The following is a 54,491-nucleotide window of genomic DNA, read 5'->3' as shown; positions in this document are numbered from 1 at the left end:
TTAACAACCAATCGATATCTCATGTCGGGGACATAGATCTTGCATCCAATATAATGTGAACATTACTATAAACTTGCGGGACTTCTTGTTTCTTTCATGACTAAATATCTTTCCAGCCGGTCGGTTAGAGTTGGATTGAATCGACTTTGTCTTTTTCCAAATAATGAATCTCGTTCAAGCTGTGAAAGTCAAAATTCGTTTAAAAATACTTCAACTATTATGCTTGTGCATTTTATTGATGTGGTCCCATTAAACTATATTATAACTATATTATAAATACAAAGATGTTATATATATATGTTAGAAGTTTGAAACACCGGACATAAAAAATTAACAAAAATAAAATGGGGTGCTAAAAATACGTTTATAAGTTTGCAATATAAGATAAAACAAAATTGAAGCCGCCAGGTTAAAAGTGTGTCATATAAAATGCATGTGTACCGGATGACAATGCTATATTAATGCTAAATTATATCCTTTATAATTACAATGACATCTGAATAGGAAAACACAAATATAAATGCATAATGTCTATTTAAAAAAATCAGAATAAGTTATATAGTTACTACTAGATTTTAGACCCGTGTCTAATACTAAACACGAGGCTTACGATAATAATAAATTAAATGATGACATAAGCGAAAATCAATTTGATGAAATTGATCAATTTGATTGGTCAATAAGTCATTAGTTCAACTAGATCAACTGTTTTATAATACATATTTAGATTAAGCTTAAGTTACCAAAGAAAAACATAAAAAAAAAAGAAATGATATTCGTAACATTAATTTTGATTAATGTACCACTATGTACAAATTATATAATTGACTGTACAAGCCGGCAATACACAGTTCTGGTATATCCATCAAAAGAAATGGTACGAACATCACTTTCCTAAAAAAATGTTTGACATGATGTCTCTTACTCAAAAAGTTAGGGGTTCTCTTTTATGTGTGTGAGAGAGTGTTTTTTTTTTATAAAAAGTTTCTAAGACTTATCTTTTATGTTAACTTTTTGTTTTTCTAACATTTTTTATCTGTTTATATAACAATTTTTTAAGCATCATTAGAGTATTGCCCTTATAATTTTTAAACTGAAACATTTTGTTTATTCTGATTTTTAATTTTTTCACAAAATTGAAAAAAATGTACAATATATTATATGAGGATTTTTATTCTAGAACTATGTATGTAACTTCAAACCCACGTAACACATTTATCTTTATTATAGAAACTGCCTTATGTATTCGTCCTTGGTTCGTCCAAGGACCCGTCCTCCTGTGTACACTGCGGGGTTGGACAAGTCTTTGGACTCGTCCCTCTCCATTCGTCCCTCAAGGATGAGTGATTTAACCTTTTATTATTATTTTTTTTTATTTTGTAAGTGTAAAATTAAATAAAATGTGGGTCCAAGACTAGTTATTGGTATAAGGTTGGATTTATGAGGATTAGTCTTTGGATGATTTTTTGCTGATGTGGCGTTGATTAAGACCAGTCCCCTTGGGAATGAGTCCTGGCGTAAGGCACATCCTTACATAGTTAGTTTTAGTTAGGTTGGTATTGGTGATGTTAATAATAAGTGACAATTTATACTAAAATTTTGTCATATACTAAAATTTATACTAATATTTTATATTTAATTTATAAAGCATTATATATAATTGATGTATTAAGGTTTATCATCCATTTTTTTTTTTATGAGAACCTTCCGTTGTCAAATTATTTAGATTTTATATATGTCAAATATTCATGATATTTTTATAACTTATATCTCAATTAATACATATCTTATTTAGTTAAAATTTTGATTATGAAATTAACCTTTTTTTTTTTTACTAATTATGAAAATCTCAAACATGCCCTACAAAAAAGAAAAATTTTTTATAATTAAAATGCATATAAAAAACTATTTAATATATTTTTATTTTGATTTTTTTTTTAAAAAAAAATGTACAATAACAAATTACATCATATGTAAAATAAAAAAATAAAAAAATTATATCAAATTAGTACGAGTAATTAGTTATTAAAAAAATGCATTTATTAATTAATTAACCATCAAACAAGGGGTGCCTTTTGTAAAACTTAAACCCTACCCCCTTTTCTTCCTCCTCCTTCCCTTTTTATTCACCACCATTCCACCGCCTCTTATCTAATTAGGTTTTCTGTCACTCCTTATTTCTTCATTCTCCAGGTAAACACTACTCTAATTATATATATACCTCTTAAATACTTTACATACTGTTACTTAATTATTCTTTAATTTCTGCTGCCAGTGATTTATCATATAATAATCCGTTTTGTTTAATTTTATTATCATCAGTGTAGAATTTGCGTATCTGTTCTTCAAAATTGTATGTATATACGCATGTGTGTGTTTTAACAGTCGTAACGCCTTTTCATTTACATTTAAAAGTTGCTACCTTTAAAAAAATATACAATTATTTCAGGTTATAGCCTTTAGCATTTGAATAATTTAGACGTCATAAATGAAGAAGAAGCATCAGAGGGCACATTCAGTCACTTCTGATGCTGTTGATACCCCAAATACTGACCTCAAAACTTTAATCCACGACAACGCCCAGTTTTTCGATAAGCTAATAGAGTTAATTCCTGCAAAGTTTTACCTTCCGGTTGACGAAGATTCAAAAACATGGGTTCAAGGACTTAGTAAAGTCAAAAGAGCTTCTATGAAGCAACAGACACGCCAAAACATTAAGCAATCTCGTCGTGATCGTCTTGACCCCGAGAAATCACAAACGACGACGCTTGATCTTCTTAAGAAAAATATTGGTAAGGCTGGGAAGGGTAGTGACGATGATGATGATGATGATGAAGAGGAGGAGATTGAGATTAAAGTGAAACCGATAACGGGTTTTGATGGTGAAAGTAGTAATAGTAAGTCTGTTACTTATGAGGAGTTGCAGCAGAGATTGCATCAAAAGCTTGAAATGCTTCGGTCTAATCGTGGTCAAGGGAAACGAACAATGAGGATGAATGAGATTAGGGAGAGTGGCGATTTTACTGATAAGAAGCGGAAAAGGGAGGATCGTGTTAGTGGTAATGACAGTAAGGGTGCTAGTGGTAGTGGTAAAGGTAAGGAGAAGATCGAGACTGATTTTGAGTTTGGGAAAGTGAAACTGGGAGACGAAGATGAGAGTAAGAATAAGAAAATGAAGAAGGGGTCAAAAGTAAAGGAATTGGAGAAAGCACAGAAGTTGAAGGAAGCTAGGAAAGAGAATCCGGTGGTAGCTACAAAGCATTCGTGGAAGGCTGCAACTGATAAGGCGATGGGTGTGAAGGTTCATGATGACCCGAGGCTTTTGAAGAGAAGTTTGCAGAAGGAAAAGAAGAGGCGTGAGAAGAGTGCAGGGAAATGGAAGGATAGAGTCGAGACTCAGGATAAGCTGAGGGAGGAGAAACAAGCGAAGAGAAGAGGGAATATAGAGGAGAGGGCTAACCAAAAGAAGGCGAGAAAAATTGCGAAGAGAGAGAAGAAGCTCATGAGGCCTGGATTTGAAGGGCGAAAAGAAGGTTATATTGGTGATAAAAAGGACTAAAAGCTGCGTGAAGGTTAATCCTTTCTTGGATTTTTTATGTTTCATTTTACTATGATGCACTGTTTTTTACTCGTATTTCTCAGTAGCTTTAGAATTTGGGCTGTATTTTGATAATTTTGGTTTCGTTTTATTATAATGCGACTTGAAGATTTTGCAATATGTTCTTGAAAATCTGTTGCAATCTTCATTGAAAAGAGGGACTAAATTGTGCCTAATTTACTCTTTTTGTTTTGTTGATATTTTTTGTTGTTTACTTGCTTATTGAAAGCAACTCACATTCTCTTTCTCTTTGTAGTTTGCACTAGCTTTAGTTTCATTTGAATGTCTAGATGTGATTTGAATAATTGGTAACATGTTGTCGAAATTGCTACGAATAAGGAATTATATAGTGACAAAAAGAGGAATAGAAAATTCTGAATTGTGATTTGCACTAGCTTTTGAATTTGGTATAGAATTCAAGTTATACAAGATTAATCTTTAGGTGCAGCATCAGATATCAACCTTGCTTTATGTGGGATTGACTTGTCACTTATTAGATAATGAACGCTTTTTTACAAGGTTTTTTGGAGAATCGGCACTGGGTGATAATAAGTTGTTCCAAGATCTTGTTGTTTCTTTTCATCTATTCAATTGAAAATACAAAAGAAACTAAGATCTTTGCTCTTCTGAAGCACAAATATAATCATTTAAATCTGAATTCGAGCAGTATTGCTTCCCTGCAAGCTTTGCTTTTCTTTTTTGAATCGATATATCATCTTTTATAATCTGCAAATGCCTTTGAATAGCCTATAAGCTTTATAATGCAACATTCTCAGCTTTTTCTGGAACCAAGAATGCACATATGTCATCCGCAACAAGTTGATAAGTTCAGGTACTTTGGATTTTACAAAACTTTTTGAATCGTTGTTATTCTTTAGATCATCAATTCTTATCAATAACTTTAGAACTTTATTACGCTTGGAGTGTTGTTTGCATATTCTGTATAGGAAGATTATACCTGGATAATTAGATTAGTTTTCTTAATCATGGACTCCTTAACTTGTTAAAGTTGGGACCTTTTGGTTATTTATGAGATAAGGATAACAGTTTGCTCAGTCTCCAGGATCACATTGAAACCTTGGTTTACGTTTATCATTCATAGATTCTATTTGATTTTGTTTGTCGTCTAAATACTATGATCTGCATGCTCATAAAGATGTCAACAAGCTTTCATCAGTAGCTAAATAGTGGTTGATATAAAATATCCAGTTTGCAGCGGGTATTGTTTGATTGGTTTGATCTCATTCTGGATATAGTGTCGCAAGAAGGCCAACTATATCAGCAATTTAATGTATGAAATTACATTTTTTCTGCTAATGTTGTGCATCTTATGTGCTTGCGGAGTCCGTTATCTTATCATTTACATATGCTCTTTCCATGGCCAAGTACTTTTAGCAGTTGCATGGTAATTGTTCATATCATATGTGAAAGATACACTCCTATTCAATGCTTTTAGTTTACATAGGCTGTTTAATATATCTGTTTCATGTTAGTACTTAGTAGCTTGGCATGGCCCGGAATTATTTCTGGATTGGCTGGTCTACCTAGGGCAAGGTGAACAAACCATCTATATTCCATTTATCCATGATTTTTCTGGTAGAATCTAGCATAATGAGAACCACCTGGCTTCGTTGACCAAAAATACCCTGATTGTATGGACTTAAACAAGCTCCGAGTATAGTTTAGTGCTAAATGTGTAAAGATTGAAACTTTTGTGGTGAAAATAAAAAGAATAAAAGTATACTATTACTAAAAAATATTATAGTTTAGTGCTAAAAGTGTAAAGATTGAAAGTTTTGTGGTTAAAATAAATGGAACAAAAAGTTTACTAAAAAGTATTATAGTTTAGTGCTAAAAAAGTAAAGATTGAAACTTATGTGGTGAAAATAAAAAAAAATAAAAATATACTATTCTTTACAAGTTAAAAAGTTTAATAAAAGTATTATAGTTTAGTGTTAAAAGTGTAAAGATTAAAACTTCTGTGGTGAAAGTAAAAAAAATAAAAAGTATACTATTATTAAAAAATATTATAGTTTAGTGCTAAAAGAGTAAAGATTGAAAGTTTTGTGGTTAAAATAAATACAACAAAAAGTTTACTAAAAAGTATTATAATTTAGTGCTAAAAATGTAAAGATTGAAACTTATGTGGTGAAAAAAAAAAATACTATTCTTTATAAGTTAAAAAGTTTAATAAAAGTATTATAGTTTAGTGCTAAAAGTGTAAAGATTGAAATTTCGGTAGTGAAAGTAAAAAAAATAAAAAATATCTATTATTAAAAAATATTATAGTTTAGTGCTAAAAGTATCTATTATTAAAAAGAACCCAATTTTATGTTCAAGCCGATTGACTTGGAAAAGTGGTCCATATAAGCCTAAACCAATTCTATCAAAAAATCGGATGCAAATATGCAATTGAACCGGTTAAAGAATAGAACATTGATTGAGCCAGTCAAACCCATTCTTTATAAAAAACATAGATTTTTTTTATTAATTAATATAACCATGAAAATTCCCCATTTGATTTCCAAAACATAGTTTGCGTTTAGTTATATAAAACAACTCTTGATTTTATAGTTTTTTTTTTCTTTCAAAAAACATGAAAACACAAATCTAGACCAGATAAGAATTTATAGACTAGTTTCTATGAAAATGAAAAACACAATTTTCGAACATGAATTTGGAAAACAACGTTGTGATGTTTTCCATTTTTCATGTACATTTTCCATTTCCCCCCCTACCTTCCTCATACAATTATTCTAATTTTCGATAATGAAAAATGAAAATAACATATTTAAAATTTGAATGCATTTTTAAAGATTTTATATATTTTGCAAGTCATGGATCCCATAGTTTACTACAAGTCTACAACCCAAAAGTAAAACGGGCCTGCAAAAGGCTTGATCCACATCTCACTTAAGTTCGGGCTTCAAGCCCTGTGACAATAAGCAATAGTAATATTAAAGCCCTAATAACTCATTATCCCCATCTTCCTTCTTTTCTATCCACCGCCGCAAATCTTCCTCTTCTTCAGTTTTCCAAGTTAACTTTCAGGTAAGCTTTTCACTGTCCTCTTCCTTTTTTTTAATCATTTTTTTTATTTATGTTCTGCTAAATTAGTTTTCATAGCGACAATCTTTCTTATATCAACATATATAGTTTCTGATAATTTAATATTTAATATTAGATGATAGTTGAGCCTTTTAAGCTATAGTTTCATTTTTCTGTATATAAAAAAACATGAAATCATTTATTATAATAATCTATATGAAGATTTTTCTTTTCCTCCTTTGTTTGGATATCAGTTATCAGAAATTTTAATGGACAGCTTGAATAGAGAATTATAAATATTTAGTTTTTATTTGTATAATGACATATTTTCATCTAATTTACATGTGCATACATATATATATGTATATATTGAATTTAATATTATGATGAAGTATTTTATAGCGAATTTCATTTGTATAAAGGTTTTTGAATAATGTCTCGATATCGGTTAATTGGATTTTATATTATTTTCTCAGGGTAACTTTTGTTTACCCACATTACACTACTGACAAACATGGCAACTCAATTGAGCAAGAAACGAAAGGTTAGTTTGTCGTTGATAATTACGATTCCGCCTTTTGTACATGCAGTATATCTTGGTCTAATTTGTAATTTTTTTTGGGTTGTTAGTTTGTAGCAGATGGCGTGTTCTTTGCTGAGCTGAACGAGGTTCTCACTCGGGAACTTGCAGAGGATGGTTACTCTGGTGTCGAAGTTAGGGTTACTCCTATGCGTACCGAGATCATCATCAGGGCCACCCGTACCCAAAATGTTCTTGGTAATGTTCATAATTTTAGTCATATATATCATAATTAACACTACCAGAATTAATTCCATCAAACATAGTTGAACTGAATGAGTTAAATTTTGTATCTTGGACCGTGGATGACAAAATGAAATAATTTGACATATTTTCAAGCAGTTATATTTGTTATACAATCGATGGATATCTATGTGGAAAGGGATGATTTTTACAAGTTTTTGTTTTTCTATGTGTTTTTGAGTTGATCATTTTTTTAAACAACTTGGTTGCAAATTGTAACTGATTATTGAAATTCAATTTGCAGGTGAGAAGGGAAGGAGAATTAGGGAACTGACATCTCTCGTTCAGAAGCGTTTCAAGTTTCCAGAAAACAGCGTGGAGCTTTATGCTGAAAGGGTTAACAACAGGGGTCTCTGTGCAATTGCCCAAGCCGAATCTCTACGTTACAAGCTTCTCGGAGGCCTTGCTGTTCGGAGGTTTTTAACACGTTTTAGAATGCTTGACAGATCATTTTTTACATTTCTTCAATGTACTTGCATATATGATCTATGTGTGTTTGAATTTTTTTTGGTCACATTTGGTTCTTGGTGGTACATGTTTTGCAAAATTGACACGTCGTTTAGCTCTTTAAAAAGCGTTTTTATTGTCATTTGACATGTTTCTTTTCAGTTTACAACAACTTTATACATCTGATTGCTATCTAATGATGTAAAAACTTGCTATGTTTTTGGGTTCATTAACAATAGATATATATGAAGGTTGAGTTCCATAAAGTTGTACGATTGATTTTCTATTCGACTGTTGTGTAGGGCTTGCTATGGTGTTCTAAGATTCGTCATGGAGAATGGAGCCAAAGGATGTGAGGTATGTACATACATGCCTGTCCATGCGTTGTTTCTTTTCACCGTTTCCTTCGTTAATACTTATCATTTTGTAGGTGATTGTTAGTGGAAAGCTTAGGGCACAGCGTGCAAAGTCAATGAAGTTCAAGGATGGGTACATGGTATCCTCCGGTCAACCAGTCAAGGAGTACATTGACTATGCTGTCAGGCACGTGCTTCTTAGACAGGTAAACTCAAGTGTTCACCTGTTTTATCTGCTTGGTTTATGTGACTTTATTTCTCTTTATGTTTTTTCGTTAGATGAGGGCAGAAGCAAAACTTTTAAAAGTTTTGTGAGAATCAACTTTCAACATATGTGCTAATAACAACCCAAAACCAGTGACGGAACTTGAAAATCTTTTAGGGGGTGGGGGGGTTCAGATTAATCATCTGATGTTTTTGTGCTATGAATAGCATATTAAACATAATTACGTGAATGTCTTTATATTAGATATATTGATTTACTCATCATGACTTTAGCTTTATATTTATATAACTAAACAAATTATACAATAAACTAGTTGTTTAATAACAGTGAACTATAAATGAAATAGATATAGAAGGTAAAAAAGAAAAAGAGGCAGCAATAGAATAGAAAAGAGTTAAAATGGAAGAAAGAAGGATTTGAACCTACGCCTAACACAATTGAAACGCATTAAATCACTCCACAAAACCAGTTGGGCTAGCTGAAATTTTATTATCATTTAAAAGTTTAGCATATAACTGCTAGCAAATGGATATTTTGGAGGGGCTAGAACCCCTACCTGCCCTTACTAAGTTCTGTTCATGCTCAAAACCGTGTATTTTGTTTACAGGGTGTTCTTGGAATCAAAGTTAAGATCATGCTTGACTGGGATCCTAGCGGCAAGCTTGGCCCCAAGACACCTTTACCTGATAATGTTGTAATTCACATGCCCAAGGATGATGTTTTTACCCACCCACCCAAAGAAGCTGAGGAATATATGCCACCGCATGCTGCTGATGAGCCTTTACCTATGCCCATGCCAGTTTAAATCTCAGTCTGAAATAGGATTTGAAATCAACGCGATCCGACTGGTTTGGAAGATAAGTTTTGGATATGTTGTCTTTTGTTGAGTTTGCTTGGACAACTCTTTTCATTTTGGGCTATTGTAAGCTTTACTTTTTTTAGAACTAACTGAATTTTGTTAATCTGGAGTGATAATGTAAGTTTCAGAGTTTTTTTTTAATATTAATCTTATTGGCTATGAAAATGGTGATGACATTTATACTTGTATAAAAATATACATGCATGTATACATGTATCATGTATAGACTACGTGTATGGGCATTATGTACTAATAATCCAGTGGAGCGAAACACGGGAGCGAAGCAACCTAAACATTGGATGCGAAATTCTCACATTGATTTGTTGATTGTTAGGCTTTTGGATGGTTGTGTAAGCAATTTGGTGGGATTTTTCATCCCTAGAAAAAATTTATACTTGTTTCCTTCTTATATATCTATATTTTTAGATATAAGTTAAAAAAGCTAATGTTTGAAAGTGTACTTGAATCTGTTCATGTGAACACTCTCAGTGGTTCTTAATGAGATGCGAAATGAAACTTGGTGTTTTAAATGAAACTAGTTGTAACCGGAAACGGGATAACTTGGCGTGGTTACCTCGTCTTATTGTTTTCAGGTTTTTATGGGTACTGTTATGACAGTTACCAATACCTTTTTTTGAAAGGCAAAGTAGATAAATGGATAACACCCTCAACTTTGATGCGCCTACGCCGGGTTCAAATCTTAGCAATGCTCTAAAGGGTTTGTTCTCTCACGTGTAGATGACTATAGCATTGCTAATGCCCCCTCACCACATTTGCATGTGGTAAGATTTGAACCCGTGACCCCCTAGAAAAAAAACCACAAAGTAAACTCTCTAACCAATACCTATAACACACAAAATGGTATACTGATCCCGGTGCTACTCGAGTGTTGGGACTTATATCTGGTGTAGGACCCTATTACAGGGTGCCTAGTGGCATATACTCATCCCTATCCCAAACTAAACTATATTAAAACTTCACATATCTATGATCATGAGAATCTAATTAACAAGCAAATACAAATTAACGACACAATACAACAGTAATAATAATACAGAAGTTTTTTCCTTTTTCTTACACACTACAAAGGTTCCAAGTATGGAACGCGCACATTTAATCAACATTAATGCAAAGAAGTTAATTACATGTCTATTGTGAACCCAGGCACAAAGTTTTTAACTTATTTTGGGAGGATATAATGTGGACATACAAGTTCTACAAGCATTATAAATATAGACTCACATCGGGCAACCTTTGAGATGGGATTGCAACGAGAGCTTTTTTTTTACTTAGCGTAATGCCAAATTTTTCAGAAAGGTCATGCTCTTCACCTTCGGGCAAACACCAGTCAAAAGAGTGCAACAATGAAGCCAAAATAAACATTTGAATTTTCTCGGCTAATCGAAGACCTGCACACACTCTTCTTCCCGAGCCAAATGGCATGAACTTCGTATTGTGTCCATTGTAGTCAAATTTGTCTACCTTAGTGTCACTCAAGAACCTCTCGGGATAGAAATCCAAAGGATTGTCCCAATATCGAGGATCCCGCTGAACGGACCAAACATTTAGAAAGATGACAGAACCCTTTGGTACTTTGAATCCACCCACTATGCAATCTTGGCTTGGTTCCCGCGGGATTAAGTAAGGGGTTACAGGGTGCAGCCGAAATGTTTCCTTAATCGTAGCATCTAGGTATTCTAGTTTCCCGAGATGAGATTCTTCGACAATGTTATTTATACCTACAATATCTTCTAATTCTTCTAGAATCCTTTTCTTTACTTTAGGATTTTGTAAAATCTCAGCCATTGTCCATTCTATCAACGTTGTGGTTGATTCCGTTGCTCCAATCATAATTTCCTGATACAACACATAGTGTAAACAACTTGCACATAACAATAGAATAAAGAAAAAAATTAATCTATAATTTATATCTTTTTTTGAAAGGTGTGGATCATTTGTTCGCAACAGGGGATCTAACTTACGTTGTCTTAACCGGATCCGTGCTAGAAAGCCCCCTCACCCTCAATACCTAGTAGGAGGAGAAACCCCCAACTAAAACGCCTGAAGACACGACATACATGTTGACAAGTTTAAAAATCTAGATATGCAAAATTCCCATATTATGATTCTTATCACTTTTACGCCATATATCCTTTTTCTCCTAAAATTATACACTAATCTCTTCACATCAATTACTTGCATCTATTTGGCATCGACGCCACCACTAGTCGGCGTCAGCACCATCAGTCACCGCGCCTCCACCAGTTGGCGTTGTCGAGCCATGTTCGAAAACGAAGAGGAAGAGAGAGTGAGATAGCGGGTTAACGACTAGGAACCGTAGGAAGTAAAAAGAAAAACTCTACACACAATCAAAAACCACTATCACACACGTAACCACTTTCTATGGCAAACCGAAACAACCAAAACAGAGCTCATAGAACCGTGGGTTCGGATATGTGGCAGCGAAAACTCGTCTAGCTGTTGCCCGCTTTCTCATCGTCATCAGGTCAACGAAGCAACCCTTCATCATCGGGTCAAAATAGCAACCCTTCGTCATCTATGGGGCTATCCCCTTTCACACCCAATCCACAAAGTTTTTGCACAATATTCACAACTTTTTTCCAGCCAATAAGGGTTTTGCACGTTATCCACCACAACAATAGGCCATGTGGGAAAAATTCCTTCTAAGGACAACGAAAATTTCGGCTATGGGAATAACAACTGGTTACCGAACGTTCTCCGCCATTAATCGAAGAAGATTAAAGATAATGTTTGCCAGATAGTTTTCAAAACACTAACAAGCTTAATTGAAGGCATAAGATTTTGGGTAGTATATTTTTGTGTGGTTGTGAATTAACTAAGCTAAAATCCAATGTAACAATTAATTAATAATTTCAACTAAGCATAAAAGAATCTTCTTTTAGTTATACAGAGAGATGAATACTGAATAAAGCTTACGAGGAGAAGTGACTTTATTTCAGTGATGGTAAGTGATTTTTTGTCTTTGAGCTCCAACAAGATTTGTAAGAAATCTTTCCTAGTAATTTCTTGACCAATTCCATTCTCCGACAATTTGGAAATGTTAGATTTGACTCGATCGTCAATGATACTTGTGAATATCCTGTCTAGTTTTTCAAGTTGCATCTTCATGTTCCGGGCAACCCCTTGTATGTCAAACCATGAAAGACACGGGAAGAAATCGGACAAATTCGGTTGTCCCATGATTTCAACGATCTTGGTGCTCACCATCTGTAACTCAGTTCCCAGATGGTTGTATTTTGCCCCTTCATCTGTCGAGTTTTCCCAAATCATTCTTTTTACAACATTGGTTGATGTCAAGAATGAAATCTCGCTGATGTTGACTGCGGTACCAACTTTACTAAAAACATTCTTGATGGTTTTTCTAACTTCATCCTTTCGGAAATAACCACATGCTTCAAGGTTCTTGTTGCTTAGAATCCCGTCCACAAAGATCTTGCGAAGCTTACGCCAGTTGGAGTCGTACTTAGAAAATACTAAATCTTGGCCCCCACTTGAAAAAACTGACGCTGCCACGGTAACGTTGCGGTTAGCAAAGATCTCGTCTTGGTGACGGACCACCTCCTTTATTAACTCCGGGGTGTTTATAACGACTTGAAGTTTGCTTCCTATATAGAACTTGAAGATGGGGCCGTAAGTGTTACCCATGCTGGTCAACTGCATATGTAAATCCGGACGAAGAAAGGGAAGGTACCCAACAATTGGCAAGGTACGGGGACCTGGTGGCAATGCTGGCGAGGTGCCCGAAAGTTTAGTGAGCTTAGACAACCATAAACATGCCAACATCACAACCGAAATAGTGATTACTCGTACTACTACTGCTGGATCAGTGGTAATAGTAGTAGTAACCCGGTCTTTGTTATTGCTAATGATAATTTCCCACAACCATGATCCGTAGTTGCTTACTAATTGTAGCATTTTGGCAATCAAAGTATATATGTGCGCGGGGCTAACAATTTGAGTACAGATCAAAGACCAGTTTATAGCCCGGCCTGGCCGTATTCCTTAATAATTTCTTAGGTAAGTAGAAGTGTAGAACACACATTTGTATTAAGCCTTTGAATTATATTAAAATATTTAATTGGCATATGGGTCATGTGGTTTGTTCATTTTAACAATGAGATTTTTTTTTGAGTGACGCTATAATTGGGGTCCCTATTTTAAGACTTTTTACAAGATAAGTTCTTTTTTAACAAGACCGTTAACAGGTGTTGTAAAGTCTGCACATGGCCAAAATGTGCAGGGCCAATGTCGTCTTTTCACACAACATTAAGACTCTCATTGCTGATGAACTCAAAAACAAATCCTTATCGCTAAAATGAACAAACCATAAGGACCAATCTTATAAATAAATCTAAACTTATAAATGTTTCAATTGATAATGATAATGCAATCCACATAATAAATTACATTCACGCCTTTAAAATACAAAATATGATACTTAGTATATCAATTTTCTTTTGTTAAAACCTATATTACAATAAACTTTCACATATATCTATTAGTTAATATTTATTTATTTAACTAACCGCATAAATATTTAATATCTATATATAATTAAAAGTTCTATTATGATAGTGAAAAAATTAGCGCATTTTTAACGATTTGTCGATATGTACTTACTAGGGTTAATTAGGGTACTTAATAAGATTAATGACTTAATAGAATTATTAGAGTATTGAATGCTTATCTATTTATTTAATATATATAGTTTAGTGTAGATGTATATTGGTATTGATAATTTGGTACCCCAGATTAAATATCTAAGTAAATATAAATTAATGTATTAATATGGGCTAAGTATATATATATATATATAGATAGATAGATAGCTTAAGTCGTAAAATAAAAAATGACACTAATGTATTAAGATAATGATATAATACTAATCGAAAGGTGTGTTATAACGCGTATGTTAATTAAAACGATATCACTAACATCCTTATTTTTGATAATTAAATTATTAGTGTCATAGAACAATAAATTTAAAAACTAACGTGTATATGTATAACGTTGGTTAAGAAAGATATTAGACAACATTTACGTAATTTAGAATCATGGACTTTAAAAACAAATGAAGTAATGTCAAATAAATATGGAATGAATTGAATCAAAAGTTACTAAAGGATATGTATGTATGAATCAATAACTGTTAAGATAATAATAGTTATTATTAGTGAAAAGAAGGAATTCAAGTCGGTTGAGGTGTAGAATACGACTACATGTATTCCAAATTTATGAAGCCAAATAAATATACTTTGTAACTACAATCATAAGTTTTATACAAATATTAAATCTTCTTTTAGTTTTTCTCATCTTGCACGACTTGCGGTAGTAGACAAATTGAGCACAAAAGCACGGCTTACGGCAGTAGACAAATTTAGCACAAAAGCAATTTGTGTTAATTAAGTGAAACTAAATATTTGATCAAAATTGGATAAACTTGGTCATATAAATCAAAGAGACGATCAAATTAGATAAAATCAAATTCTCTATTACTCAGCTACAATCTATTTTATTGGGTCAGATTTTGTTCCCTTTTATTCATCCATCAAACCCAACCTTAAGATATATATAAATACACATCGATCATAAGTTTTCAGCATATCTTCACCATTCGAAACAGAAACTACACCATCGTACGTCCCACTCTTCTGTTGACTGCAAATCCTTGATATATTGATCAGAAAGTTAGAAACAAAAGTCTATGTTTAGATCGTGTGTCAGAAAGTTCGTAGCTAGATCTGCTTCGGGTTAAGCTATCACCCTTGAGTTGTTTCTTCTTAGTTTCGAGATATATTCGAGTTCGTTTACGAGGCCCATCTTTCATCTGTATAGGTATATCGAGATCAACTCATTTAAATATCTACCTTGTGTTTGTATAATAGATATAAAAAGTATACTAATAATGTACGTAAGTTTTTGTGGTAATCGATCTATAATATTGATTCAAACTCGCGAAACAGAAAACAAAAACTTTTCGATGATGGCATAAAACAAAAGTTCTTCTTTCGATTTAAGTATAATAAGACACGAGACGTTATATAGAAATGGATCGAGAAAAACTTGATCAATACCTAAACGATTAATCATGTTACTGTTAGTTTTGTATGTTGCAAAATAATGACAACCTTTGTAACGAGTTTTCCGCATACGTACGTACGAGGAAGAAAGTCAGTCAGCCATATGACAAACTTTATCATTTTAATATATGTTTTAAACATGCTATGGTTATTAACCATATTAAAGAAAATAAAACTTATAAATCTAAATAACTAATTCTTATAGAAATTCTTAAAGTATTTTGATTTTAGTTAAAATTATATTAATGTAGATTTTGTTTGCTAATCTTGGTGGAGTACGCCGGCTTTTGAAAGTTTAGACCTTTATTAAGGTACGGATATTCTAAAGGTTATTAGGAGCTTTTCGGTCCAATCTTTTCTTTTAAGACTTTAATTTGTTATATATGTATATATTATTGTACGGATATTGTAGTTGGTCTTAAGATCCTTCCGGTAAAATCTTTTCTCTCAAAACTTTATTTTATTAAATGTGTATTTCTTTTTATAAAAGTTGCGTGTTATTTGAAAAGTTAGTTGTTTGTTATCCTTTGTATAAATATTGTGATATCCCTGACTTTTGATGTACTAACGAGGTTGCCTTCAGAAATATTTATTTGGGAATCATAATATTTTATTCTTTATAGTTGTGTCAAAACCATCTCTTGAAACCCGATTTGAGTATGGTCCCGAAAAGATGCGTTTGGTATATTACATTTGATGCGATGATTTGTACACTAATATGTCCCTTCAATATTCGTTGGCCGAAATAATAATACAGTCGCTTATTATGAATCATATTAATTGGCCCCAAAAAATTAATATAGTCGCATTTTGTGATTTATGAAATGTCCCTCGAATATTCGTTGGCCACGAAAATTAATACAGTTGCATACTATGAATCATATTGATTGGCCTGAAAATATATAAGTGACTCTATTGAAATTTTGTAAGAATTGGGTGGATGGAGATGTGTTTTTAAGTCAATATTTTAGAATGTCTCAAAATATATGTAATTATTATTTATTTGTTCGAAAACTAAGTTTGTCATTTGATATATTTAAGTGTATATATATATGTATAAGTCGGTCAAAATGGTTTCTTAAGATGTGCATATAAGAGTAACCTATCGATGGAGGTCCTATGGGCGGGTTATTGTGAAACCGATGACGTGGCACCGACCGTAGCGGTGTATTTGATTTGATCTAGGGCGCCTCCTTTAGATTACCCGGTAGTAGTATGCGCACTTTGATATTTTGATAGGAGACGTATGGATCGGTCCTAGGCATTTTGTAAGTTTGACTGTTGGCGTTTGTGACATTCGTCACCAAAACTGGTAATTTATTATAGTCTCTAACTTACATTCCAAATTTCTTGACTAGTCAATATGCCTATATAGTATAACAAGCATAGAAATGTGGTGATCATTTCCAATATGGGATTTCTATTACTTGAATTTCAAAAGTTTAGGATTGAGATATTTGATCTTCCTAAACATAGATGACTATAACTATCCCCGTAATTTCTAGACTTGTAGTTGTTAGTCATATTTATTTCTAGACATTGATAAATTAGTATACGCTATTTAGTGGTGAACGAAATCAATATTTATGAAAATAATATATAATTAGTATAAGTAGTAAGATGGTAATAGTAATAGTAAAATATCATATGTTTAGTAAAAAATTTTAGTCATATATATATTACAATAATTTATGGTGAGCAAGGAATTTTAATTCCATTAGAATTCTTATGATGCATTAAGTCTAATCATAAACTAACTAAAACACTTATCTCTCTCTATATATATATAATAACTATACCCTAAATAAATAAATAAAAAAAAAACAAAACCCTTTTTGATTCTTTTTTCTCTTTTGTCGACCAACCAACAAAAAAATCACAACATCAAATATTTTTTCTATTATTATTAATCATCTCATTGTCAAAGCAAACTTTGGTAAGTTTAATTATAATTCTATTGAATCTTGATTTAAATTACAATTAATAATAAATTCTTAAAGATTATATTCTATTCTTTTTTCAAGGTATCTAAGAAGAAGATCATCAATCTTGGGGTAAAATCACTTGTCTTCTCTTTTTATATATATTAGTCTTTTTATTTATTAATATATATATATATATATATAAGCATATCTTTTTATTTATTAATCTTTATTTATAAGTAACCTATTTGATGAATATATATTATGGCAAATTTATAATAATGAATGAAAGGGTTTTTTTAGGGTTAAATCAAAAGCTTGAAGTATAAATCATATTAATGTTAAAAGTTTACGTATTTATTGTAGCATAATAATTAATGTAATTAAAGAAATACAATTATGAGGGCATGGAAATCATAATAACAGATGTAAATAGGTGTTGGAAGGATTTGAAAGTTTTATATAAGTATTTATTGTAGTAGTCTTTAAAACAGTAAGTTTGAGTTATTTCAGAATCTGGACAGATTCAGTTTGTTAACTTTAAGAGGTCGTATCTTGGTCATGGAAGATGGTTAAGTCACGTTTTTGGTGTCTAAAATTAATTTCAGGAAGTCTACTTTCTGGTGGAAGTGGTTTCGTGTCAAAAAATGAAGTTTAAGGTTGTCAAACGAATTTTATAACAAAACTGCGCAAAGCTGAGTTTTCCGAACGGATTTTGGTCGACTTCAAATAGTCATATCTTGGTCGATTTTATGAACTGGAAAATTATTTTTCTCCAGAAATGTTTTTGAGATGTTAATATTGTACAGTAAAAAAATTGGATTTTTTTGAATCTTCGAAGGCCCTTAACTTTTATAAAACTTTTCTGTGCGCGAACAGTAATTTTTCTGACTAGTCTGTAATCATTGAATTTTTTTAAAAATAGTTAACGTGCCAAATAAATTATGTAAAAATTCATGTAAGTATATAACACTCTAAGGTAACAGTAGTTAAGATTTGGAATCTTGAATCATTCGTTTCATCCTAATAAAAAATAGATAAAGTTACCAAAAAATTTCAGTTAATATGAACTTGTAGAATTTAATCTTAAATCAGTAAAACAATATATTATATATTAAGTTATGTGACTTGTAACTTAATAATATATGACAAATCAATTGTGAATATTTTGAAAGTAGCCATATGTGTATTTCATCAAATACGAGTTACAATGGACGGTTCTTGACCATGTCCATAATTGTAACTTGTTCATATTTATATGTTGTGTAGATTCTAGCGACCTTGTTGGATTTGCATAACTACTTGCTTGTTGAGGTGAGTTTCGTGGCCCCTTTTTATATTATTTCTTTGGGGGAAAATGATGCTCAAAACACTTTTCATTTCTTTACTAGCTGTGCCAAAACTTATTTGTTTTCATGGACAAATACGTGTAATTATGAAATGTGTATGTTAGCTTGCTTGTATTGATTTCTTTGATGCAATAGATGTCTTTTGATATCTATTGAAGACTATTGGAAAACTATCGACCAACTTTATACTCCAGCTGGTAGTTGTTGGTATTTAAAGCATGATAGAGTTGTTGGCAGGAGTGATGGGGATTGTGTTGTTGGATAACTATGATGGCATTGATCAGTATTTAGTATGCTACTACATGTTTATATTTAAATTATTGTCCAAACTTGATATATCATGCACAGCAAACTCATTTGTATTCCTTTAAACCTACGAACTCACCAACATTATGTTGACATTTTCGAGCATTCATTTTCAGGTAATAACAATGATTAAGAAGATTGAGCTTATGGACTTTAGGATGACCAATAAAGAGATCCTTCATGGACTCCTAGATTGCATGTGAAACATTGAACGCTATTTGCAATTGTTACTTCTTTGCTATTTGAGGCGTGTTGCCTAGACTTTCCGTTTGTGGAAATTACATTTATTTTAATTTCATTTAGTTGACTCTATTATAAAGTCCATGTGCTATAACTATATCTTTTCGTCATATCCTACGATTCCGCCTAAGGTGGGGTGTGACAGCGTTTTCGTAGTGTCATACAAAGCGTTCGACCCTTTGACAAGTAATTTTGTTTGACTTTTAGGTGCATTATTTTATAGAACTTGGTTTTATAGTCTACTTTGATTTGTTAATGTATAAGGTACTTATGAACTACGCTTATGTGTACTTTGATTTGAAATAAGTTTGTTAAGATAATAAGTTTGTTCTTTTAATATACGTCTCCGCATTTGATATTATATTTCAGTTTTTGTCATATCCGTTCACTGGGCTTTTGCTCAGCCGTATTCCTTTTTCTTTCTTATACGACAGGTTATCATAAGGGCTTTGAGATCGAGAGAAGAGTGTAGATAGAAGTGGACTTAGCACCCCTGGCTTTAGAGTTGTATTTCAAGCTTTAGAAGTATTTATTTTGGTTTATCAGGTTGACTTTAGTTTGATTTTGAATAAGAATAACGCCCTTTTGTCTTTTAGTTCTTTTGATATCATTTTGTATTGTTTAGAAAAATTCCAAACCATCATAAAAAAACCCGCTAAATAAAAGAAACGTACAAAACAACTCGTGAAGCCCGATCGTGCAACGCACGGACCTTCACTCTAGTGTTAAATAAAAAACTTTGACCATTTTTTGAAAGCATACTTTCTCCAAACCAAACAATCTTCACACTCTTATGACAATATAACGCATCTACGTTGTTCACCTCGAAACGTTATTTACATTTATCGAACTTGAAACACTTCCCAAAATACTTCTTGAAAGGTTTCTTGTAAGTTTGTTCATGAGAGAACTTATACATTAAAACTGAACACTTTTGCAAAACACATTAACCAAAGTAAACTAATAGGGTAAGTGTAATGATTTGTTTGTTCAAAACAAAATTATATTAAACAAAGCAAACTTTTTGAAAAATACGTTACATAATGTTATACATTCAATGAAATATACAAATAAATATTTTTTCTGTCTCATTTTAAGTGTTTTAGTCGCTTTTTTCTTTAAATTTTGACTGTAATTATTTTTGTTGTGTTATATAACATTTAATAAAAAATATATGAATGAATTTAGTTTTTAATGTAATTTTTAATATATATAAGTATTATCAACTATTACAAATTACATACAAAAAAACCTATGGTCACATTTAAAAGAAAAAAAATTTAAAAATGAGACGGAGTATATATATTATGAGAAATTACTCGAAGTGACCAATAAATTTTATGGTAGTGAGTATATATTCTATGTCTTAGGGCCAAAACGATTAAAAGAAAGATATAAGTAACATTGAAATGTCGTTTTTTATATGTTTTGGATCCTCATATTATGACGTTGTAGGGGAAAAACAAACTGATTGATCAAAATAAAACAATGGTTGATATCTATTAATTTAGTTATTTATTATTAAAAATGACGACCAAAATTAAAATATGTGCCTTATTACAAAACAATTACATAATACAATATAATCTTTACCCCTATAAAACTACTCTTATTTTTTATTTTTAACTTTTCACAGTCTTTAAATTAAGTTATCTCTTTTTTATTTATTAGTTTAAAAATATATCCATTTAATATACCTATAAATCTATAATATCTTTAATAAAATACGTCCATCAATTTAAGTTGCAAACCAAATACTTATCTTTTAGTACCAAGTTAAATAGTCTCTTGCAACATATAACCTAAAATTATATCATCATGATGTATATTATTTTGATTCTCACTACAAATGACCATTGTGTGGGCACCCTTCTAATAAGTTCTAATAAGTTGCAATTTTAGTACCAAGTTAAATAGTCTCTAGCAACACACCATAAATATATATCATCATCATGTATATTATTTTGATTCTCACTACAAATGACCGTTGTTTGCATAAAGTATGGATATTTCCAACGATTAAAAAACATATCATTTGTTAAGGATTTTTAAAAATGTCTTTAGTTTAAACCGTTTGGAAATAGTCTAAGTAAATTATGTATGTATCATTCTCAAGTTATTGTCATTTTTAATTGCTAGTGGCATGTAGTCAGTCATCAACCCGATGATTGATGATGGCGTATTGACAATAACTCTTTTGATTAAAGTGTAATATGCTTGACTTCTAGTTTTGGATTGTTACGTGTTATTAATAAATAAAAAGTAAAACATTAAATTAAAATAGAAATAAACAGAGATAGAGATGTAGGATGATGCAGCTCAAAATATAATTAAAATGCAAACATATTAACTTATACCGAAATCGTGTCCGTCTAATACACATATTAAATCAGATTATAATTTTCAATGATTATAATCGGCTAGTAGGAACCGGCCGCTTTTTTTATATGGTGATCGATACCGATGAAATTAGTATTGCGTGATAATTAAATGTAGATTCCGATGTATAGATTCCTTTTAAGGTATGGTCTCAATTGGAAAAGATTCTCTCCATTTTTGTATTTTTGCTTATAGACAAAATAGTCTTTTTGATACTTAAATAGTTTAAGTTCTTGGCATTCTACCCCCTTAGGGTGGATGGAGTGGAGTGGGCACCGGACCGGTACCAGATGGTACACCGCGCCGACCCCCGGTATCGGTTGGGTGGGAAGGAGTCTGGGCATAGTGGTGCCGATTTTGCTGCCACTTCTTGTGTCCGTTGGCTGCTTTTCCAATATTTTATTTTTTACTAAAACTAGGATCGATCGATATATATATATATATATATATATATATATATATATATATATATAAAGTTGCAGGCTTAGTTTGGAAAAGACAAAGTCAAAATGACACACATATATTTTCAATTTTAACACTGAAACTTTTAGCTATTTACTAGAATGGCCCAAAGTGTTTTTTTTTGTTTTCTATACATTAAGTTATTATTATTATTTATATTATTAATATTTTGATTGGTTTATAAAATTAATTACAAAAAATTTAATTACAGTTATAAAAAGAAATATTAGTTTTATATTAAAGTAATTTAAAAAAAAGAAATTTTAATTTTTGAAATACAAAGTAAATTAAATAGAAAAGGAGGGGAGGGGAGGGGTAGCGAGGTGCTCCTAGCATTAGGGGAAGGGAGGGGAGGAGAAGAAAAATTGGAGAGGGGAGGGGAGGAGTAGGCAAACTCTCCCCCCACCCTTAGGCTTGACACATTAGCCTTTTAAAGTTAAAATCAATTTTATAAAATTCATAATTTTAATTTTTAAACTAAAATTCATAATTTTAATTTTTAAACTAAAATCACAGGTTAATATTTAATGATTAAGTTTAAATCTTGACTTTTGATTTCAATTCAAAGTTTAACTTTAGAGGATCATTCAACGATTAAAGTGTATACACATATAATCGTAGAAATTCATAAAATATATGTAGATGAAAAAAAAGTAACAAAAATACATACATTTTATAGAAAGTACATAGATATCACGTCACGTAGAACGACAATACATAATCTATGAGGTGAATAACGTTAAGTTCAACTAGTGGCGGTATCAGGATTCCGGATGACCAGTAGCACAAAATTTTAAACACTAGCATCATATTCATGCACAGTAACGTCAATTACTAGATTGTTACGATTATTAAGCATTTCTTTAACGACTTTTCGCTATTCTTAAAATTTTATAAAGAGTCTTAACAATTTTGTCTGTTTTTGTTTTTCATTTGGTTACTAAGATATATCTTTATAAGCTTGTTGCTAAAAAAATCACTCAAAAGTTTAGAGTCATCCACATAGACCGATATCTCAAATTTCATTAACCCGTAGTACCAATAAAAAAATCAACGTATCTCAAAAAATTTTACACTACGTAGGTTAAACGGACCCGTAACCCGGGCTACTCCTTTGCTAAGTGTAGTTCCGGCCCAGAGTTCAAGTCAAACACTTGTTTATAATATCATATTATTTATACAAAATATAAAAATAAAGTTATGATGATTTTCAAAATTTACTATTTATATAATTAAAAAATATAAAATAAAGCTATAATAAATTAAATTTTAATTATCAAATTAAGTAACCCCAACGGCATTCCGAAGTCCTGCAATGATGCTTGGATCCTGGGAGACCAGGGTTCGAGTCTGAATAGGCGATGTTTTACCTCCAATTTAACGTCGTGCTTTTGGTAGCGGTTAAATTGGTGGGTTTTCCTCCTCCTGTGGTCCCTGACTTCGTGGATCGGTCGCTAGTGACTGCCTGCCCGTATGGATATAACGGTCAGCCGTTCTATGACACGAACGTTAAAAAAACTGTGTAAGAATGGAGTTTGACTAATAATAAAAAATATAATTACTAAACTAACAAGTATATTATAAATATATCAATTGTAAATATTAAAAAAATCTCTCTAATAGATATTTTTGGGCATAGTTGTTAATAGTCTTTGTTTGTCACATCAAAATTGTCAAAAATATAATTAAAGATAAAAATAATTATTAAATCATAAATATTTTTCACACATTCATGTATAATAGTTTCATCTTCAATGCAAATCTATACACGACCTTTTCATTTCATCTTAGATCAAAATTTTTTTATTTTATTTTGATTTAATAATTTTAATTAAATCTTTTTAAAACATGAATAGGAATTTATTTTTATTCATATATTATCATATATTTACATTAAATAAATGACTAAAGATAAATCTATCAACCTACAATTTTATCATCTAAATAGTCATTCTTTATGTGATTTTCAATTTAAATTTCCATCAAACAATTTCATTTACACATTATCAGAAAAGTAGCTTTATTTACAAAAAGACTCTTTTAATTTTAGGTGTTTCTGGATAATTTTTATTAATCATTATATATGAAATTGTACATGTTGATGGATCCATGATTTGTTACTCAAGTTTTAAACGAGATTAATTATTTAAAATTTTTAATTATCTTAGTTGCAATTTATTAGATTATGAAAAATATATACTTTATTTATAGACATGTTTGTTAGGCTTTATGTATAGAAATTTAGTTTAAAGTAGATAGAACAGTTTTTTTAAAAAATTTATTGTATTTGCATTGTCTTATTTCAAAGTTTATTGAGTAAATAATACTATTTTTAAAAAAAACTTATTAAGAGTGTTAAATCATATTATTTTATTTGCAAAATGAATTTAATTTGTTTGTATGTTAGTATTACTTTAGAAAACTTTTTTTTTTTTAAAGTTGATTTCAATTCAGACGTGTTGTAGACAATTTTAACCAGCAATTTGTTGTACCTCTAACCACCTCTCCAAAGAAAATTAAATACCTTGAAACCAGAGACTCGAATTTAACATAACCGATATGTTTCTATTGAACACAAAGTTTAGAATATTATTGACTAATATAAATTAGAATTATATTATGTTGAAAATCGAGAGCTATTAATTTCATATTTAAGATATGATTATTAGTCATGTCAAGATGTTTTAGCAAAATTTTTTCTATGAAAGTTGATTTTAAATTTCAAAATCATAGATTGCATGCATTTTTTTTATATTATTGTTACAATATGCATGTCTCAGATATTTTCGATTACTCATTTAAATTATAAATCATCCTCCTGACTATTGTTAAAAATGCTATTGACAAGGTTTACTTGTGTCGTGTACATGTTTAGTCACGTATTTCCTATCGGATAAACATGATAATACATTGTACGTAGTTAGAAAATTCGTAATACCACTTTACAAGTTAACTGGTTGTTGTAGATGCGCTTTGTCACGGAAATTCATTTGTACACGACAAAGCTTTAGATATAAACAACATATAGTAGTATTAGCGTGATACAAATCCATTTATGTCAAATAATTGGACCTACATTTTAAAAAAATAGAACAAGATTGAAGTGTAGTAATAATAAAATAATGTATAAAAACAATAAGATGTATAAAAACATAATACAAAATAATAACCATATTAGAGCACCCCCAACCACTGGGTTAAACCTCAGTGGCTAGGGGTGTTTCACTAAACCTGCTATGTGGGGCCCCGAGGAAGTTTACTCCAAGGTCTCGAGTTTGAGCCTTGGTAGGTTCTCCTCGACGATATTTTTCAATAAAGGAGGTGGTATGGTGAGAATGACTATTTAAGATCCGCTTAGTGTGATACCCTTTCGTTGTACGATTAGCACACATCATACGCGTCTAAGGTAAAATTCACTTGTCAAAAAAATATTAGAGCACCCCCAATGGTCACATCCAACACTACCTAATACACTGACACATCAACGGCACATCAGAAAAACCTTTTTCCAATACATTTTTCCCAATTCACACCCAATAACCAATACATCCAATACATTCCAATTCACTCCAACATATTTATTTTACAACTTTTAATTTAATAAACAAACAAATATAATTTACAAAATAAATACATAATATTATATAAAATCCTAAAAACACCAGTTTATTATTAAAAAAAACATTACAACACAGAGAAAAAAAACATAAACAACACTTTAAGAAAAATAACAACACTTAAAAAAAACATCATAATTATTTTAAAAAAATAATCATAATTCATTAAAAAAAACATAACGACTAATCTACTCATCGTTGCCTTCGTCTTCATCATCGGACACCTCAACGAACCCCTTGTACTCGTCCAACACCTTCTCCATCGCCTTCTCGATAAACTTTCGTTGTCGAGGATTCGGATTTGATTGACCAACAAATGAAAATGCCGCGTACATGGTACGCATTTTTCTTCCTCGCGAATGGAATCGAGGGCGTCCAATTTTTTGTCAATAAACACTTGTTTGGAGCTTCCACGTTGTTCGAGACGCGCGACCAAGTTGGATGCACTTGAACGAGATGAGCCCGCATCCGAGGATCCCGATGTTCGTGGCGTTTTCTTTTTCGACTTTGTGTGTGTGGGGGGGGGTGTGGAATAGCATTTAGGCCGAAGAGGTCGGTGTCGAGTGGCTCTTCTTTGTTGAGATTCACGGGCGCTTGGTCATCATCACTAGACTCGATCATGCGGGAGATCCGTTTTCTCTTTAACACCATGCCATCGACACCGATAAAAAATAGAAACTTTGGTTTATCTTTTAAAACGTTCCATGCATTGTACATTGTAAACTTCCCACCCGTTTCCAAAGTATACACTTGCCTAGCTTGTTCCATCACTTAAGCATCATTTTGCCACTATTGCGGTTATTATCATACTTATTGTAAATAGAGTTAAACTTCCTGACATGCTCCTTGATGAGACGCCATTTACCCGTGATTTGATCGGGTTGACGCTTGATTTGAACCACGACATTGTACATGTCGAACACACATCGAGCCAACAAAGAGCTAGGTGTTTTTCTTCCTCCCCGGACCACGCCACTTTTGGCTTCCTAATGACTTTCTCACCCGCGACATGCTTCGCTTTTCCCTTCTTACGTCTCGTACTACTTTCGGGTTGTGGTTGGGGCTGTGGTTCGGCTTGGGGGACAGGGTCGGGTACGGTTTGTGGTGTCTCGGGTATGGGTTGGCTTGGCTTGGAGGGGTCGTACGAGCTTGTTGGGATAGTAGCCATTGTTGGTATTGTTGCCATTGTTGAAAGTTTGGATCGTTTTGGTATGCCGGGTAATAAGGTTGTACGAAAGTTGGTGGCGTAAATGGTGGATATTGTGGTGTGGATGGTGAAGTATCAGATGAATGTGCACCCGTTGATGAGTTAGCGGGAACGAAGTTGTGTGCCGCGTTGTAGAAATCGTCGGTGGGGGAACGGTTGTATGCAATTTTTGTGTTTGTAGTAGAAGAATAAGGGTTTGGAGGCTAAAGATGATGTTTGGTGGGTGAAAGGTGGTGGATATTTAAATAAAGAAAAAAAAAATTAAACTAGCCATTTGCTAGTCTCCAACGGTTGCATTTGACCCAATTTTGAATTTGCATGCCACTTCAATTAAAAAAAGAAAGAAAAGAATTATGCATGAATCCTCCGTGTTGCCCACCACAGACGCTCCCAATACGCAATCGAATACAGCCGAATACGACTCACATCCAATGGTGTGGACCATATTCAATACCGAATACTAGCCAATACGGTATACAGAAGGGGTGCTCTTAGTGCAAATGGATGATGACACATGTCATTGGGTTTTTTTTTTTTTGTCAGTATATACTTTATTTTAACTACGAGGTTATAGTCATATTAATTATTATTTCATTATTTTATTTAAAATATATTTAATAAGGAATTTAGTTCTTTAATCCGTAAAATGTACCAGTTTAATCTAGTTTTTTTTAGGGTTGTACTAAATGAAGTCCTAAGAGATTTCGTTAAGGTGCATTAAATAGTTGTACACTTACCATAAAATTCAAAAGGTGAACTTTTAATATGAAATGTACAACCTTTTTATGCACGTTAAATAAAGCCCTAAGGGCTTTGTTTAACATTTTTTTTAAATATAACTCGCATATTGTACTTTTGCAGACCAAAACTTTTGTATCAAGACATGGAATTGTTAAACTAAATTTTGAAAACTCAATCGTAGCCACTAGTTTGTCAATTAGTGTTTCACTAACACTTTGTGAAAGACAACAAATATACATATTATATTGTACAATGAACAATTATATAAAGAGAAAATAACGTGAATATCCAAAAATCACTTTAAATATACGAAAATACCCAACTTTTTTTTAGTTTTCATAAAATACCCAATAAATCGCAAATCGCAAATGAGAATGGCGATCTACGATTTGCGATCTGGCGATTTTGAGATTTTTTAAATTCATGCTTGATATAAAAAGATCGATATTCAGCTCCATTACATCACCTAATGTTATTATTTTTCTTCAAGTGGCAAAGGCAAAGGATGTGTCGATGCTTTGCTTTAATGAAAAGAGAATTCTATTTTTATCCAGCTCCATTGTCCACTGTAGCAATGTCAAAATGCCTACTTGTCTTCTAGTCTAGTACAATACAAACCCATGAAACAAACCATAATTTGATGATTTGATCGATATTAATTTCGGTTATGACAAAGTGGCAACTGGCCAAGTGCACGTTCTTCATTAACCGTCTCACTAGCACAATATACAGGATGCAGACATATTCACAAAAGTTCTACAATCATCCCTATGGACCCTATTTTTTTAAGTTTTCGCTACAGTTTCAATGTAGGGGCATATTGATATTTACTACTACTACTACTACTATTATTGATATATTTAATACGAGTACTTTTGGTAGAATAATTTTCTTGTTATGATTGAATTACTTGGTTACTGAGTTTAATAATATCGATCTGTTTATATAAAACTTGTAACCCTAATTCAAACCAAAGCATTGACACATCGTTTGCCTTTGCCACTTGAAGAAAAGTACTAACATAGTAACATTAGGTGATGTAATGGAGTTGGATATCGATCTGTTTATATCAAACATGAACTTAAAAAATCGTAGATCTCATTTGCAATTTGGGATTTAGGGTCTAAATCGAAAATCTAATTTGCGATTTAATGGGTATTTTATGAAAACTCAAAATTTTTTTGGGTATTTTCGTATATTTAAAGTGATTTTTGGGTATTCATGCTATTTTCTCTTATATAAAACATGTATTGTTGACTTGTCGTAGATAACTAATCACAGTTATAAATATACTCCTTTGTGGAAAGAATTTGAGGTTTACAATAATAAGCCAGCCGCCACTTCGCATATTGAGCCAACAAAAAAATTATTCCAACATAAGAGCACCCCTTATGTATACCGTATTCGTTCGTATTGACTAACCAATACAGTGCATACCATTGGGTGTGAACCGTATTGGGTTAGTATTTGCGCGCGTATTGAGACTTCCGTGGTGGTGAATATGGAGTGGCTGTGCATTTTTTTATTCATTAACGGCTAGTTTGGTAAAAAAAACTTTTTTTTTGAATTTAATAGTTTTTTTATTCAAATAACCTTAAACAAACACATTACTTTATTAAAACAAATACATTACATATTAAAAAACACATTTAAAAGACGAAATACATTACGATACGATTACTCGTCATCATCTTTAATTGACATTTTTCCTAAGCCACAGTAAGCGCTTTCGTCGGCCTACCACTTATCGTGTTGCGGGCATTTGACTTCCCAAATCGTTTTGTCTTCTCCGCAATTGTCGTGGTACGATTCGGCCCAAGTGCATTGGTCACTCAACGTGTGACCGACCTTAAAAACATCACTCTTGACCCGCTTGATCTCCTGCTGCAGAAAGGAAGAATAATGTTCTTTGTGGATCGAGACCTTGCGACCTGTTGCTTGTATCGCCTCAATCATTTGCTCGCATAGTCGTTTTTCTCCTGCAAGGACCCCATGACCCCAGAGATTTCAGTTTGAAGTAGTGTGTCCTCTTTGACATCAGTTATGATTCTTGTTTTCATCTCATCTTCGGTCAGACGAGGTCGATGAATATTCTTTTTTGATGATGATGATGAGGACGTCATTTGGTTATAAAGAGTGAATGAGTTTGTAGAAGAATTGTAATGAAACTGAATTATACTCTGGGTTGGTATTTATAGAGTGACAATCCAGGTAGCCGTTCAAGGACTAAAAGTGTAAACTTTTTGAATTTTTTAGCCGTTTGAGGGACTAAAAGTGTAAATGTTTTGAATTCGAACGTTGAAGGACTAAAAGTGTAAATATTTTGAATTTTGAATGTTGGAGGAACGTCTTTATGTTCCTATAAATACCGGCATTCATCAAACATTTCTGATCAACTCACAAACTCTTTATACATCTTAATATGGTTTCCTCGTCAAATGCCCCTAAACCACCAATGACCGTCGATCAAGTGTATGAGAGTATTATGGTTGATATCATCGACAACCAAAGGTTCAAAGAGGAACTGCTTAAAGTTGGTCTAAAACTAAAAGCGAAGAAGCAATGGTGTCAACTTATAAAAGCTTATAAGTTCAAAGTTGAAAATATAAGTTGATATAAAGTGTTCAATTCAAATGTCAATAATGTTAAGCTAATAAGAAAAAAAACTAATTAATGTAATAAAAGAACATTGAAATTATATACCATCCTTCATCATTTGAAAGACTTCTTAATAGACGAAATTTGTTGTAGCGTTTTTTGTCTTCTCATCTTTGTCAAATATTAAAACCACAAAGCCTCTTCTCGAGATACTACAATGTGCAATTGTTCGTGTGTGAAAATCGGGCTTTGTAGATAGAAACCAACTTTAATAACATTGTAAAAATAATTATTTTAGTTATTTGTTTTTTATTAATTAAATAAACTTATGTAAAAAACTAAATGATGACATCTGCAAAAGTCAATTTAATGAAATCGAGTGATTTGAATTGTTATAAGAATTCATTTAAAGTCTTTTGCTTAAAAAAATATATACAAATGCATAGGGATAATGGCAACAAAATATCATCGATTAGGTACAAATGATTATATTACATGTAATAAATTATTCAGGTGTTAATTGTATGTAATGAATTTTCAACTCATATTATATATATATATATATAATCAACCAAAAACTTACAAAGCAATAATGTGACAACTTATATGAGTGCTACATAAACTATAGTATATTCAATAACTGGGAATCGAAAGTTCATTATATTCAATGAAAATCTGAATAAATCATTACATAAGATAACCAATTGTTTGTAGTTGATTACATTTTGATGACATTTGTACCTAACTAGAAGATTCAGCGCCCGCGTTGCGGGCTGCAATAATCGTGGATGCGCGATAAAATCAGAAGAAGGCAAAAAAAGCACTGGTCATTCCACAATCTTTGGGCGTTGCCCCGGAAAAGATAACGACATGTAAAATTTACAACTCATGGTAATTAAGGAATTTATGTGATAAAAAGTAAAGAGACTGAAAGTTTCGTGACAAAAGTTAGAAAAATGAAAATTTAAAAACTAAATAAAACAAAATTTTCATGCGAAAAGTAAAAGAAATAAAGTTATGCGACAAAAAGTAAAAATGTTAAAAGTTTCTTGGTATGAGTGGAAAAAGCTTGACGAAAATTAAAAAAACAAAAGTTATAGGGTGAAAAGCAAGATAATGAAACTTTTGTGGCAAAATTAGAAAAATAAAAGTATAAAAAGTAAAATAAAACAAAAATTTTGTGCAAAAAGTAAAAGAAGCAAAAGTGATATGGCAAAAGTAAAATGGCGAAAACTTTAATAAATTTATGTGATAAAAAGTAAAAAAATGAAACTTTCGTGGTAAAAGTTAGAAAAATGAAAGTTTAAGATCTAGATAAAACAAATTTTTTGTGCCAAAGGAAAAACAAATAAAGTTTTGACAAAAAGTAAAAAGGTTAAAAGTTTCGTGTAGTTGACAAAAGCTAAAAAAACAAAAGTTATGTGGTGAAAAGTAAAATAATCAAACTTTCGTGACAAAAGTTAAAAAAATAAAAGTATAAAAAGTGAATAAAACAAAACTTTCGTGCGAAAAGTAAAAGAAACGAAAACAATGCGACAAAAAACAAAAGGACGGAAACTTTAGTAAATTTATGTGATAAAAAGTAAAGAGAATGAAACTTTCGTGGCAAAATTTAGAAAGATGAAAGTTTAAAAATTAAATAAAACAAAACTTTCGTGCCAAAAATAAAAAAAATTAAAGTTAAAAAGTAAAAAAAAGATTAAAAAAAATTTTTGCAGTCCAAAAAAAACAAAATTAAAAAAAAAACAAGTAGGCTGGCAGGCTGCTGCGCAGCTACCTGCTAGCCTAGTTCACTGTCACAATGTTATGCTTGCTCCACGATTAAACAAACACTCCTTCCAAAAGAAACAAATGATTAATTAAACAAGCACCATGATGTTCAATATTTTATACCATTTCCCATCTGATTTTAGGACCAATTATTCGTTGTTTTTATAGTTTTATATTCAACTTTCGATGCTTTGAGGTTGTGTTAAGTGTTTTCAGGTTGGAATATGATTAGACGAACGAATTGGTTGATTTTGATGACATATGGAAGAAGCGGGAAAAGGATTCGGTCGAAATCAAGTGAAAGACGAAGAAAACGGATCCTGGAGCACGTAACTCCCGTTACTGGTATCATGGCTGTTACAAAAGAAAATCCTGAATTCCATGTAACAGGCAGTTAGTCCACTAACGGCCGTGAGAAGTGTGAAGACATCTAACTCCCGTTAGCCCATTAACGGCCGTTACACAGGAAGTTCAAACCTAACGGCCGTTACTCAATTAACGGCCGTTACACGCGAATTTTATATAAATAGTTAGCTTCGATTTTGCATAAAGGGACGAATTTTTGATACAGATTTGGAAAAGACGAATTTCAATAGGGTTTTTGATAGCATTACTCTTGTTCTCAATATTCTTAAGGCAAACAAGCTATTAGGTTTTTCATCTTTTCAGCATTGGATTACAATCATTGTTGCTATCGGATATTCTTCAATCATTTGGTATAATATGATTTCTTCCATTCTTGTTTGTTTTATTTATTTTAATATGAGTAGCTAAATTCTCTATCACCCGTCTTGATGTACTGATTCAATATGTAGGATTGCACAATCTTATAATTCAAAGTTGATTTTAATTATCGTTGTGTCGAGATCTTGATGATTTAATTCCTATTTAATTATTATTTGATGTTGGTAGCATATGTGTTCTTTGTTAGTGGTACTAGTTGAATACATGTGTGATTTTTTATTAATTGTTTGTCTATAAACAATTATCACTAGTTCATGGTATGATAGTAAATGTCTTTTAATAAAAGGAGTTATTTTGTCAACGTGTTATTTAACGGTTGGTGGTATCACGTTATCTTCACATAAGCAAAATTGTTAATTCGATAGTCAAACAAACTAGTTGGTTAGGGAAATTGTTTTAAGCGTTAGTGGTACTAGCTTTTACAATGGAATTGCTAATTATGTGAGTTAAATGATTTTACAAATGTTGATGGTACCAGTTTGTGTCTTTATTTTGTCACGATTATCTTTATCAACTTAATTTGAATTTGTACTTTATTAATGTGCAATCCAAACATGTTGTTGAGCGAAGTCAAGACGGATGACCTTTAAATCTCCTTTGTCATAAAAACATTTTCAATATCATTTGAGGACGATCTCTGCCCCGGTTACACCAGATTTAAATCATTTCCTTAGTTTAATTTTGCAACGTGGCAACTCGGCCACAAAACCCCCATTTCTTGAATCACTTTATTTTGATAATTGCTTTACAAAGTCCTTGTGTTCGACCTCGGATATACCGGTTTACTATACTGCATATGAACGGGTACACTGCCCGTAAGTGTATTGTAATCAGTTTTCCAATAATTCGTGTTTATAAATTTTATGACTAGATTTTACATATCACATCAAAAGAGGAAATTAATATAAATAACGTAAGTAGGTTATGAAAACATTGAATCTCAATATTACATAATAGTACATTTTTGCAGTTGACTGAAGTAGCTACTCTTCAAAATTAATGGCAAGTTTGCAAGCTATGCTAGTTAACTATCGAAATAATAATATCTTCTACGGCCCGATGTTGATGAAGCCGAAGATCACCAAGATGGCACGAAAAGAGATTTTGATGGGGGCAAAAAAGGAGATATCGGTGAAACCAGCTGCAGATAGGGGATCCCGTTACTCCAAGCCTCATAAGGAGAGTTTGAAGGCAGTATTGATAGAACATCCAAATGAGTTGTACCCGTTACTGAAGCTGTTCATAGCCATGAAGAAGGCGGAGCTTCCAATGTTTGCTGAGCCACACTGGGAATTTTGTTACTTCATGCTTCATAGGCTGTCTAGTATGAGCGTGCTCATGATTCAGCAGCTGGACAACATCGAGTCTCGTCGTGCGGTAATTCATTTTTTTTTTAACTTTTCAGCTGTCATCCTTATATATCTATCTATATCTATATATACATTGTAATATACTCCGTGTATATATATATATATATATATACGAGCATGGTACTATACCCACGCGTTACGCCGGATATCATATTATCATGGACGGCAGTGGCGGGGTGTTGGTGATGATGGACGACGACAGTGGTTATTGACGGAAATAAAGGGGTGTGTGTTGTTTTGGTATATAAAAGAGAATATTTTGTGTGTGTTGTTTTGGCACGGAGAAAGAGAGAATGAGGATATTGTGTTTTGTTTTAAGAAGAAAGGTAAATTGATAATTTTCCATGTTCAAAAGTTATAAACTTTCAAAACCAATTTATAATTTTTATAAAGATGTATAGATATAGATATATTTTCAGTTCAACATGGCATGTCGCGTGATCTTTTATTATTCCAAATTAAGTAAATTTATTCAGTTTTTTCTTCTTAAGAAATAAAAGTAGGTAATTATACATATCCATATTGATGGTGTACCCTTCTGATTCATTATACAAAGCTTACATAGCACGAAACATTCTCACAAAGGGCTCAAGCCCGGAGGTGTTTAAGTTAATTAACAGGTTAGAGATTAATATAAATCTTTTCCTAAATAATAGTGAATCATATCCCATTTATTGAAGGATAGATAACAACTAAATCAAGATATACATGATAAGTGTATATCGAAGAAGGAAGAGAAAAACCCTAACATTCTCCTCCAAGAAACCTTCTTCTATCAAAAGAGAAGGATTTCTCCCTCATAGGCATGATCTTAATCGGCCGAAAAGCATAACACACATATTTTTGGCGTAAAGAGGCATTGTCCTACCTTCAAGTAATCGTCAATATATCTTATATTTTTAACTTATAAACAAATATTACTTATTATTTCATTTTTTATCTATAATTAATATTACGAACTGTGGTTTAAAATTGTAAAACTTGCAAATAGTTTTTTTTTTTATCTTCATAACTTTAGATTAGATGGTGGATGAACTTACATTCTTATTCTTATAACGTTTTATATGGTGGATGAGTTTTAAAAACTTGTGAACCACTACATAATTAAAGAGTTTTTATCGTTCTTGTAAACTAAAGGGTTTAAAGGTCCCCAGAGTGGTAGTTTATTATAAACAAGTATTAAAATAAAACAAATAAGAAAAATCTTTTATCTTTAGATCATGATAAAATTGATGCATGAAAATTTATGAAGTACAAGTATATATATATATATATTGATGCACGATGATTTTCATGATACACGGTATTTTCAAATTAAAAAAAACTATTGTTTGACTTTAATATTAGTTTTGTTTTACTTGAAATCTATATAGACAGATGTGATAAGTATATTTTGTTAAAATATAGTTACAATATTAATTTTAATTTTTCTCTTGCAAATGCAGACATGCCTATGTTATTTGATTCTTCGAGCCCTTGACACCGTTGGTATGTTTTATCATCTATCCTAACTTTACTTTGTACGAGTGTATAATTGTTTGTTTCGGACCAATAGCTTGAAGCCTTAAAATATTAATATTTATAATTAGAGTGTTGTTAATGATCCTTAGGTACATCTTCTATTTACTTGCGTAATTTACAAGGTTTAATAAACATTTTACTCTTTAGAAACCATATTTTATTTTTATCCATATAAATAGTAACATATGATAGTATCATATGACCGTTCACATGTTATTATTTATGTGAATAAATATAGAAAACTAATTACATGAATAAATTAAAAGTGGTTTTTAAAAATTCTCTCCCTTTACGACATTGTTAATTACATGAATTCAAGCAAAGTTGGTTTCCATTTTATGCAATTATCGGATGGGTTAAATTAAAGGATTTAGAAATTTAAAAGGATATAATGTAACACATAACGTGACTCGATGCATCGCATAAAGATGCATCTAGTATTTGAGATGAGAGGTGCTATGGTACCATTAGTCAGTGGCGAAGCTATGCTATTTTTAGTGGAGGGTCGGGATTTAAATTTTTTTCCCTAACGCTAATTTTCGGGTAAATTGGGGGTCGAAACCGAGTATATCGAAATTTTTCTATACGAAAACAATATAGCCCTACATCGCAAAAAAAAATTCGGGGGGTCGGGCGCCCCTCCCCGCCCCATAATACACAATGCATAATGTTTACAATTAACTGTAAACAGTAATACGGAATACATGAATATATTACATTTATTAAAGATGATGGTAAAAATATCTCCTTCCATTTGAGATACTCTATGGACTCCCGATTTTGAATCATGCTACAATAGTAGCATAACAGGTTTAATTTATTGATTTTTACGAATGTATGAAACATACAAATATACAATATGTCTTTTTTTTTTAATTATATATTAATTTGCTTGTTATCTTCAACACTATATGTTCGAATCCATAATCTCAACTTATTTTTGTTTTTGGACAGAGGATGATATGAGTATACCTACTGATATTAAGATACCGATTCTGAAGAACTTCCATCGCTATATATATGATCCAAACTGGCACTTTTCATGTGAGCATGGACTCTTCATTTGCGCAACATATATTAAAATAAATTATTATTATTATATATATATATACATACTATGTCTTTTTACTGTATAATACGAAAAAGTTTTAAGCTAAATGACCATGTGTCCATGTTGATAGTCACCTCTTAAAGTTGCCAAATGAGTCATCTAAATCCTAGAAAGTGGTCATAAGAAACTAGTGTTCACTGTTTATGGTCCGATTTTTACTAAATTTCAAACCAAATCGACATATTTGGTTTCAACATATAGCAAACCAAATTAGACCAAGTATGTTTTGTAACCGGACCAAACCAAACCATGTAAGCCGGTCCGGTTTGGTCGGTTCTACGGTTTCGAGTTTTTTTTCTTCCTTTTTATTCCATATAACTTTTTTCTTTTATCACATATATAGATGTCAGAAACACCATAATCTTAATACTAATAAAACCATTGAAAAAGTTGCAAACAGAGTATGTTTTATACTTACAAAATCATTTTGCATCTTTTAATGGAAAAATTATGGAGCAATGAAGATGAAAAAATAAAACGATATAGTAAAAATAGATAAGGATGAAAGTAAAAATTAGTTTATATTATATAAATAAATGCTTATTAATATATCTTGTTTACCTTAATATCTGGTAGATTATTTACAAAATATGTGAACAAAAATATCTCATAATCAATAACACATGTTATTAAAATATGTAAATGTTAAATAAAATTTCTCCGTTGACTTTCATATATATGTGAAATCTTATATTATATATATATATACTTTTTGGTCCGGTCTGGTTTTGACGGTTTGCTTTTTTCTCAAACTGTAACCGGACCAAGGATCCCGGTTTTTCAAAACTTAAACCGCCGAGCCAAAATTTAGCAACTCAATCCGACCAAACCAACCCAATCCAAATATGTCGGTTTGGTCCGGTTTTGATAATTTGACGATTTGATGAACACCCATATAAGAAACCCATTCAGTATATACGATGTGTTTTAACGTTTGGCTCAAGAGAAGTAACAATATACATGTCCAGCTATTAAAATCATATTTAAAGAAACCTCCTTAAAAATTCGAATACAAATGAGTCATCTAAATCCTTACAATTCTCAAGTTTATATAACTAGCTAATAAACCCGGTTTTAACACGGATATTTTAATTAAAATTTTTAAATGAAATAAATAAAATATAAATATAAATATATATAATTTTTGTTATTTGATATATTATAATTTGGTTTGAAGATACTAAATTAACTAACATATATAAATATATATATATATATATATATACGAGCATAATACCCACGCATTGCGGCGAAATTTTGTTTTAAGAATGAGATAGATTCGGGGGTAGTTTAGTCCAACTGTAGAGGTGAGTATAAAAAGATGTATTAAGGTAAGGAGCATTTTAGACTTATCAGGTTCTTAATGACTTAAAGTTAATTTGCTTTATAAGGGAGTTTAAATAATTTATATATATATATAAGTACATATTGCATTTATAAAACATAAGAAGACATTTTCAATTTAAAATAAAATTTTAAATTAAGTATTTAATGGACTATTTATCCTTAAAAATATTTAATAATAAATATGACATCATAGATAAATTAAAACCCTTTTGGAAAAAACTATAGATATGCCACATAATATTTTTTCTAAAAATAGTTTTAGAAGACAATTATTTTTTATTATATATAAAAATTATCAACGGTTGACAAAAAAAAGAAATATTTTCTATTAAATCTACATAACGAAAATACAAGAAAATTAAATCTAAAAATTTATAAAATTAAAATTTGTATTAATAGTTTTTCCCATAAATACTGTAAAACAAAAAAGGACATCAGTTTAATAAAGAATATATGAAAAACAAAAATAAAGGTAATGAACCTGGAATAGTATAAAGTTTAATAGGGTTATTTCTTTTAAATTTTTTAATGTGCGCATATGATTACAAATTATAGATACAGAGAGATGTTGCTAACTATAAAAGCAAATTGTTTATAAACTAATTGAGATTTAGTAATCTACGTACATCTGAAAATGATATTGTTGAGATTTTTAGAAACAATAATTGGGTACTATTTAATGTCGTTCTAAAAAAAAATAATAATTGGTAAACTATTGAACCACATATTAAATTACTATTCAATAGAATTGGAACAAATTTATCCTGAGGATTTTTCATATGATGGAGATTTGTTTTTACAATATTGTGTATATATAATTTTATGCATTTTAATTTAACTTAATTAATGAGGTTGGTTTAAAAGAGGATAAAGATCTGGAGAGGTTTAAGAGTAGGCTTTGGAGGACTTTAGAGAGATTCGATATCTACTCTTTATATATATATATATATATATATATATATATATATATATATATATATATACTAACTAATAATCCCGGGGTTTAACCCGGGCACTAACTAAAATTTTAAAATAAAAAAAGTTAAAAAAATATATGTAGTTTTTGTAATTGATATATCATAACTTGGTTTGGAGATATTAAGTTGGCTAAGATAATATATATGTATGAGTATTTATTGCATTAACAAAACATAAAAAAGAAATTCACAATCAAAACGTAAAAATTTAAAACAAATATTTAATAAGCTAGCTATTTATCTTTAAACGAGATGGGTACCCACGCAATGCGGCGGTGGCGGCAACGGGCGGTGCTAGTGGCGATGGTGTTAACGATGTGATTATTAATCTTAAAGCAATAGATGTAAATGGTAATGTAGTTATTTTATGGTTAAGAGATGTCTATTTTGTAAATAACTTTATTAAAAATATAATAGAGATATTAGGTGGAAATATTTAAATTAATTAATAAATGAGATAGATAGTTTGGAAAAATATGGGTGTAAAATATTTTAAGAATATATTGGATAGATTTAGTGTGTGAGTTTGGAATGTGTTAAAAATTAAGGTTAGTTTGTTTATTAATATAGTATAGATTTAGATTTAGGAATAAAGGGTTTGGTGGTAGTGTAAATTAAAAGGGTAAAATAGGGATTTTAAAGGTAAAATGTTTAATTTGGGATGGGGTAGTTTGTTTATATAGGGAGTATAGATATATTACAATATTAAATATGACATATGACATCATAAATAAAATAAAACCTTTTTAAAGAAAAATATAGACTTGACACATAATACTTTTTCTAAAAATAGTTTTAGAATACAATTCTTCTTTATTATATATAAAGATATATGAGTAACTTTTCGGTAAGAACATATTTAGAATAAGAACAGTAAGAACAAGAGATAAAAGAGAAATTTTAATATGGGATGGAATTTTTTTAAACTTTATTTTCTATTAATTTGAAATTGTAACTACCTCTTAAAGTTAGTGCTCGTAAGTAGCAAAAAAACTTCCATCTCAATTATATTAGATTGCAATTAAATTAAACACATCAATTTTCTAAATAACAATATTTATATTATTAGTTGTTTCATCCTCTTTAATGATGGATTTAATTTGTAAAAAATTACAATTCATTTATAACATGAGTGGATGCACAAACAACAATTAAGTTAGTGGATGCATAATTAATGAAAAATGGATGGAAAAAAAATTTGGAGATACAATATGAGCATGTGGATGAAATAATTTGATTTTAAAGATTCAGGATGCACAAAATATGATTTTAGGATGCACAAATTAACAAAAATAGGATGCATAATTAACACAACTCCAGGATGCAATATTAACGCGAGGATGCATAAAAAATAAAATACGTAATGTGATATTAAAAATAAAAAATAAAAAAGAAATCAAGTGAATAAAAGCAAACAGATGCTTTGTAAATCCCAAGATATGCAAATAGAATTAAGTTAGATATTTGATTTCAGTTAACAAATTTGAGATATGGATGGAAAAAAAAAAAGAAATGCATCCAATTTTATGAAAGTCTACTAGTCATACTTCAGTCAAAAAATTATTAAACAAATGTATAGTTAGTAATGTTTCATGTTTGTCTCTCATGAAGAATTAAATATAAAAAAACTGATTTTGATTGGTTAAACTGATTGTATAGAAACCGTAACTTTTATTTCCAGTTATGTCCTTTTGACTAAATATTTAAATTAAAAAATCCATTAAATTTCTTAACCGTTCGATTATATAATAGAAGGCCCAGATCTGTTCTCATTTTTTAAGTGTTTTTATTGGATGGGAGACATATATATATATATATAATACTAGGTTTTTTACCCGCATGATGTGCGGTAGTTTTAAAGTTGATGTATTTCTTTGTATTTTGTTGGAAAAGAATAATGAATGAAAAATTTATCATTAAATAGTGTGAAATTCATTGAAAGTGGTAATTGTCTACTAATTGTTATCAATAAAAGTGAAGATAAATAATGCCTATTATAAAAATGTAAATAATGTGTTGGGTGATACCAAATATATCAGATAGTATTGTTTCGATGTTGATAAAATTTAAATACATATAATTGAAAATAATGTTATATAAATTTTATTTTGATTATAAATTACTCTGAATATTAAATTAAAAATAAGATAATATGGTGTTAAAAAGATGCACACTTAATCCCAGAGTAAATATAGTTCCTAAAAAAGTTAGAGGATTTTGTTCACCATTTTTTCCTTTTCTATTTATTTTTAGTTACATTTTTATTTCATTTAATAATTAAATTTATAAAATATATGAGATAAAATAATGTGAAAAAATTATATGAATGCCGCATAAGATAAAATTCTACGTGTCAATGTTTAAGTATATCTTTGGTTTTGAAGAGGCTTTTAAAATTATTCAGTAAACTACTGTTTTGATATATATACACACACTAGGGTTTTTACCTGTACGATGTACGGATATCAAATCGACTTTTCAAAACTTTTAATATTGACATTGATAATCAATAAATTATATAATAATCAACATTTAAATACCAAAAAATTATAAATTAAATTGAACATATTTAAAAACCTAATGTTATTGCTTTTCTAACTGGAAAGTGAAAATTAGTTTAAGCGAGGTTGGCAGTATCTTTTGGTTGCATATTTGCTCTAAACATCGTATTCGATTAGGAATAACTGTAATCAAAACCCATGTATTTATTAAAACAATTACTACCCGTGAATGAAATGAACCTCCATAACCCGTAACTTCAATGAACCGAATTGTAATATCATTTATCTAGTTAGAAATATCTAAATTCATATAATGAAAGGATTTTGATAATATATGACTTTATATTTCTTTTGTTAAATGTATTTGCCAAATAAATTTAGATACAATGAATGCAATTATTTTTTTCTCTTATACGACTTTTTTTTTTCAAATATAAAGGATTTGGTAATGTCTTTTTTATTTAATATTTAATGGATATATGTTGTTAAAATATGTGGTCATGCCACGTATGATAAATCTTATGTGACAATGTTTAAAGATAGCTTTAGATTCAAATAAGACTTTAAAAGACTATGATTTATACTCTTTATATATATATATATATTTACCGAACTTTTTAAAGCCGTTATGGAAATCAAAACTATGTTTGAACATTGTCACGTTCGATTTTACCTTATGTGGCATTTTCATATTTTTTTTTGACGATTCTTATTTTATATATATATATATATATATTATCCAAAAATTTAATAATACAAATAATAATACCAAATTATATCTTATAAACTATATATTCAAATTTAATTGAAATTGTCGTTTTCAATTAAAAAATTTTAAAACCTCTTTGATACTTATATGTATATTAATTTTGTTGATTTTTTTTCGTCATAATGCCCTTTATTTAGTTATTATCTTAAAAATACTCAAATTTATTCTTTTTATATTTTGTCAAGATCATATGACATTACAGGGTTCCTTATCAGATAGTTTAGTTGGGGATATTGATGTGTTAAATCGAGTTTAAAAATTATACATTAGAATCACCTAAAAACTTACTATTACATACTATCGGGCAGTGGATTCAATCGTTTGCAATACAGTTAAGAGGTAAGACCGTGTTTGTTCTCGGTGATTGATTTAGTCTAGTTGTTTAGTACAATGATTTGGAAAAAGGGGTGTTGCTTCAATTCTCTCTTGACAATTAAATTAAAAAAAATTTAAAAGACAATTTGCATAAAAGTAAGGAAAAACTTCAAACAATAATAATAATAAGGGTCATTCACCTTGAATTTACTAGACTTCAATCATGATTGCATTCAATTAAGGACAAATTCATTTGAGTTGAAAAGATAATCGTGAAAGGATTAAGGTGCTCACATGGTAACACCAACCGTGAACAAATTACCCGACCACCTAAATTGCTAGTTAAATTACCCAAGCCGGTACCACCAATGCCTGGACAACCTTACCTACATTTAGTTTGTTTAATTATCGAATTAACAATTGTATCTTTGTGAGGACAACGTGGTACCACCAACCGTCATAAAACACGTTGAAGACATATTCCTTTCATTAAAAGGATATTCACTATCATACTATGAACTAGTGATAATTGATTATAGACAAACAACCATTTGAAAGTCACATATGCATTCAACTAGTACCACTAACGAAGAACACACATGTCACCAATATCAAAATAATATATATAAAGGAATTAAATCATCAAGATCTCGATACAATGATAATTAAAATCAACTCTTTGAATTAAAAATATAGCAATCACATCATTCGTCTAGTTTCATCAAGGTGGATGATTAAACGTTTAGCCACTCATGATCAATTCAAAATAATAATTAAAATAAAAGAGAAACATGATGTACCAATCGTTTGAGAAATTGAAATTGCTAGACAATAAAAGTAGATACGATCTAGATGGGTGCTCGTGAATCTTCAATGAATCGATGGAAGAATATCTCTTGATCCTTGAAAAATCCCTTAATTGAACAGCTCCTAGAAAGAGTTTTGATAAGTTGGGAATTAGGGTTGTGTTTCTTATTTATACTTCTCAAAATCTGATGTAAAAATCGTCCAAGGGCTTCAGAACCCGTGCACCCACTGCGGCGCAGTGGGATGTGCATTCCCTCACTTCGGCGCAGTGATGATCCACGGCTTCGTTTGTCGTTTAGGTGACTGCGGCGCAGTCCAAATCCACGGTCTTGTTTGTCCATCACATGACTGCGACGCAGTGGGCTCATGCTTCCCCCACTGCGGCGCAGTCTAGCCTGCTGATCAAAAACAACCTTTTTACTTGTGAACTTGCTCCAACTTTCTATCTTCTCAACCTTAAACAACTCTCGAACTCACAAATCAACTTCTTGGCCTCAGGAATCATCCGAAAATGTGCCAAATGATCACGTAACCTGTTTAGTGCCGGAAAACACTAACAAACACCATAAACGCGCCAAATGCACATAAAATCAACTTAAAACACTTAATAAAATGGCCAATAACAATGTGGGCGATAGGTATAAATTGGTCACATCAAATCCCCCCACACTTGAGCATTGCTTGTCCTCAAGCAAATCCAGAATTAATGAAAAAGTATCCCTTGACAATGAAGCTATCAAAACAAGTTACGAGAATCAAAAAGAAGCAACACCAAACATGTCAATGACGAAATTTGAGTGAAGCAGTTTTAATCTTAAATAAAAACCCGAAATGTTTGACAATACCTGAACAATCTGCAAGCCTTGAAAACACAACTAAGCACAAGTGAAACAAATGACCTATCAATATCATTCTACTCCAACAAACTTACTTTTGGGTCGAATATAGGAAGAATCACTCATAGCTCGGTCGTGATGTGTAATGTCTTACCATAGGCTTGAACAAGGATCATAGCTTCACCGACGCGGCACAATCACCAAGTAAATCGTCAAAATAGGCATAAAGGACGGTTGTATAGTTAGGCTAAGGCTATGTATATATGGATATGTACAATGGAATATGGGGATCTAGGTTAATGAAAGGGAATAATCACAAGTATAAGGTATATATGAAATAGGTACAAAATAGTCTAATTAAACCCATACCATTGATTGCCAACAAACCACCATCCCATAAGATGATCTCGCGAACACACCTCCAAAGTAACCAAGCAAAAACCCGACACCATTTTGGTGTATCAACTTAAAACAACTTATTATCAACCAAATCTTCCATAATTAATGATACAACAAAACTTCTAGTCATTTAAAAATGAAAAATACCCACTAGTAGCCCAAGTTCTCTTTTTATTTTATTTTATTCTATTTTTCATGATTTTATTCTTTTTGAACCGTTTTTACTCTACTAGCAGGTACCCTCTTACAAAGATGAACATGTCTATCTCATTTCTTTGTATAGACAATCTAAGATAATCCTCAATAACTTGACCCGTTGACGTATTCCCATAGACAAGAATATTCCACTAGACAATCCACTGAAGCTCTCCTAAACCATCCAAACAAACCAATGACAATCAATGCCCCCCCCCCAGATTACACTATCGGTATAGTAAGGGATTTTTAGGCCCCCATAAATCACATAACAAGAGGTTATTAGGCCTCATACACAAGGGATTCTTAGGCCCCATAAATCACATTGCCCCAAATGGGCTTTTAACGCCAAATCGATTTTCATACATGAAATTCATCATCATATGGAAAATCGATCCAACGAATACATAAAGGTATGCAAATATACTCACCTCCTTCGCAACTCGAACAACAACTCTATATAATGGCAATGCACAAATACAAGCTTTCAACCTATCATCACATCATAATATGCATATAAGCTAACATTCACAATCTTGACTAACTCAACTTAGTCGTTCTATTTCACTAGCATTCCTAACCCAACCATCTTATCTTGCTATTGAGTTGCATTTCTTTTAAAATTTCACTTGATGAATTTAACTCATCAAGTTCATCATCATTTCATTCAACTAGTAAAAATCACCATTGTTTCATAATCAAAGTTTCAATGCCAATCATTCAAAATCTTAATTAAATCCATCATGCAACTCAATAAGAAACTATAATATACAATAATTTGGGGGGGGGGGGGGGGGACATATAATAACTCAATTCTAGCAAAATCCCCAAATTTGATGTCTCAAAAACCCTAATTCAATGAAAAAGATTAAAATTAGGTTAAGTAAATCAATACCTCTAGAATAAGAGATAAAAGATTAGGGTTTTCAAATCACAACTTCTTCCCTTCCTTCCTTTTAAATTTCAGCTACCACCACACAAGCCCTCAATTTTTCAATTTCTATTATTATTATTATTATTATTATTATTATTATTATTATTATTATTATTATTATTATTATTATTATTATTATTATTATTATTATTATTATTATTATTATTATTATTATTATTATTATTAACTCACTAGGAGAATTCTTTGATTGCTTATGGAATGGATTTTTGAGTTGAAGAACGGAATTAATCAAGAAGATTCAAGAAAAGAAGAAGTATGATAATGGAATGATGAGTAATAGCTATTATATTATTGCTTATATGTTATTCATTTATTTAGTTAACCGAAGTTCGATAATTTATCATAAAATCACAGAACATATTAAAATGAAATATACAAGATATATATTTTTAATCCATTCGTCCATCAGACGAGACTGAAAACTAGATATATATATATATATATATATATATATGGTAAAAGTGAAAGTGATGTTATCTGACTTGTCTTACACCTAAGTTGGATGAAAAATCACTCACACAGTAACTATTTAATCCAATAACCACAAAAGTCAAAAATCATTTATTTATTTGTAAAATACTTAGAAAAATTACCATGTAAGTGAGTTTTCATTTAATTTGGGTCTGAAACAATACAACCTTCACCTCCTCACACACATATATATATATAGAGAGAGAGAGAGAAAGAGGTATCCTCATGTCCGGTAGGCCGAATGTTCTTTTCTATTTTTGGTAAAACCGAAAAGTAACCTCTTTATCTTAGGTAAAGATAAAATTGTTTATAGTCGAAGATGATATCGAAGATGGCATTGAAACTTATTTGCTCTTTACATTTTTGAGAACCAATATATTCAAGGGAAAGTCATTTTTGCAGCAAACTGCATCCATAGATGTTACCATCAAAGAAGGTCTCTTTTGAAAAACTTACAATTTAATACTTTCAATTAATAAATAAACATCTTTGCCCTGTAGTTAACACCGTCCATGATTTCCCCATAATAAAAATGGGTACAACAATACAAATATTTTTAGGAGAATTTCATATATGCCATTGTTAAATCCCATAATATCAAATATGTCCAACTAAATTTAAAAGGAAAAATGATATGTATTGCAGACTTTACCTAAACTTAGATACTACAATTTTAAAAAAAGTTATAAATTAAATATTTGAATTTGATAAACATACATAGCCCCCTGAATTTTACATAACCTCCACCTGAATTTTACATAATTCCCCCTGCTTTACTTAAGATAGGTATTACATGTTTTACCTAACATTTTCCCAATTTAAAAATATCATATATGCCTATTAGTCCCAACTATCACTAGATGGGTGCTGAAGACACCTCTATGTCGATGGTGAGTGAACTTTGCAACACGATCAATTAATCTGGATGTGACCAGTTTAGTTTGATCGTGTACCAGGTTAACTGGAATTAAGTATTAAAGTGACAGAATATTAATACATGCAATAATATAAATGATGAGCATATAAACTGGTGAGACAATATGTAATTTTCAAGTGTATTTTATTTATTACTTGTTTAAATAAAATACAAGGTTGTTGCGGAACCAAGATAATACAAGAATGTAAATATCCTAACAACCCATGAATTACAATTGATCTAAACTTGGAAATTCTCCTAAACAATCGAAACACTTAGAGTTGTGAAATGTTTCTTTTTGCGATTGAGAGAATATTGCACAAGTTCACCAATATTGCAGAATATATGTATTTGCAAAGTTGTTGAAACAGCTTGTGCAAGGACCTCTATTTATAGTCGAAGATTGAGCATGGGGATCTCAACTTCGATGTACAAATATGGTTGACAGCACACAAAAGTATTGTTTAAATAATCCTTTGTGTGTGTTAAATAAAGTAAGACAAAAGGTTACTTTATTCAACCACTCTACATCTTTGTATCTTTATCCAAAGACAATATCATTGTCCGGTTAAAAGGATGTAGAGTAAAAAGGTCCTCCTCGTAATCAGTGTAAAGCTTTGTAAGAGCATTTCCACTGGAGGATTCTCCAGTTGATTGATCTGGTAGATTGTCAACTGGGCTTCGCTGCCATTGCCAATCTCTATTTTCCATTTGTTGTCTTTGACTTCAACTGGAAGGTCTTCAGATTCTAGTCGTCTGATCTCAACTGGAGGAAGTCATCAGTTGCTAAACCTGTACAATGCAACTGGACTTCTAATATTTCGGACAATTCCTCATGCTCTCCAGATGTCACTGGAGAGCTCCAGTTTAGTTAAAACTGGACCTAACAATGCCATTTTTAAGTTTGAATATATCAAATATGCCAAAATAATTAAATTTAATCATATTAACACATTAAAATCATTTAAAAACATTAATAACATTTGACATTCACAATTATACCCTTTCTTTCATCTGTAGTTACAACATATACAAATTGGGGTTTACTCATACAGTCCATCACTCCAACCTTCTGGTGATTTATGATATAGTGATGATTTTGTAAGGTATTTTTTTTTATCTAGTTTCATCATTTTCAAACAACATGAAAAAACAAATTAATCTTTTTCTTTGATTTCTTGCGTCGTGACAAAATCAATAAAATGTGAAACCCATAGAATCATGATATAAAATCTCGCTATAAGAAATGGTGGAAAAATTGATATATATACAAAATTACTTGGATATCAAATTACCTATATTGACAACGAATAAAAAGAAGAAAGAAGAAATTCGTGAGCCACATGAATTTGATCTCCATGTTTAATGATATGGGATTAAACAATGGGCAAAATTGTAAAATGAAAATGTTATTAATGATTCTAATGATTTTAATAATTCGTCCATTTTTAATATATCTTAAATTTTAAAAGAAAATGATAATAACACCCCTTGAGCTGTCACTAACAACATATATATTACATTCTTAAAAACTTGTACATTATATATTAAAAATCTCTCCTGATTTTTCTAACAGCAAGATACAAATTTTAATGCATCCAATTAGTTTTTACTAATAACCTTAAGGGTTGTCACTAACAAAACCCTAAAATAGCATTTTTGATATTTATAAATTTAGTTGGATATTATATATATATATATATATATATATATGATATTTTGATGTTTAACGATGGTATATATGAAATTTTCTCAATATTTTTAATCTTAATTAACACTAATAATTAAATTATTATAGAGAAGTTTCATGCTCCTTTTGTTCCATCACTACAACAAATATGTCGTTTCCTCACATTTGTTTTTTTATACTTTTATAAACTGTGAAAATTGTTGTTAATTTAATCACATTTGAAAGTGTGCAGAGATAATTTACATTAAAAAATTTGTAGAAATTTAAAAAATCACAATATCTAGTTATCTACACACTTATAAATGTGAAAAAGAAAAGTTCACATTTTCAAGTGTGTAAAAATATATCAATTGTTCACACTTAAAAGTGCAAAAGTTAATTTGTAACTCCCATTTTCTTCACACATGGAGAGTGTGAAGAAATCATGTGTTACAAATTGACTTTCACACTTTTAAGTGTGAAAATACTTGACAATTATTCACACTTTTAAGTGTTATCATTTTGTTAACACATTTATAAGTGTGAAAAAATAATACATTTTAAAACTTAATCACACTTTTAAATGTAATATTTTTTTACACATTTTTATATGTGATTAAATTCATAAATTTTTTCACACTTTTTATAACCAAGTGTGAGCAAATAAACTTGTTTTTGTAGTGCATTAAAAATGTCATATTTAGAATTTTTTAAAGTCTAACTTTGACTTTAAATAATGTTTTATTTAAAATAATACTTGATGAAAGTTATATAAATTAATTATATTTATAAATTTTTTTATTAGTATAATTTTAATCAAGTTACACAAAAAATATATATATTAATGGTCAAAATTTAAAAATAAATACTTTGAATATTTAAAATAAAAAACTTCTTTGAACCTTCAACTATCAAAGTATAAATATATGTCACATGTAATGGTAAATCATAGTATATAGTGTACAATATACAATGACAAAAAGTGTAACAATAAGTAGAGCTTTGTTGCGATAATTAACTCCGTATAATCTTCTATTATACTAAAACACAGTTGCTCAATAACTTTTCAATCAATCATAGCTCTCGATTTCTTAATATTGACTTTTGTTTCAATTTTAACTTTAATTTACCCTTTTTTATTTTCCATCACAAATTTACACTTTTTACTCAAAAAATTTAATATAATCAATAAATAATAATAGCTAATATATATCCGATAGAATAATAGTTAATATTTATCCAACAAAATAATAACTAATATATATTGAATAATATGTTTTATCATATATATATATATAATTAATTAAAAATAAATTAAACTTAATTTAAATATATTAAGATTTTAATAGTAATTGTACTATTTTAATTTTAATCTATATATATATATACACACACTAAAAGACAGTGACACTAATAACTTATTAACCAATCTTATCACTCGATTTCATTAAATTGACTCTCGCTGATGTCATTTCTTAGTCTTTTACATAGTTTTATTTAATTAACAAAAAAAAAAAAAACTAAAATAATTATTTTTACAATGTTATTAAAATTGGTTTCTATCTACAAAGCCCTATTTTCACACACGAACAATTGTAAATTGCAGTATCTTTAGTTAAGTCGATAAGGGACTTTAAGGTGTTAATATGTGACAAAGATGAGAAGACAAAAAACACTACAACAAATTTTGTCTATAAAGAAGTCTTTGAAATGACGAAGAAGGGTATATGCTTCCAATGTTTTTTATTACATTAGTTTTCTTTCTATTAGTTTAGTATTCTTGGCATTTAAATTAGCATCTACTTATATCTTCAACTTTGAACTTATAATCTTTTATGAGTTACATGTATTAATATCTAATATAAATAATGTCGTAAGTCTCGTGTCTAGTGTTGAACACGAGTCTAAAATCTAGTATAAACACTAATTTGTTCATTTATTTGTTTAATTGAAGGCGGGGACCACGAAAGGAAAGAACTCATGGACAACTTTCATCATCTTTCTACAGCCTTTCTCGAACTTGAACAACGGTTACATTTGCGCGCTCGCACACACACATATATATATATATATATACCCGACACCATATGTGTGTATGGTCACCATATGTGTGTATAAGGAATATATATATATATATATATATATATATATATGGGATGGGAATGATACCTAACCTTAGATGTCGGACACTCACATATTAATTTTTTAAACCATAAAAATCATGGGACCCGACATTTATTCATTAAATAATAAATAATAAAATATTAGTATGCGAGGGGTTCCACACCTAAGTTTGGATTCGGACATCATATTTCTTTTTCTATATATATATATATATGCTCGTTATTCACAGTGACTTAATAATCTTAAAGATTGATTAAAATGGTTATGAAATCTATCTAAACATGGTTTTTTCGACTGTGTTTGGCAATAAAAAAATTTACAATGAGTAAGAACTTATCCAATATTAATTATTACTCATAGATACATGTATGCAATTTAATTAGTGTATAAATCCTTCTAGAGCTAATGGTTTTGTGTTTGAGTTGTGCATAAAATAGTCAAACTTTTTTACAGTCAGCAAGAAGCAATTGAAAATGTTACCATGAGAATGGGGGCGGGGATGGCAAAGTTTTATAGCAAAGAGGTATTTCTTATCTATGGCCAATTAGGGAATGAATTGCTAGCTATCGTAGCCCTTAAGGCTAGATTTTAAAGCTTTGTAATGAAAATGGAATGGGATGTGTCAAATTCAATACAATTAAATATATATATGGTGGGGTTAACGTGAGAACTAACATATATGGTGAGAACCGCAAGAACCATTGGTTTTCCTCATCTTTTCTCTTTTCTTGTATGGTTTTTTATCTTTTATTTTTTGAAACTTTTTTTTATTTTTTTATTTTCTTTTAACAAAAACCCATTCTAAAAATAAAAAAAAATTTAAAAAGAAAAAAAAAATCATATTGTTACGTGTTAAGAAAACGTATGGATACGGTACGGGCGTTGCCCTACTCCGTTCTAAAGGGGTTGTCACCGGACGCATATGAGAATGGTATGGATTTGATGGGTGGCGATCCAAGAGATGGTGACGTTGTTACGGTACGGGCGTAGCTCTTAATGCTAAGGGCAAAACCCTTAGAGATGATTTTTCGATGGTTCTCACGATTCTCACCATATATGTTGGTTCTCACTTGATCCCTTCACTATATATATATATATATATCTACTACATTATAAAGCATTTGTGATTTTGTTCCATCCAAGTTTTTTCAACTTTTCAAAATTTTAACAATGTAAACCTACTAATGCATAATATATAATACATATATATAAATCCCAACCACTTATTTTTCTCTCTCCTCAAATCTCAATCATTCATTTTCCTCTCTCCTCCATAAATCATTTTATTCCTCTAATTCATTCAAAAAATTTTATCTCAAAAACTGTACATCGATAAATTATAAAAATTATATGGATGTTTTTAAAATTTCATGCTCTTTGATTAGAGATGTCATTCGTTATACTTTCGACGAAATTTTAAATCCGAGGGCAGAGCCCGTACGGCTAAGACATTTGGCTATCACACTCTATGACATACCACCTCCTATGACCTATCACCCCCTATCTCACCGCCGCAACGCGCGGGTATTTTCTCTCGTGTTTACAGGTTAAGACACTTGACGACTATGAAGAGTATTGCAGCTGCGTTGGTGGGCTAGCTACTTTGGGGTGGGGAAAAGTTATCCATGCCTCGGAGCCAAAATTCTTGTTTTCTGATTCGGTTTTGATTTTGCTTGGCTTATTAGTCCAGGTAATAGTAGAGCTGATAAGCTGAGACTTAATTATGGAGTATCAAATTTGCACAATATTTGAAAGACCGTTACTCTGTATTATCCATACATACATTTGTGTAGAAATCTGATGTCATTAAAGATTTTCTTGAGGACATAAATGAGATACCCAAGCCATCTTGTCATTGGCCTCGCGAAATCTGGAGAAAATATGTTAATAATCTTGAGGTATGTATCTCTTTTATTATTTTCATGCATGATTGTAAAATGCATATATATTGCAGGTTTCCAAAACTTACGATTTGATGTTTCACTTAATTAGGACTTGAAATACGAAGAGAACTCAACTAAGGCCATTCAATGCCTAAATGAGATGGTGACGGATGCCTTGGTACATATTAATGATTGTTTGTACTATCTGTCCCAGATGCGTGATCCAACTATCTTTAGGTTCTTTGCGATACTACAGGTACACACAACATTCATTACTTAGATGCAAAGGTTTCATCACTGTTTTATTGTACACTATATCATGATTCGGGGTTACTTTTAATCAGATTTTTGCAATCGGAGAGCTAGCTTTATGCTATAATAACATCCAACTTTTTAGAGGTGAACTAACATTGAGGCCTGGTAAGATTTCTGGCATTCATGCTCGCCCATTTACATTCGATAGGATTGTGCTAAGAATCAGGGCTGTATAAAAAGGTGACAATAATTATAGTTTTGAGGTAACCATGCATGTATTTTCATATTCAGTCACAAAAAATATATAGTTCAAATGATTTCGTAAAAGATAACCAGCATCCAAAAGAATTCATTAATTATAATTACAGCAATCCAAACATGTTACTAAGTCAATTTGATGATAAGTCGGTAAGTAAACGTGTTGGCCCTATAGAATTATTAAGGTATCGGACCAAGGAATTGATCGAAAGCTATGATTCATGAACACTCAAGTGACCAAACAGATGTCACTTTGGAGATTTGTTTGTTTTAGTTTCTATTTTCTAACTAATATTTATCTTCTAGGTCTTGTGGCTCAAATTTTTGATCGAACCAGAACAATGGCAGATGTTTATGGGGCTTTTTATGATTTTTCTACCATCCTTAGGTCCAAGGTATATATTTTCCAGCTCACGTTTTTGACTGTTGAGGAAATCTAATGATCTGGAGTTTCTGGCATTATGTTTATAGGTTGACATGAATGATCCGAATGCCATAACAACAATTAGCAGGATAGAAGCGGTTCAAAAAACTTGCAGGGACTCGGGAACCCTTACTAAATGGTTTACCTGAAAAACTCTTTGCTACCGAGTACTATTTATCCTTCCATCATACAAATAGTATTTGATGAAATCCATTCTTACAATGCAATTCTTTTTCTTTTTTTTTTTTGTTCTGTTTTTATCAGGAAATCCTATGTGGTTAAGAAAGAGCCAAACTACAAACGACCTTTGGTAACAGTATCTTCTTTTTTTTAAATTTCTTTTCTTCTTTTCAATGTCACATGATCTTGTTAGAAACTTGATATTATAATACAACAGTTATAACTGAAATATAAATATATGTATTTATATGTTAAATATCTCTATTTCTTTCCTACTACATTATAAAGCATGTGTTTCTTTCATTTTTTCAACTTTAACTAAGTGAAAACCTCAAAATATCTCTATCACTTATTCATAATACCCTTAGAAAAAATCTCAACTACTCTTTTTTTT

At 30.7% G+C, this 54,491-nt stretch overlaps 4 protein-coding genes across 4 annotated transcripts; 3 read left to right on the top strand and 1 right to left on the bottom strand.

Moving 5' to 3' along the window:
- Positions 1-2,086: 2,086 nt before the first annotated feature.
- Positions 2,087-3,716, top strand: LOC122578114 (ribosomal RNA-processing protein 14-like). The gene is made up of 2 exons (XM_043749999.1): positions 2,087-2,193; positions 2,450-3,716. Exon 2 carries the CDS (start codon positions 2,489-2,491, stop codon positions 3,557-3,559), a length of 1,071 nt encoding a protein of 356 aa, XP_043605934.1. The 5' UTR covers positions 2,087-2,193; positions 2,450-2,488; the 3' UTR covers positions 3,560-3,716.
- Positions 3,717-6,557: 2,841 nt separating this feature from the next.
- On the top strand, positions 6,558-9,496 carry LOC122578335 (40S ribosomal protein S3-1-like). The gene is made up of 7 exons (XM_043750277.1): positions 6,558-6,649; positions 7,123-7,190; positions 7,277-7,424; positions 7,714-7,885; positions 8,219-8,273; positions 8,347-8,478; positions 9,106-9,496. Exons 2-7 carry the CDS (start codon positions 7,161-7,163, stop codon positions 9,301-9,303), a joined length of 735 nt encoding a protein of 244 aa, XP_043606212.1. The 5' UTR covers positions 6,558-6,649; positions 7,123-7,160; the 3' UTR covers positions 9,304-9,496.
- Positions 9,497-10,469: 973 nt separating this feature from the next.
- On the bottom strand, positions 10,470-13,197 carry LOC122580609 (cytochrome P450 76C1-like). The gene is made up of 2 exons (XM_043752873.1): positions 12,316-13,197; positions 10,470-11,214 (listed from the first exon to the last, which is right to left on the bottom strand). Exons 1-2 carry the CDS (start codon positions 13,180-13,182, stop codon positions 10,582-10,584), a joined length of 1,500 nt encoding a protein of 499 aa, XP_043608808.1. The 5' UTR covers positions 13,183-13,197; the 3' UTR covers positions 10,470-10,581.
- A 20,616-nt stretch (positions 13,198-33,813) lies between these two features.
- Positions 33,814-54,251, top strand: LOC122610869 (squalene synthase-like). The gene is made up of 12 exons (XM_043783827.1): positions 33,814-34,191; positions 35,630-35,672; positions 36,660-36,749; positions 50,928-51,003; positions 51,551-51,620; positions 52,644-52,787; positions 52,891-52,995; positions 53,090-53,236; positions 53,325-53,400; positions 53,800-53,888; positions 53,965-54,056; positions 54,182-54,251. Exons 1-12 carry the CDS (start codon positions 33,814-33,816, stop codon positions 54,249-54,251), a joined length of 1,380 nt encoding a protein of 459 aa, XP_043639762.1.
- Positions 54,252-54,491: the final 240 nt, after the last annotated feature.

Source organism: Erigeron canadensis, chromosome 8 (genome assembly GCF_010389155.1).
Source record: "Erigeron canadensis isolate Cc75 chromosome 8, C_canadensis_v1, whole genome shotgun sequence".
NCBI classification, from domain to species: Eukaryota; Viridiplantae; Streptophyta; class Magnoliopsida; order Asterales; family Asteraceae; genus Erigeron; species Erigeron canadensis.
Note: the sequence above shows the minus strand (reverse complement) of the source record. Positions and strands in the feature narration are given on the sequence as shown.

Excerpts from the sequence above, each read along its gene's own strand:
- LOC122578114 (XM_043749999.1), top strand. The coding sequence starts at position 2,489 with ATGAAGAAGAAGCATCAGAGGGCACATTCAGTCACTTCTGATGCTGTT.
- LOC122578335 (XM_043750277.1), top strand. The coding sequence starts at position 7,161 with ATGGCAACTCAATTGAGCAAGAAACGAAAG. Across the intron at positions 8,274-8,346 it reads ATGGAGCCAAAGGATGTGAG|GTGATTGTTAGTGGAAAGCT; the intron begins GTATGTACATAC and ends ATCATTTTGTAG. Across the intron at positions 8,479-9,105 it reads GGCACGTGCTTCTTAGACAG|GGTGTTCTTGGAATCAAAGT; the intron begins GTAAACTCAAGT and ends TTTTGTTTACAG.
- LOC122580609 (XM_043752873.1), bottom strand. The coding sequence starts at position 13,182 with ATGTTGGCATGTTTATGGTTGTCTAAGCTCACTAAACTTTCGGGCACC. Across the intron at positions 11,215-12,315 it reads AAATAAAGTCACTTCTCCTC|GAAATTATGATTGGAGCAAC; the intron begins GTAAGCTTTATT and ends GTGTTGTATCAG.
- LOC122610869 (XM_043783827.1), top strand. The coding sequence starts at position 33,814 with ATGGCAAGTTTGCAAGCTATGCTAGTTAACTATCGAAATAATAATATC. Across the intron at positions 52,788-52,890 it reads TGCTTGGCTTATTAGTCCAG|AAATCTGATGTCATTAAAGA; the intron begins GTAATAGTAGAG and ends ACATTTGTGTAG. Across the intron at positions 53,401-53,799 it reads TGAACTAACATTGAGGCCTG|GTCTTGTGGCTCAAATTTTT; the intron begins GTAAGATTTCTG and ends TTTATCTTCTAG.